The following is a 72,089-nucleotide window of genomic DNA, read 5'->3' as shown; positions in this document are numbered from 1 at the left end:
GAAGTAGTAGGAGTATAATGTAGAACACTACAAGTGGAATAGGTTAGAAGCAGGTTAATAGGTCATATAAGAGTAGAAGTCTATACGGATTTTGTTTGAAGTCCCCATGAATATAGTAAAAGTAGCGAGTCTTGAAGCTGTATCATGACAAGTGTAAGTCATTGTTATGGGCTACTACACCTCCAAGAGGGAACTCAATGCATTCACCTAAAGGAAGAGCAATAGAACACAACTATCGTAGGGAACTTACCAATGCTTCAAACTTGAGTCCCTTGAGGCCTCCAAGCTCACTTGTTGAGCTCTAAACCTCCAAGCTCCACCTCCACGCTGTCACCGTAGAGTCGCTCACACCATCGCATAAGGCAATCACTCTCTCTCACTCTCCCACACAAGCATGAATCATACAAGCATAGAAGAGGCACAAATGCTAGAATGCTCTCTCTCAATCTCTCTATCAAGACACAAAGAAGAGCTCTCAATAGCAAAAAGGGGGATTGTGTCTTTTCATTATGAGAAAATGCTTGATATACATTTGGCCCTTATTCACACTTGGACGCCCAAAACTTACTTAACTAGGCCTTGGGTGGCCAATATCTCATAATGTACAACTTTTATAGTGCCTTTTCATGGCACTTAGCATATTTGTTTATCCAAAATGGGATTAACATCCCCCCTACCTGATGTAGGTTCTGCTTCGAAACCTGTTACCGAGGTCTAAAGACCTGGTCACCGAACTCGTGATGGTAGAAGTTTCGGCGTGACAAGCTTTTTAAGGGTTTGTCTGAATGTTGAGTGTGAACATCAGAACCCTGTGTCCACCATGTCTTCAAACGTGACATACATGTATGTTGGAAGACACCGTAGACGATGGTAATACAACATCATATCCCTGTTAGATGGGCCTTGATTCATGTCGAATTGGAGTTGTTCAACTTCATATCCATCATAGGGCTCTTTGATCAATCAGGACCACGAGCAATTTCAAAAATTGAACACTGGCCACGATTATTGGGTCCGGGATACAGCACCATGCCTGTACCCAAGTGAGCATATGTTTCCTTTGCTCTCGTACATCTGTAAAGGTTGCTGGCATGAAGACTAGGAAATTGTAACAAACATGGGAGTCATGCTGCTTGGCCTCTTGAAACTCCAGTGGAGTCCATATTCTCTTTATTGGCATGTATAATAGGTCAACTCGCTAAGTTGGTGGCACCCACATATAGACTTGGCTGTATTCCGGAATAGTTAAGAATTCTCTTCTCCATTCCGGGTGTATTCCAAAATCTTCTAGTCTGGGATTTGCATCATCTGTGATAATAGTGGCATAGCCACCTCTTGTATGTATTGGGTGAGCTTTTCTCCACCTCCTGCGAAAGCAATAGCTGATCATGAAAGTGACAATTCTGATCTCCAGCAGGTTGGCTAATTGGGTGTGCCGCACCACATTAGCCCACAATGTACCCTCTCCAACCAAGGGGAGTAGTTCTTCTAAATCTGGGCAAGGCGCTCGTAGAGGGTATGGTACATAAGGTTGTTTTGTTGGTGTGACCTCGGAATAGGCTTTTGGCAGAATCCTTAGAGTTGGTTCAAACGGTGTTACTTGCATTAGTAATTTGAACATCAGCTTCGGCTTTAACAGTGGATTGCCAGCTCGAATGAAGCCCTCATATTCTGCACCAGATAATGACTCTAAAACTGTATCATCAATAAAAGCTTCAATATACTCTTGGGGAATAGTATAGCGTACCACCTGAGGTTGCCGTTAGGGAGACGGGTAAGGTGCCAGTATCTCCTCGGGGGCGAGAGGGTTAGTGGAAAAATATATTTGTTGAGGAGTGAAAGTAGAGAATATGTGGAGTCGGCCCAAGATTTGTTAGTAGGTGGGGCATTAGGATAGGGGTTAAGTAGTTTACTATAGTGACATTAGAATATATGGGGTAAGTGGAGATGGAAGATGAAGATGATGCCTCTTCCTAACCATGACTTGTGTTGGGGGGTGGGTGGCTAGGTTTGTGAGATTTCATAAACTCTTGAAGGTCAGGGATATCCTCAAGATCTATGGTAGGATATTCAATATGGGTGGCATCAAAAGTGTATAGTACATTGGTTAACATGGATTCTAAGTGTTTGTAGATATTAGAGTATAGTTTTAGAATTCCAGAAGGGTGATATAATGTAGGCTCACATAAGTTTAGATGTTGGTGAGTATTGTAGACTTTGAGCCACCCATGGCTTATAATCCATTGATAGCTTTGTGCTACCACCTCGTAGTTGGCCGATGTCTCAAGAATGTCATCTAGAACAAACAGGTCTAATTTTTCGACACTGTTGTCTAGAATTTTAGAGTTTTGTACTACTTGACACCGACTACGAAGGTTTAACACAATAGGATGTAATGGATAAAAGTAGATATCCTGTGGAGGAGCTCACAGCCCTTCATGCCCAGAAAGTACAAGAATTCCAGCAAAAATCCATGGCAAAAGAAGAGGAGCTACAAAGCCAGATCCAACAATTATCCTCAAGTCTGAAAGAAGCGGAAGGCAGGGCCACTCACAACAACAAGAAAGAGAACAAGCAAACAAGGCACATGCAAAGAAAGTGAGAGCTCTTAATGATGCCATCAATGCCAGTCAAGTCGAGATGCAAAGGATGGTGTTAGCACACCAAGAGGCAATGGCACAAGTCACCCAATAGTTACAAGACAGTCAGAAGCTGGCTCTGTAGAAAGACTTCAGAGAATCACAGAAGCTCACGAAAGAGAGGCTACAGCCAGACGTCTCCAAGAAGAAGCAACTTGGAAATTCGAGGAGTTGGATGCTGCAAGGATGGTCCGCGAAACCGTAATATCCAACCTCCTTAGCAGCAATGACTCCCATCTACAAGAGTTGGAACGCCAATTGGCAATACAGGACTGAAGTCAACGGCAAGAGCCTACGGATGAAATCCGCCTACACCTTGAGCAAGCCTCGGAAATAGGTCAGTTTTGCTAGTAACCCCTTGGGACCCTCCTAAAACTCTTACTTTGTTTTTGTCTACACTAACCCTCTCCTTACTTCAATATGATATAAATATGTCTGAGGACCTAGGCCTAGGTGAACTAACCCTCATTAAGCAAAATACTGAACGCGATGCTGACCCCATTATTATAATGGGAATTTTGCGGGGAGATATAGTATTAACTTGTGGGTAACCTCCTTTTGGAGTTTCTCCTTAGCTTATTCCAACTTTGCCTTAAGGTCTGTATTCTCTTTGATTCTCTAAACAATAGTTTGGCTTAGAACCAAATTATTGCTTTCCAGTGCCTTGTATCTGGGCTCTTGCCCCTCAATGGCCTTCAAACTCTTCATGATGACATCCTAATGCATGGCCTCTGCTACTACGCTAAGTGTTCCTTTAAAATCTGTACTTGTGTGTTTGACTCGGTATCCTGCTTCCAAAGTGCAACATTACGATCATGCAGCATGTGTGTTGAGGAGGTGGCAACGCCATACTCTTTGCTGTTGCTCCCATAGTGGTGCACTTGTGCTTGTTGCGGCCCCTTTTAGTCCAGCATGGTAGGTTTAACAGTTCATCCAAACCTTCCATAGTCTCCGGCATGAACTATTCATAATCGACATTTTGTAGGAAGGACAACTGGGGTAGTCTTTCTTCATCCTCTAGACGCCTTCTTTTGCTTGGGCTTGATGGCTCTGCACTCCTCGGTCTTTTACCTGTATCCATGTGGTCTACTGGATCTTGCACTGGGGCCGTTACTATCTCAATTTCTTGTGATTCCTCAGTCGGCACTGGAATTGATGCTATTGGTTTTGGTTCTATCTTTGTAGGTGTGTCTGCTAAGGTGGAATCCTTGAGTGTGGATAGGTTCGTAAAGATAAGCTATGCTGGGCTTGGAGGAGGAGTAATTTTCTGCATTTTCTCTTGAGTGGCTTGATTGACTGTGGCTTCTTTTGCAGTGTCAGTACTTCCTGGTATGATCTTATTTCTTGTGCCAGATCAGCCTATATTCTTTGTGCCACATCCAGGATGATGCCCCTCATTTTCCTTTCTGACTTCGTCTTTCTTCCTTTTTTTATCTCCTTCGTTATGGCTAGTGTTTCTACTAGGACAACTTGGCCCTCTTGCATCTCTTCAGTTGTCAGTGCTGGTTGCTCTGGCAGTAACGCTAACTGCATCTTCTCTGTTGGTTCAAGCTCTGGAAGAGGCCTTTTTGCCACATGGTTGAGGACTTGGGTCAGTAGGTAAGGGTTACATATCTTGGACTGATGGGCCTTGAGATAGTTGTCCATTTCCCTATGTATGTAATACACCCATTCCTCTTCCTTCTCTTCATGCACTTTAGCCAATCCTGTTCGGTGCGGGACCCTGTTGTTGTAGCGGTCCACTGGCTTCACCTGCATGATCAGCGAAGCTCTGCATGCTTTCTCCGTGACCTCATCCCGGATATTCTCATACTCTTCCCCATTGAAGTTATACGAACTCTTCTTCAACATAGCATCCAAAGGCATTTTGTCAAAAGCATGGGCGTATACCTTAACTGTTGGTGGGAGCTGCAGAGCTTCACAGATGACGTCCTATGTGATTAAGACCTGCTCTATTTTGCCATCGGCCTTTGTGATTGTGCCTTTTTTGTGGCTTTGTCATAAGTCTTTATGTACTCCGCACAATATTTCCCCCTCCCTCCTTGGGTGTGAGGAGTCTTAAAAAGATGAGGTGTATGCAAGAGGGGAGTGACATGCAAAAACACCCACACACTCGTAAATCATGAAGTGTCAATTTCATTGGGCATCATCTATGCCAATCCTCCACCATTGATAAATGCTTCATCCTCATCATCGACCGACAAAAACTCCACTAATATAAGTGCCGTCAACAACCTCTTCTCACCAGTAGTACTCTACCAAAAAATTTAGCACTAAATTTCCATTGATATTTAACAATGGCAAGCATTGTGCTTAAATCAAATATCTAATCCGTATGCATGCTAGTGGTGATCACATTAATGTGGTCTCAATTTGATGGTTCTCTAGATATTGCTCTTCATGTTGATGTGCTTACTTGTGATCGTGTGCTTACTTGGGATGATTCTCTTCATCACAATGATAATGATGTGATGATCGTGCAATCTTTTCTCTTTCTTGATCATCATGGTCATGATACTTCTATTGATCATGAGCGATGCGATGATTATGCAATTTTTTCTCTCTCTCTTGATCATCACGATCATGATACTTCTATTGATGATGAGCGTAATCATCTACTATGTGCTTCATTGGATGTTATGGTTCTAGTTCTTGGTGCTCATGTGCATGATGTACATGAGGATGATTTTCCAGATTATCTTGATCAAGATCCGCATACTCCATATATGTTTGTTCTTGAGAGTGTTCTAGGTTTGGGTTTTGGAGACTATTGATCTACATGGCAATGAGGCCATTTGGCCCCAAAACTCCACACCTAGATCAAGTTACAAGAGGTCGAAGCCTAGACCCTCTTCCTCATACCTTCTCTTATGTGTTGTTGAAGTAATGGATGAACCCCTCTCCCCTTTATAGAAGGAGATGGATGAGTTCTAACACCCCATGTGCCATAAATTTCCCATGCTTCTTCTCCCTCTTGTTCCCTCACAGAAATGATGTTGCTCATATTTTTGTTCAACTAGGGCCTTTTTAAGTGAAATTCTAGAAGCTATTTCTTGCCAATGGGAGTAGATATCGGTATTTTAGTGTGCTTCCTTTTTTATGATGAAAGATGCATATTTAAGTAAGATTAATTACCATTTATTCTTAGCTTTTGTGTTATAAAAATCCCCCAAAGTTTAGGTGGAAATCAGGTCCAAATCATTAAGAATAATTAGACTAGCTTACTAGTGGTCCCTTTTTTAAAAAAAGTCCATATCTTTTAATTGGTGATAAACATTCATGAGCTATCCTTTGGGGGTTAATTATCATGAGTAAGGCTAGGTTTAGGATCAATTCGTGACAAAAAATTGCAGCCACCTTATCTTTCTAAAAGTTGAGGACCATAATAACCACGTGTTCTTTACACTGAATGAAAAAAGTATGCACAAGCCCTTCCATAAAGGTGTGTTTAGAAGCTCATTAAGATTGATTAGGATTTTAATCAAGGTAAATTTATGGATTTAAAGGATTTGATGTAAGAGAGCACTATTGTCCCAGATGCTAAATGGAAATTGTTACATTCCCGTAACGCCGCTACGGGCATTACCACAAGAGGGGACGGCCTCTGGCTCACCACCCAGCCATAGAGGAAGAATGAGGATTGCCCCTCATCCCCCAGGCTATATAGTGTGTGGCCTGCCGTCCACACTAGCCTGGCCGCCCATGACTCCGCATGGGCGTCCTCTCCCACTGAACCCCGGACATGGCCATCCGGCCGTCGGTCACAGGCATTACAGCCTACGTGACATTACCCCCCCCTTAAGAAGAGTTTTCGTCCTCGAAAACAAACTGGGGAACCTTTTGGAAATTGCACTACGGCGTTCCCAGGTTGCTACTCTCATCCTTATTTGTCCATTTAACAAGTACCTCCTGGTACACTTTATGTCGGGTTTGTCTGTCTCGATACCCAAGAATCCTTTCCGGTTCATGTGGTATCTTTGGTGGCTTTATCAAGTCCACCAAAATCTCTGGAGAAACTGCGTTCTCTAACCCGTGAACTGATTTCTTCAGTTTACTGACATGGAAGACAGGATGGACTTGAGAACTCTCCGGTAACTCAAGTTTGTAGGCTACATCCCCAATCTTCTTAAGGACCTTGAAAGGACCGCAATATCAAGGAGAAAGTTTATCACACTTTCCCGTTTGCATGGTTGCTGACTGCGCAGGAACCTTTAAAAATACAAAGTCACCTTCTGCAAAGGTCACTTGTCTGCATCCTTTATCGGCAAATGTTTTAGCGCGATCCTGTGCGCTACGAATGCTCTCGCGTGCAGCTTTGAGCATATCATTCATTTATCAAGGAACTCCTTGACAGATTGAATATCTCCTTTTCTAGGCCTACAGCCATCGGAGATCTCGGCTGGAATCCATACATTGACATGAATGGTGTAAATCCAGTCGCTGAATGCTTGGAGTTGTTATAAGCAAACTCCAATATGGGCAAATATTTTTCCCAATTTGATTGCTTCTTACTTACATAAGAACGCAACATATCCTCGAGTATTTGGTTAACTTTTCAGTTTGACCATCAAACTCCGGATGATCTACCATACTCATACTCAGAGTAGTATCCAACTTTTTGAAGATTTCCCTCCAAAAATGACTGTTGAACTTTTATCTCTATCCGACACTATATTTGCGGGCAGGCCATATAGCTTGTAGAGATGTTCAATAAAGAGTTTTGCCAACTCTGGCGTTTTTACAGTTTTTCTTCGTGGTAATAAACTTTGCCAGTTTAGTTAATTTGTCCCCTACCACTTACACCAAGTCATTCCCTCGACTCGTCTTGGGTAAACCGGTAATGAAATCCATGGAAATGATTTTCCATTTCCCTTGAGGAATCTCCAGTGGATGGAGTAGTCCTTCCACCTTAAGACGTTCATGTTTATTGACATAGCTGCTAATAAAATTAAGATCCTCGAGTGAAAGATACTCTAGATCAACATTTTAAATTACTGAACCACAATCCATGAGTATCGAGGTACTCATAAATATGTTGACGTTGCTAAAATCGAGGGACCGATTTGTTCGATGGTATGAATAAGCAAGGAGAGTGGAGTAACTTAAAAGTTACACATCACTAGTCCTAGTGAGTTGTCGAGGTCATCCGTAGTTTGATGATCCCCTCTACCTATCAGATAACATTCAATTTTGCAAGCCCTGGCATTTAATCCGTAGTGATTATGAGTTGGGTGTGACATATGGTTATGAAGTTCTTACAAGAGTACTCGTTTATTTGCTAGTCATTGGTTATAGCTTGGTAGAGATTGCCACCTGTGATGGGTAGGTAGCTTTGCCGCTATGATGAGGAGGCAGCAAATAATGTTCTCATAGTTATACTTCATACCAACACCAAACAGGGATAGGATGAAATTCCTAAGTTCATCATCACGAAGTACTGTGATGTTTGCATTTATATTGAATGTATGATGCAATGAAACATTGGGCTTGTGTAATTACCATCAATTATCTAGCAACCTATGGCTTCGTAGCAGCAAGCTCAGTCATTATCTGTGGATTGATAATGTGGTTATTAGTAGTTTGAAATTTTTCTTGATAGATGGTACGACCCACCCAAATGATTCATAAGGGTGTAACCGCTTATGAAGGGTAATAATATGCAACAATGAAGCACTTTGTTAAAAGTGTGAAACCACTGATCTGTTGCAAAGCAGTTTATCGATAGTACCACCATATGTGCGTAGACACTATACCACATCTTCGTTGCAAGATGTTTAAAAGTTTCTTGGAAGGACTCAAGAAAATAACATATGATATTAAACACGGTCTAGATTTGTTCTTGGACCTATGACACTAGCGCGTAGTCCGCTTGAGAGTACAGTTTTTGAGGACAAAAAACCTTTCTTGAGGGAAAGGAGGGATATCCTCAAATATCACATAAACTCGAATAGTTGTGTGAGTCCAGACAATACTTGAAGGGATATGTTTGGTAATAGCAACAAAGAGTTGTAAGTGAATGGATGTAATTCCAGACACCCGTAGTGGTGCAAGAATCTTTATCAAACATCGCATAAGAGATAGGAAGTTTGATTGTTATATTTGAAGGGAAATCTTCAAAACTTACATTTACTCTGAGTTGGAGTGGAGTTTAACCATCCGTAGATTGAGGGTAGTTAGAAACTCAACAAAATTCTAGAGCATATGCTTGTGCCAAGATGTTACTCTAAGAGAGAAAGTATCTCTCAACTTTGGAACTAATCCTTGTGATGCATGATTAGATTGGCCGTAGAGCTTTCCAAGGAGAAGTTTTAACAAGTTGGTGATGCAACATGGTAGCGTAGTCTACAAATATCTAGTAGTATAGTCTAAGAACTTACGCTACTAAAATGCTCTCCAGTACATTAGCTTCTGTGCTAATGACATGATGCAAAATAAGGCATGAATTTTGCCTTAAGTTTTTGGTTGAAATACCAAATCGGCTTGTGTGAGCATGATCCTGTCTTTACAGAGGTCTGGCGTGCTGTACGCGTACGCACTTTGTCACAGCCGCGCCCACCTTCCTCGCCGGCACGTAATGCTAGTCCGGAGAGACTGGCCGTAGGTGCGGCGGGTAGCGAGGCGAGAGTTAGTCCGGAGAGGCTAGCCGAGCCTTCGGGGTATAGTTTTGATAGTCCAAGTGCGGGCCATCCTGGGATTCAGAAGACCTATGCACTAGTAAAAAGACAAGTTTATTGGCCTAGTTTGTTTAAGAACGTCTAGACTTACGTGCTGAAATGCAGTAAGTGCCAGGTCAATAAACATGAACGTCTTAAGGTGGAAGGACTACTCCATCCGCTGGAGATTCCTCAAGGGAAATGGGAAATCATTTCGCTGGGGGCTGCTCTTCGCCTCCCTCCAGGCTCTACACATAGTCTAGCCACAGCAGATTCTCAACGTCATGGGCTCTTCGCGTTTCCAAGGCAAGCCTTTACTCCTTTTCAACTTCTTGACAGACAATGGGCTGCTCTTCGCCCCTTCCACCTCCCCCGCACACAGTTTATGAAACGATTTCAACGCAGATATTCAATTCAGAAAAAAAAAATTCAATCGCTTACAATAATTGCTTACCTGCGATACTCCTTCGTGTGTGTGTGACGGGGAGAGAGAGAGAGAGAGAGAGTTCTTCCCCTCCATTCTTCCATGGCTGCCTCCCTCCACACCCTCCATTCGGGATAAGGATAAGGAGACGAATGGTCGAAAACCATCGAGTGGGCTCCGGTCCCCCGGTCACGCGCGGGCTCTGACAATCCCATCGAACCACGCTCTGATACCAGTGTTACATTCCCGTAACGCCACTACGGGCATTACCACAAGAGGGGACGGCCTCTGGCTCACCACCCAGCCATAGAGGAAGAATGAGGATTGCCCCTCATCCCCCAGGCTATATAGTGTGTGGCCTGCCGTCCACACTAGCCTGGCCACCCATGACTCCGCATGGGCGTCCTCTCCCACTGAACCCCGGACATGGCCATCCGGTCTGCCGTCGGTCACATGCATTACAGCCTACGTGACAGAAATAGCCAAGAAGGTAGTTTCCCTTTGGTCATGTGCCTTATAATTTTCTAAAAGAAAACCTTAACTCTTGATTGACCTTTAGTCACACAAGGTAGTCTAGGCCTAGAAAGGAAGGATGGATTGGAGAATGACTTTAAGGTGAAGAGTAGATTGTGGGGCAATTTCTTGCACAGTTATTTTACTCAAAAGCTAATAGAATAGAAAAGAAAAGTCCCCTATAAAAGTATCCTTTCATAGTCTAAGACCTTAATGTTCACGTCTCCCTTCCTAGTAGAAATGCCCATAAGGAAATTAGAAGAGAAGGTGATAACCTCAAGGGACATTTATATTTAGCGTCTTGACACTTGGTTTAAAAGCTTCTTTTGTATGGCTTATATGTTTACCCTCTTTACCTCGATAGGAGAGATATTGGTATGGATTAGTACGAGGTACATATACCATGAATCCAAGCATCATTGGATGCTGATAAAACCATAACTTAGAGCTCTAGTAAAAAGATCTCTTCATAGTTATATGGGTTCCAATAAGATTAGTAAGGACTAAAAAAGATTCCGAGATAACCTTGGATTGAACCTTATAAGGGCCCTCGATTTAATGGGATTGCTAGTATAATGAGATTCCAAGTGAAACTGGGATTTATATTGAAATTCCTAGTGAAATTGGGATTTATTTCCGTAATAAATGAATAAGAAGCTATTTATGGGAAATAGGTATCTTGGACAATGGCCTTGGAACAAAGTAAAGGAACCATCCTTTCAGAAGAGATACGGTTGTGGAGATGGACCGTATGAATCATTGTAGAGATTCACCTAGGTGTTGGAATTAGGGTTGCAGGAATGCACACACAACTTCAAGAAGATGAGGAAGCTTGAGCACAACACAGTAGTGTATTACGAGTGCCAAAAATGAAAGATTACAAGCCCTAGAAGATAATGGGCGTATATACAATGCACGGGGGAAAAAACCTCCTAGTGAGGGAAAAAGTGCCCCGGCGGTCCTAAGTGTGTTCACACACATCACTACTATAATATGGTAACAAATCCCCCCTGGAGTGATGCGGTGAACAAGAGCTAGCACTCATGTATAGGGAAGTGTCTAGCTATGTGGACGAATCCACAAAAGGGAGTAAGCCCAAAGCTTTGCGAAAAGCTTCGAACTTCTCACGAGGCAGAGCCTTTGTGAAAAGGTCTGCAAGGTTATCCTGTGTTGGCACATAAGCCAAACTAATCTCTCCTGCAGAGAGTCTCTCCCTGACATAATGGTAGTGCACCTCAATGTGCTTCGTACGAGCATGGAACACTGGGTTCCGCGCAACTGCCAATGCGCTCTGACTGTCAGTGAAGATGGTGGTGGCAGATGGCTGCCCAACACCCAAATCAGCCATAAGGCGTCTGAGCCACACACACTCAACCGTAGCTATGAAAGCTGCCCTGTACTCAGCTTCACAACTAGAAGTGGCCACAGTAGGCTGCTTCTTGCTCAACCATGATATGCATGAGCTTCCAAGCATGAAGCAAAAACCACTCGTGGACACGCGTGTGTCATAACAACCAGCCCAGTCAGAATCTGAAAAAACATGTAAATCTGGCGGCACTAGGAGGTTTTTTCCCCCGTGCATTGTATATACGCCCATTATCTTCTAGGGCTTGTAATCTTTCATTTTTGGCACTCGTAATACACTACTGTGTTGTGCTCAAGCTTCCTCATCTTCTTGAAGTTGTGTGTGCATTCCTGCAACCCTAATTCCAACAATTGGTATCAGAGCAGGCTTCCTCCTCCCGGGCAGCATCACCGGCACCTGCCGCTTCATCTCCTCCGATTGCAACGAGGTTTCACGAGCGTCTGCAGGTTAGTATATGCCGGGGGGGACCGGAATGGTTGGTTTGTTTCAGAATTTTGATCTGAAGTCATTTCGCCCTCCGTTTTTGCATTCCAAGTACTGCGCAGGCAAAATCGTCCTGCTCTGCAGATTTTCTGTCAAGATTAAAATCTGCAGGACAGGTGCCCATTCGTCTGTTTTGGGGCTGTGCTACATAGCACAGGTCGATTTTATACAGGTTTACCTCTTACAGACAGCATTTACATCTAGTAGTACAGTCATTGGCCATGGCTGACAACAATGATGTATTCCGCATGTTGGCTGCTGAGGATAAGTTGGATGGCACCAACTATCCATTGTGGGCATATATGATGCGACATGTATTGGTAGCAAAGGGGTTATGGAACATTGTGCAGGGTATTGATGCACGTCCTATTGTGGCTGGGAATGCTGCAAACACATCAGAAACAGGTACTGTTGATGATGGTGCAGGCACAAGTGCTGTAGCAGCTGTTCGAGAACCACCACTTTCAGCAGAGCAGATTCGTTGGGATGGTAGAGATGCGCAGGCTCATGCCTTGATTGCGCTGTCTGTCAAACGTACCATTATCCCACATATTCGCTCCTGCAGGACTTCTAAGGATGCTTGGGATGTACTTGCCACATTGTATCAGGCAAGAAATGAGGCTCGTGTTGCTTATCTCCGAAAACAGTTGGAGAGTGAGCATATGAACGAAGGTGATTCTATGGATAGCTTTTTGACAAAGATCAAGGATTTCAAAGAGCAGCTCATTTCTGCAGATGAAATCCTGTCAGACAGTTCACTTGTGCAGACTGTTTTGAATGGTCTACCAGATTCTTATCAGGGTTTTGCTTCCACTCTTCGCTTGATGATGAAAGGCAATCCCAATGCCTTATCATTTGAGGAGTTAGTTTCTGTTTTGCTGCAAGAAGACCAGTCAAGGCAAAACAGGAATATTATGCGTGTCGCAGATCAAGCTTTCGTTGCTAGTCAGAGAAGCGGGAAAGGTAAAGCTGGCTTTTCTTCTAGTAAGCAGAAATCTGCAAATGCTGCGCAACCAAAGAAGGAAGACAAAGATGAGAAGAAGGGTGACAAACAGAAGACATTTTGCAAGTACTGTAAGGGAAATGATCATGTCATCAAAGCGTGTCCTAAGCTGGCTGCGAAAGAGGCTAAGAAGAAAGAGGCTGGTATGGCTGTTGCAGATGCCTCTCCTTCTAACAATGAATCTGCTAATGTTGTGCTAGATACAGAATGGGCATTCAATGCGCAGTGCAGTTATGACCCATCTTTGCATGACACATGTATGTCTGCAGTAGATTCAGATGTATGGTACTTTGACAGTGGTGCCACTAAGCATATCACCTCGCAGCGCAGTTTATTCACTTTCCTTGAGTCTGCTCCCACAGGGAATACTGTCACTTGTGCCAATAACTCCTCTTATCCCGTTAAAGGAGTTGGACAGATTGTGCTGAATGTTGCAAATGGCAACACCTTTACACTTTTTGATGCATTGTATGTGCCAGGGATCAAAAAGAATCTGCTGTCAGTCTCCGCATTTGCCAAAACAGGTTTGGTTGTAAAATTTGTGGATGACAGATGTACTGTTCATGATCTCTCTTGTGGTGACATCATTGTAGCATCTGGTTCACTATGTCGAGGGCTGTATAAGCTCAATATGGATGGCAAATGTGTAGAGGATTCAGCATGTGCTATTATGGATACGCAGGCTATTTCAAATGCAAAACTGTGGCATGCACGTTTTGGTCATCTGAATTTTGCAAGTTTGCTGCGCCTGCAGAAATCTGAAATGGTGTCCTCTTTGCCTAAGCTTGAGGCACCTGTCAAGCATGTTTGTGAGGGCTGCATATTGGGTAAAATGCAGCGTGCTTCCTTTCCCAAAGATGGATCAGTGAGAGCTGAACGCAGATTGCAGCTTGTTCACAGTGATGTTTGTGGTCCCATGCAAACTCCATCATTTGGAAACTACCTTTACTTCGTGACTTTCATTGATGATTTTACCAGGCATGCATGGGTATATCCTTTGAAGGCAAAGTCCGAAGTGTTTTTGTGCTTCAAGCAGTTTTTGGTTATGGACTGAAAATGTGTCAGAAAGTAAGATGGGCACCCTCCGTTCAGATCGAGGGGGGGAGTATATGTCTTCAGAATTTAATGCATTTCTGGCTGAGCGTGGGATAAAACACCAATGTACAGTGCCGTATACACCACAGCAAAATGGTGTGGCTGAGAGAAAAAACAGGTCTCTCATGGAAATGGCAAGATGTATGGTTAAGAGTCAAAGTCTACCACATGGTTTTTGGCTTGAGGCTGTCATGTGTGCCACTTATGTACTAAACAGGTGTCCCACCAAAGCATTACAGGTTGTCACTCCATATGAGGCTTGGCATGGCCGCAAGCCATCTGTTGGCCATTTACGTGTTTTTGGTTGCCTAGCATATGCATTAGTGCCTGTGCAACATCGCAGAAAATTGGATGACAAAGCTGTCAAATGTATTTTTGTTGGATATAGTGCTGAGAGCAAAGGCTATCGTTTGTATCATCCACAGACAAAGCGCATTTTGGTTAGCCGTGATGTTGTATTTGTGGAAGATGCAGTTCAGCCCTTGGTTTCATGTACTAAGGAGACAGATATCAGCTCACGTGATGTCTATGATACATTGTTGCCTCTTTTCAGTGGTGCACAGTCAAGTGCAATACCTCATGAGGCAGTTTTTCAGCCTATGCAGGTTTTAAATGATGGCACAGATCAGCCTATATCTGATGCAGATGTGCATGATGCACTTGAGGATGAGAGACAAGAGATTGAGGGCTCTAGGAATATGCCTAGATGGCTGGTGCAGACTTTGCGTGACAGCAAGTTGGATGCCCCTTTGTCTAGTCGCACTCGTTCTGGCTCTCATGGTGCCTCTTATGCGTCAGATTGTTATGCATTGGCTGTTTCTAGTATGTGCGATGAAAGTGAGCCTGTTTCATTTGATGAGGCACAAAGTTCAGAAAATTGGATGGCTGCTATGCAAGCAGAATACGATGCTATTATGAAGAATGGTACATGGTCTTTATGTGACTTGCCCCCTGGCAAGAAGGCCATTGGCACTAAGTGGGTATACAAATTGAAGCGTAAGCCTGATGGCACAGTGGATCGCCATAAGGCTAGGCTTGTTGCAAAAGGTTATGCTCAAGAGAAGGGCATTGATTTTGATGAGACTTTTGCTCCCACATGTCGTATGACCACTGTTCGTAGCATCTGTGCATTAGCAGCTCATAATGGTTGGAATGTACATCAGCTGGACATAAAGACTGCGTTCTTAAATGGAGATTTGCATGAGGAGGTGTATGTATCGCAGCCTCGTGGTTTTGTTCAAAGAGGGCAGGAAAACAAAGTGTGCAGGTTAAAAAAGGCTTTATATGGTTTAAAGCAAGCTCCACGAGCTTGGTATGAAAAAATACATGCATATTTGACTGCACATGGGTTTCAGAATAGTCCAACAGAAAGCACTTTGTATGTTAAACGTGTGGATGGTGTACATCTAATCATTGCTCTCTATGTCGATGACATGCTGCTCACAGGACCAAATGAGAGTCATATTGCTGATTTTAAGGCTGATTTGAATGCCTCTTTTGAAATGTCAGATTTGGGGCATTTGCATCATTATTTGGGGATACAATTTAAGCAGTGTGATGGAGGTATTGCTTTGTGTCAGACAAAGTATATTGAAACATTGTTGCGGAGATTTGGCCTTGAAGACTGCAAGCCTATTGCTACTCCAATGGAGACAGGTTTGAAGTTGAGTCTTCATGATGCTGGAGATCACTTTGATGTCACACTCTATCAGACAGCTGTTGGTTGCCTCATTTATGTATGCATTACGAGGCTAGACATTCAGTTTGCAGTCTCACAGGTGAGCAGATTTATGCATAGCCCAGTCATTAAGCATTGGCAGGCAGTGAAGCGTATCTTTCGCTATTTGAGTGGTACTCGGCATCTTGGGTTGTTTTATCCCAAGGGGGGATCATTGCCGCCAGATTTACATGTTTTTTCAGATTCTGACTGGGCTGGTTGTTATGACACACGCGTGTCCACGAGTGGTTTTTGCTTCATGCTTGGAAGCTCATGCATATCATGGTTGAGCAAGAAGCAGCCTACTGTGGCCACTTCTAGTTGTGAAGCTGAGTACAGGGCAGCTTTCACAGCTACGGTTGAGTGTGTGTGGCTCAGACGCCTTATGGCTGATTTGGGTGTTGGGCAGCCATCTGCCACCACCATCTTCACTGACAGTCAGAGCGCATTGGCAGTTGCGCGGAACCCAGTGTTCCATGCTCGTACGAAGCACATTGAGGTGCACTACCATTATGTCAGGGAGAGACTCTCTGCAGGAGAGATCAGTTTGGCTTATGTGCCAACACAGGATAACCTTGCAGACCTTTTCACAAAGGCTCTGCCTCGTGAGAAGTTCGAAGCTTTTCGCAAAGCTTTGGGCTTACTCCCTTTTGTGGATTCGTCCACATAGCTAGACACTTCCCTATACATGAGTGCTAGCTCTTGTTCACCGCATCACTCCAGGGGGGATTTGTTACCATATTATAGTAGTGATGTGTGTGAACACACTTAGGACCGCCGGGGCACTTTTTCCCTCACTAGGAGGTTTTTTCCCCCGTGCATTGTATATACGCCCATTATCTTCTAGGGCTTGTAATCTTTCATTTTTGGCACTCGTAATACACTACTGTGTTGTGCTCAAGCTTCCTCATCTTCTTGAAGTTGTGTGTGCATTCCTGCAACCCTAATTCCAACACTAGGAAGACTAAGTATCTTGTCCTGCTTATCTTGTAGTGGTTTATTTACCATAGTTATTTAATAGCCACTTGATACATTTACTTGAAGCATATTTATATGTTTTATGAAATGATGTTGTGGCACATTGGCATGTGAAGGTACCACATAAGTTGGTTGTTTGCTGTGTGGATATCATATATGGAGTGCGTCACACGAAGGTGGTCATGGGAGACCTTGACCCATCTCGATCGAGCGTGAGTGAGCTCACAACATACTCGGATGAGGAACGCTAAAGCAGCCTTTGTGTGGACTAGCCCAGACTAGGTGAAGTGATTCAGAAGTAGATAGGCTCCTTAGTGGAGGCTACCACCTGACTTGATTCAAAAGTAGATAGGCTCCTTAGTGGAGGCTACGACCTGACTTGCTGTAGCACCACGAATTCGACGGCGAGCTACAAGAGTGGATAATGCTTCTCCGTACGTGACCTGACCTCCTCACAATAACTTATAGCAACAACCCATGTGCATCTCCATCAACTAGAGCAGCCCACGTGCATCTCCATCGACTAGAGCAACCAAAGCTTCACAACTATAACAATATTTTTGGTACCCTTTTTCTCCATTAGCCAGTAATTGGGTTACACTGTCTCCCATCAATTTCCATTGAGCAACTTGGAGAATCAAAGGAAGTCATTCACATGTTCAACAGCATCCTTGTGTGATAGCTTCAACGAGTATTGGTGGTGATATCTCTTATTCCATTTCTTAGACAATGCAACAGCATCCTCACCTAGTGTATGTGAGAAAACTTCTTTATAAAAATAGAAGAGGAGGAAAACACACTCTTTCACCCCCCTTTAGAAGGGTGGCCAAAATCAAACACGCATTCGGGAGGAGAAAGGACATTGGCTTAACCACCTAGCTATTGTCCCCACCAGAGAACACTTTAAGTACATTGATTTTTTCCCCCTCCCTCCTTGGGTGTGAGGAGTCTTAAAAAGATGAGGTGTATATAAGAGGGGAGTGACATGCAAAAACACACACACTCGATTTCATTGGGCATCATCTATGCCAATCCTCCACCATTGATAAATGCTTCATCCTCATCGACCGACAAAAACTCCACTAACATAAGTGCCGTCAACAACCTCTTCACCAATAGTACTTAACCAAAAAAATTAGCACTAAATTTTTATTGATATTTAACAAGCATTGTGCTTAAATCGAATATCTAATCCTTTTGGATAAGTTGATAATCCTATGGAAACATGTGTTTCTTTAGAAGCTCCCTACCCTTAGCATGCATAAAAAATGGATAAAAGTGGTGAAAGTATGAATGTTGTATATGCATTATGAACTAGAAAGCAAAATTTTAAAATAACAAATGTAATATATGTGAGAGAGAGAGAGAGAGAGAGAGAGAGAGAGAGAGAGAGAGAGAGAGAGAGAGAGAGAGAGAGAGAGAGAGCATTAGAAGGTGTCATGGGTGACCTCTATCTTTGGCATAACATTACCTCTAGCCACTATAAACAATTAGAGTGGACTATGGTGGGCAAAGAAAAATAATGGTTTATATGATGCCCATGACCCTAAACTAGATTATCTTGACTACGGGTGTTTGAGATGTAGGATCTAGGAGAGAATGGAATTGAGGAATGTATCCCCAAAGGAGGTGTAAAAATATTAGGTTTGCATTAACATTGTGTATTAGGAGGGTGAGTTTGGGCATCCTCCCAAATTTTTTGATTAAGAGGAGGAAAGAATTCTCCAAATTTATGCTTTTGTTTGATTTATTTGCTCAAAGGTTAAGAGGTTTGGTGAATGTAAGTGGGTGAAAAAAGGTGTAGAGATTTTGTAGATCATGGATGATGCCACGGGATCCTCACATGAAAGGTACTACTTGCAAGAGTTGTGCTAGGCACATGGAATGTGTGTATGTGTATGTCATTAATGATCATTAAGCTATACAAGAATGTACTTGGGCTCTTAATTCTATAAAATAGATTGATGGGATTTATAAAGTCAATTATATTGCTAAGTCTCTTTTTAATCAAGTTTGAATTATCTCGATTCTCTAATTATGAGGTTAATTTTTTACTTTGATCCTCCTTTGTCATCTCTATTTTTAAGTTTGGGTTCATCACCATGAAGTAAGTACATTAGTAGCTTTGGGCTCATGCCAACTTCAACATAAGCTTCATGGTTTCAATGTATCATTCAATGATGAGAAAATTGATTTAGACATGAGCCTTGAAGGGCCTTTCATTACCAATAGTGTTTCAATCACAACAAATTAGGGGGGAACAACATGAGGTTCTAAAAATTTAAATATGTTGTGGCCCCCTCAATCATGCTTTCAATAATTGCATACATTCCCCATTTCATCTTTTATCTTTCTTGTATTGATGTTATGGATACACATTTCTTAAATGATGTTCATCCCTCATCAATGTAGCTATTGCACCGACTCGAGAATTCTTAATTTATATAAAAGTATGAATAGCTTATTATGAAAAGTTGTGCCACTGTTTTCAAAAAACAACACCAACAATGCATCCCCTCTTCTAGCAAAACTTTTATAGTTATTATTTAGGAACCATCAATGAGTTATATTTTGACACGAAGATCTAAAACTTTTGGTTAGATTCTCATTGTCTCCTTTTTGCAAGACCCAACTTTATCGTTGGCTCCTTTTTGTTTATGCAATTGATTGTTGATGTGTTCACACAAAAAAATATTTAGTTTTTTTTGTTATTCACATTGTTGATATTGTAATTTTTTAAATAATATAATAATGTCAATGATATCGTTAGTCTAACAGTTTTTAACACTTTGATCCTTATATAAAAATGATATTATTTTTTTAGTTATTCACATGGTTGATATTGTAAAATTTTAAATTTCTCATTGGCTCCTTTTTGTTTGTGCAATTAATTATTGATGTGTCTATACAAATAAATATTTAGTTTTTTAAAATTCACACGGTTGATATTGTAAAATTTTAAATAATATAAAAGTGTCAATGATACTGTTAGTCTAATAGATTTTTAACCCTTTGATCGTTATATAAAAATGCTTGAACCAAAGCTTTATCATCTCAATGTCTTCATTAGCCTTTGTTAAAAACCATAACATTATATCATTACTTTGATAAAAAAAATGTCATAAAATCCCACTTTCATTTAAATATCTTTTTTAATAAAACTGTTTTAAAATAAAGATTAGTAGTTATATATGATTTTCAAGTAGGATAAGAAAAAAATTATATAAACTTTAGTGTCGTAAGGGGACAATATACCGTGATTATGGGCGAGTCCATAACTCAAACAATTAAGCAAAGTCATTTTCGAATGTCGATTGAATTGAACTTAAAAACCCATTTTTGAAGTAATTAGGATAGAGCATAACATAAAAAATAAGTTTTGGCTAGTATAAATCTTGAAGTGTAGGCAATGAACTTACATGAGGTAATGAAAACATGAACTTCTATGTTAATGAAATGGGTAGCTGACTTTAGATTTTAGTTTATTGTTTGAGAATTTTGTAAGAAGGGAGAAATCCTATTTATGTTTGAACATGTAGACTATGCTTTAAAATGCCTAGGTGTCATAAATTCATTAAGAAGATGCAAATTGAGAATTAAGTTTTAATCTACATAGTGAAGATGCAAAAGGAATATATTGTTTATTTATCCAACCACAAAAGATGGCATGAATTTGTAATTCACAAATTATCTTTTTCTTTCAACTTGGTGATTCTTCCAAAGATCTAGTGTAGATAGAGATATCATTAAAATCGCACACTTGTGTCTTCATAGCAAATTAATAAAGCACAAAAAAGTTAATGAGCTCTAGCCTAAGTGGTAAGAATTGATAGTATAGATGTGCTGGTCCAAAATTACTGTAGCATCAGAACTCTCATAGCAAATTAACAAAGCACAAAAAAGTCAATGAGCTCTAGCCTAAGTGGTAAGAATTGATACTATAGATGTGGTAAGAATTGATACTATAGTCAATGAGCTCTAGCCTAAGTGGTAAGAATTGATACTATAGATGTGTTGGTCTGAAATTCAAATCGTGGCATTGTAGCATAGGAACTCTCACAAAAGTGTGAGAGAGGGTGGTTTGTTTTGAGGAGGGGGTGTCTTTCTGCAAAAGACAACATTTATGACACTAATATATGATCATCTCTCTTTCTAAAAGGACCATAAGTTATTGAGGGTCCAAAAAGTGGTAAGTTTTTTAATATCATCCATATGAAATGATTGGCATTTTGAAAAGACCTTACACTCTTTCCTCAATTGTGAAGTCAATTTACACTTCTCCAAACCTTACGTAATTTCAAGGGTTAAAATCACTCGGTAAGGAGGACTTCCACATCCAAACACCAAAAGTTTGAAGGGCTTGTTAATTTAGGAAAGAAAAATTTATTTATATGTCTTTTAAATTGCTATTTACACTAGTCCTAAATCAAATGACTACATGATTGAACTCTCTTAGAATTTCATTTATGTTTGTGCCAAGCCAACTCTCATGCAAAATCACAATTGTTAAAAGACACTAGGGGAGGGCAGGTGAGTAGTAGTAACACTCTCCTAAAGTCGATGATTGTAGAAAGGACCCCTAGTCATAATCTTGCACTATTATATATTATAGCTCTAGGAGATACATGCTAGAATATAACTTACATCTAGTGATCTCTACAAGAAAGGATTACATGCCTCTTATAGTGTTTTGATGAGTACCTTTCTTCAAGTTAATTGAATAGTTTTTTCTGAAGGGTTAGGGTAAATCAAGGTTCCCAAAACATTAATGTTTATCAGAAAGCCATCCCCTACTCAAGTTGATATATATAAGGAATGTATGGAAAGGGCTATTTGTAGGGCTCTTAAGTCAATTTTACAATTAGATATTGAAAAGCTTGAGAAGAGACAGGTTTTGGTTAGTAGTTGACAACTTCTGACTATTGAAGTTGGGCTCCTTAGGAGGGAGATGAAAGAATTCATGCACAATGCTTTACTTTCTTTCATTAAAACTAATGTACATGTGCTTGCAAGTATGCAACAACCTCCCAAGGAAGTGGCACCTTTCTAAATCTTCAAGAATGCCATTGGGAGAGGAGTGATCGTTAAACTTGCTAGCCACAATATGCTCTTGGCAGTGGATATAGGACTATAGAATGGCCGTGGAGGGCCACATTAGACCATCATAGAGACTAGGAGGTAGACAACTTAGCAAGCAGAATACTTTCTAGGCAATATGAAACTTTGTTTAGACAAGTTAGCAAGGGAGAATCAGCTCGACCGTTTGATGGTCAATTCTACATCGACTCATTCTTGGAAACTACTGACAAGTGTTTGTGACGATATGTTGACCATTCTTATGACAACAAAGACTCTCATGGGGATCAACGGAAGTGAACCATGCACTCAACACACAGTTCTACATCGACTCATTCTTGGAAACTACTGACAAGTGTCTCTGACGATATGTTGACCATTCTTATGACAACAAAGACTCTCGAGTCTCATGGGGATCAAACGAATGAAACCATGCACTCAACACAAGTAATGCTAGGGGAATTGATTCATGATGATTTGTACATAGTACATACCAATGAATTGACCATGATAAGACAAGACAACCGGCTAGGCCCGTGGATGGCAGCACGACTGGCACGTGGCAGCGGGCGCTATCATGCTAGCAACTCCTTCACAAAAATAGTTTGGTTTTTTGGTTTGCTCTTTGTACCATCGCCATAGCCAGTCGAATCTGCAGAGGAGACCGCATTTCTGAAGAAGAAGTTTCTACAGATAGATCATGTCTTCGACCACCGAATTCAATGGCGACACCACGGCTCCCTTCTTCGGCTTCCTGGGAGCTGCATCGGCACTGGTCTTCTCCTGTAAGGGCTTCTTCAGAACTGTCAGGGTTTCTGTATCCGTACCTTTTACTGTTAGAGTTCTGTGTCTGTGCTTTTTACTGTTATGGTTTCTGTGTTCTGCTTCTTTCAAGATTACTTCACTGTTAGTTTCTTTGTTCCCCCTTTTTCAAGATTACGTCACTGTTAGTGTTTCTGTATCCCCCTTCTCATTGGTCTCACAGAAAGGTTTTTTTTTTCTCGATAATTGGAACTTGTTGCGTACGTAGATCTGTTAGATCTTAGCCCCTGTAATCTTGCTGTGTGTATTCTGCTTATCTTCGCGTGCGTTCAAGCAGTCTCTGATTGGTTTCATTGTGCTGCTTTTGCAATTGCCGCATGGCAGAGGATGCTTTTGATGTGTGTCACTTGCATCCCGATCTGATAGTAAGTGAGAGCACAAGCCTGGTATCACAGTTCAGCCCCATTGAGATTTTCTTATTAGGTAAAGCAAACTTTCTTTGCAAGAGGGAAGGCAGGGGACTGGCCATTAGGCCAAAACTCTGTGTTGGGATGAGATCTGGGCTGTCGATCTCATTTGCGGTTCTCCCAACAGTTTGGGATGGGAACGGGTCCACAAGCGTGAAAAAGTTGCAAAATATCATTCTATGCTGGTTTTGATGGTACCATCAAATTTTTTAACCCACCATCCATGACTACCGGGAATAGCAAGCCGTTGTTTGTTCTTGGACGTGGTTAAGCATACTTTGGGTGGCATGCTCTTTTTAGTTTGTTTCATCAAACGGCCAATTTAATTTTAGGAAAATGATCCTCGTTAGATTTTTAAAAAATAGTAAAAATTGGATAAATGTATTAAGTAATTGCTTGTTCAAAACTACCATTTCCTCTTTAACCTATGTTAGCACATTCATCCCCAGTTTCTGCTCATATTTGGTGTCCCCTTTTGGTCCCTTTTCATGGCCTTTGGTTGTGGGTTGGCCACCCTATTTTTGTACATTTTTCTTGGATTTTTCCCATGTCGGGTACCTTTTTCCCAGTCGGCCAGCCCCTCTTACCCATAAATAGGTAGCCTGGCCTCCCGCTTTTCTCATAGTCAAGTCTTTCTTTTTACTCCCTCACTTATGAGACTCTTCATGTCTCTTGCTTGGGACTTTATCACTTCAGTATATTTAGCATAGTTGGTTCATCTCTCTCTCTCTCTCTCTCTCTCTCTCTCTCTCTCTCTCTCTCTCGCACTCTCTGCTCAGCACACTCTAGTGCTTGTTTGATTTCGCTCTGTGCACTCATTCATGGTATCATCGCTCCTGGTTCAGCATTAATTTGCTGCCCTAGTCAGCGTTAACTTTCTGCCCCTAGATCTGCCTCAGTTTTCAGCACCTGAACATCTGCGTTTTCTTCTCAGTCCTGCTACTGGTCGGCTGGCTTCTTCCGGCACCTCTCCACTGCAGATTCAGGTTTTCCTTTAGTGGTTTGAACTTCAAACACACTAGGATGATGTTGTTTTTTATACCCACTTTTGGAGCTCTCTCTATACTCCATTTCAGTTCATTTCATTTTACTTTGTACCCTTGAATCTTGATGATGTATCCTATCAGATGAGGACGGACTATTTTTGGTCTCATCGGTCATTTTGGCCTTTTGCAGACATTTAATACAACTTTCTTTCTTTCACACACACACTCTCTCTCCCTTTCTCATACACACCCTCTCTCTTCCTCCCTCAAGGCTCATACATACACACTCTAGTCTCTCTCTCTCTCTCTCTCTCTCTCTCAACTTTCACTATATAGGTTGTTCCACTTTAGCCAATTCACTCTAGTACCAGCTGAAAGATCCCTGCCCCCTCCGTGCAACGAATTTGGGGTTGCTAGCAGCGGAAGTAGCACTTCTTGTGCAGGGCAAAGCCTCTCACTCAGGGCCTCGCCCACGGATATCCGGACAAGAGACTAATCCCTTAGTTCTTTCAAAACCGAACCCGAAAAAACTTCCCTCGCCCAGAAAGCACGGGCGATTCTTCCAGGATATTTTTATTCTAACGTAGTCAAGGTCATCACTAACCAAACTGATCTGACCGAACCCATAAGTCACATGGTCAAATCAAGGAAAATACTTGCACTTGGATCATAGAGACCATCACTTTTTTCCTCATTGAGAGGCAATATATATATATATATATATATATATATATATATATATATATATATATATATATATATATATATATATATATATATAATAGACGCCTCTAACGTCTCTAAAAAATACGAGTCTTTCGAGGCACGTACCATATCCGCCTCGTACCAAACGCCTTTGACGCCTCTAACAACCTTGGGACTCCGGCCAATACTCGATGAGTGAGTATCGTTGAGAATTGCCTGAACCAAAGGAAGATTTTGTTCCCATTTTGATTGCTGGTCATGGCATTATGATTTGAGAACGTCAAAGGTCAATTGATTGTATATTTCTGTTCGGCCATTTGTCTGAGGATGGAATGCATTGGACAACGACAACTTAGTCCCAAAATTGTCAAATAAAGCTCTCTAAAAATGGGACGTATGTCACCACTTCTCTGGCAGACGTCTGAAATGATGTCATGATTGAATACATGTGGAAGGGCTCCATGGAAGGATTGGTATCCTGGTGTGAGTTCCTGGCATGGAAGGGTGGTAACGCTGGTGAGTTACTCTGGACTCATGGAAGGGTGGTTACCTTGGTGAGTACTTTTTGGTCCTGTGTGGACGGTGCCTGTGAACGGGCCAGTTGGATGTACAAGATGTAAGTTGGGAGGTTTCATCCACTATGTTTGTGCACTAGCATATGTATGTGAGTTGCACATGCATGGATGACTTGTTTTTGATGCCTGGACATTGCTTGGTTGTAATATGCGGAAGCTTCGGAGAAGGATCGGTACTTCAAAACTCAGAAAACAGCACTCTTTTCGCGACGGAATTAACGCACAAACTGAAAGACGATGTGCAGAAAATAGAGAGAGAAGGGGGAGATGGAGAAGGACACAGTATTGGGTCCCAATTACCCTCTGTAGGGCCCCCACCACGGATGGTGTATTTGCTTTATTAGAATGATGTAAATCTCGAAACAAATACAAAGTACTTGACCTTTTCTTGGCTGGAAAACCTGCCCTTGACCTTCAGTCCTTCACCCCTTAGCTTTAGCAAACCCTTGGCTGTCCTGGCCCTTGAATGCTTGATGCTCTTGGTGAATTATGAGATGACTACAATGAATTATGGGCTGGGCTTTTATACTTCTCCCTTCATGCAGTCGGCTGGCTTCAGGACAGCCCACGACTGAGTATTTTAGTAAAATACTCACACACTTTAATAAAGTGGTTTCACACTTGTTTAATTGCTGTCCAGCCTGCGCACATATTCTGGGCAGCACCCTGGCTGCTGGGCATGCTGCGCATGGGTGTGGGACTGCCCCCCACACCTGGCCGCCTGCTGTTTAGGGTTTTAATCTCTGTCGGCTGCCTGTCCAGAAGCTCTGGAGCTGGCCGACAGCCCCTCCAGCCCTTGCCTTGGCTGGTGGGCAATATCTTGGGCCCTCTTGGCCCCTTGGGGGTGGTTCTATACCTCCCCCATGCCCATACTAAGTATGCCAATGCAAATCCTTGCCCTGGGGTAGCCCTATGGGCTGGCCCCATCTCTACATGCAAACTACATGCCTACAGAGGCCTGGCATCCAGTTGCAAACCAGATACTCAGCACATCTGACATCATTCTAGAGGGAGACTCACAGCGCGGACTGGCACTGCTTCTTGTGCAGGACATTGCACACCTGACCTTGGACGCATGTGCAGGACAATGCACACCTGGCCTCGGACGACTGAGATGGATCCCTGGCTGACTCGTCCCGGGCTGGGCTCACATGGGACCAGTTCACCATCCCAGGTCCTGCACCTTCTGTACAGAAATGTCTACGTGGCATCCAAGTGCGGGATGCACGTGACATCCCCTTCTGCTTAACTTGACGGAAGCTGCATAGCCTCCAAATAATCCGTCAATAATGCCGGATAGTCTTCGAAAAATTCTTTGTCGAGCCATACCGCTTCATGAGTTCCTCGGTCCTGAAACTTCGTGAGAAACTGTCGTAGTCTTCGGCCTGAGCCATGCTTGAAACGGTGCAGAAGGATCTGTTCTGGAACCATTACTTCTGCTTCATCAATGATGTCTGGTTCCGCTTCGTCTTTGACCTCTGAAGGGGGTGGACCTGCATATGGCTTTAACCAACTGACATGAAATACATCGTGCATAGTCCAACTCGGAGGTAGCTTTAATTGCATAGACACCTCATTAATCTTTTTCCGGATGGGGAATGGTCCGAAGCTCCTGAAAGACAACTTTGGGCATCGCTTGCCCACCTGCTTCAATCTTTGCTTCATAATCCGAAGATACACCCAATCTCCTTCCGAAAACTTCATGTCCCTTCGGTCTTTATTGGCCTGTCGAGTGTAGGTCTCTTGTGCTTTAGCCAATCTGTCTTTAACGGACTCTAGGATCTCCTGGTAAGACTCCGTCACTCTGTTCGCCTCTGGTACTGAAGACGACGTCCTGGTTAACAACGACTGGAAAGGCCTTCCAAACGCTGCCTCATATGGAGTCCTGCCAATAGCTGAAGAAAAAGAGTCATTCAAAACAGCTTGAACTAAAGGCAAAAACGATTCCCACTTACCTTGCTGATCGTGGACATAGCACTTCAGCACATCAAAGGCCAACTGGTTGTATATCTCTGTCTGGCCATCTGTCTGTGGGTGGAATGCACTGGAAAAATTCAACTTAGTACCAAAATTATCAAACAATGCCCTCCAAAAATGACTGGTAAACTTGGCATCTCGGTCTGACACTATGATCCTAGGAATCCCACCAATCGGGTACCAATGCCGAATGAATAACTGGGCAACATCCTCGGCGGTCACATTGGCCCTGCAAGGAATAAGCATCACAAATTTGCTGAACCTGTCAACAATAGTCAAACACTGTGTATTACGCTTACTCGGACTGGGAGGCAGATTTGTGACAAAGTCCATCGAAATGTCCTGGAAAGGACCCTCAGGAATTGGCAAAGGCTGTAACAACCCTATCTTCTTTCCACGAGGAGCTTTCACCTTTTGACAAATGTCACAGCGTCGTACATATGTAAACACATCACGCCTCATCTTTGGCCAATAGTATTGCCGTTCTAATTTCTCCAGAGTCGAATTCATGCCCCTATGACCACCTGTAATGGCGTCATGGGCATCATGGAGAAGAGCTGCCCGGAATGATTTCATGACACACAGTCGGCCTTTGTAGTAAAGCCAACCATCGCGTATCAGAAAATGGCATGGTCTTGTGGCATCCAATGCCTGTTCCCACTGAGTACCGAATTCCTCGGAATCCGCGTACGTGTGCTTCATGTCTTCTAGTCCTGTACCAACAAGGTCCAGTCTAGTGGTCTGAATCGTAGATACTTGTCCCTTCCTGCTCAAGGCATCGGCCACTGGATTGGCCTTTCCTGGAAGGTACTCAATCATACCACCGAACTGCTGGAATATCTGACTCCAGCGGTGTTGTCGATCACTCCACTGTGCACTTGGCATCGTCTGAATCCAGCGCAATGCCTGATGGTCAGTGCGAACCTCGAAGTCACGGCCATACAGGAAATGTTTCCAATGTTTCAAGGCCTGTATGACTGCTAGGAGTTCACGATCATAGACTGAGTAGTTCTTTTCGGCGGGCAGTAACTTACGAGACATGTAAGCTACTGGATGACCATTCTGTTGCAATACACCTCCAATTGCGATGTTACTCGCATCGGTGATCACTTGAAATGGTTCGTCCCATGAGGCAAGGGCTAAACAAGGCGCTTTTGACAAAGCCACCTTGAGGTTCTGGAATGCCTCCAACGCTCGTGGAGTCATTCGAATCTTTTGCCTCCTTGTTTTCACTCCCTTTAGCAGATCGGTGAGATCTGCTGAGAGATCAGAAAACTTGTCAATGTGGGTGGAATATGCCTGGCATATACCCACAAATGATCTAATGTCATAAGCGGTCTGAGGTACTTCCGAGTTAACAATCTCGGCTACTTTAGCCGGATCAAGTCGAATGCCTTCGGCACTGATTATATATCCCAAGTAATGTACCTGGAACAGATAAAATTCTGACTTCTTTTCATTGATATAGAGCTCGTTGCTTTCCAGCAACTTAAGGACTTTCTCCACATCAATGTCATGCTGCTCAACTGTAGCTGAAAATATGAGTATGTCGTCCAGAAATATGAACACACACACTCCAATCAACTCCCGGAAAATACGCATCATCATGCGGTTAAATGTAGCTGGTGCGTTCGTCAAACCAAATGGCATAACCACAAATTCATAGTGGGCCCGTTCTGTACGGAAGGCTGTCTTGGGGATGTCCCCCTCTACAATCTGTACCTGGTGGTACCCACTCTTTAAATCCAATTTAGAGAACACCTTAGCTCCATTCAGCCTCTCGAGAATATAGTCAATTCGAGGCATCGGGAATTTGCTCTTGATAGTCAGCTTGTTGAGTGCACGATAATCGACACACAACCGAGAAGACCCATCTTTCTTCTTGACAAATAAGATCGGTGCTGCAAATGGCGACACGCTGGGGCGGATGAAGCCAGCTTGCAACAATTCTTGGAGTTGGCGGTCCAACTCCGATTCCATTGCCTTAGAAAGGCGATACGGAAACTTGCTCGAGGGTTCCGAGCATGGGAGGAGGTCAATCTTGTGATCCTCCGGTCGGGACGGGGGAAGCTGGGGAGGGAGACTGTCCCGAAGAAAAATCTTCTAGAACTTTTCATGGAGAACCGAGTACTTCTCGGAAGCACTGGCCACCGTCGGGGCTGTCTGGACGTAAATCATCGCACACTGTGCGCCTTTCCTGACTGCTCGCTTAGCCTGCAAGTGGCTTATGAGCGGAAAGTTTGGAATACCTGGCTCACACTTAATGGTCACCGGGGTGTTTGACACATTCCGATCAATCTGGAACGTGTGCTTGTCCCACTTGACATCAGGAAGAAACTTGTGAAACCACTGGATACCCAAAATTATGTCTGCTCCTACAAGAGGGGCAACCATAAAGTCATGCACAAACTCTATGCCCTGAATCACTAATTTAGCACCTAGAGCTTCATACTTGACGCTCGTAGTCATACCTGTGCTAAAACCCTCAACCTGTTTGTCCACCGGAGTCAGTTCGAAACGGGCACGCCTAGCGGCCTCTTCCGTGATCATATCCTCCGTGCTGCCGCTGTCAAACAAGACGACGACTCTCTGGCCACCTATGTAGCCAAAGGACTTGAGCAATTCGTTGCGCTCATACTCCTGGTCATGGGCGCCCTTCTGCTTATCTTCAAGCTCCCGGCTGATAATTGCTCCAACTGAAGCACCGGGGGTGGAAGAACTAGGGGTAGCCGCTGGGGTCTGTGTGGGAGCTGTGCTCACCACGGAAGCTGTGGAGGCGGCGGTGGCCTTTGGAGGCTTCTTCGGACAATCCCGAGAAGTATGTCCTTTTGTGTGACAAAAGTAACATCTACCCTCCTTCCTGTACTGAGCAAGCTCCTCAGCACTCAACTTGCCACCTGTCTTGCCTGCCTCTGCTTTCTGGTCTGGAGTAAGCTTAGACGCATTGTTCGAGTTCTTGGAGCCAGAGGCTCCCGGGCTCTGTCCTGGGGAAGACCCCGTCTGGTTCTGGCTTTTGCTCCCCGAGGTGTTAGCCTTGGGAGAAGCCGGCTGGGAAGTCTTGGGCTTGCCACCATTGTGTTTCATTTCTGCACTCTGCGCAAGCGAGAGTGCGTCCTCAAAGGTGGCTGGCCTAAACATACGCACCTCCCATTGGATTTGCGTGTCCAAGCCATACAAAAACTGCCCTTTCTTGTCCGCATCAGATAAGCCTAATTGTAGACACAAGGTCGAAATTCTATTGGCAAACTGAAGGACTGGTTGCGCATTCTGACGCGCACCCCTGAACTCGTCTTCGAGTCGCTCAAGGTAGTGGGGCGGTAAAAACCGCTGCTTAAGGTCACGGACGAACTCGTCCCACCCATAAGCTGCCATACCTGATCTGGTGTGGGCATGAGCCCACTGAGTCCACCAAGGAATGGCCTCACCTTCCAAATACCAACTGGCTAAGATCACTTTGTCAATATCTGATTTCCTAACTGCGGCAAAGTAAGCTTCAAATCGATGTAACCATGAATACAGAGTAGTGGGATCGAGTTTACCATTATACTTACTGAAGTTCATTTTCTCGGGAAAATGATTCGAGGGCGCCGCCGGTGTCAATCTGGCGTCCAAAGCTCGGAGGTAACGCTCGTGTTCCACTCGTCGCATGGCTTCGTCTTCGCGTTGTCGAATCTCCAATGCACGCATCTGCATCTCAAGCAAGGAGCTTGGCTGCGGCTGTGACCCCTCGAGAGGGTCCCTATGACGAGGATCTGGTATCTGGGGTACGGAAGGAGAGGGAGGAGGAGATGGAAAACGCGACGCTGGAGAGCGAGAACGCTCCTCCAGAGCCAGAATCCGCGCCTTCTGCTCATCCAACTTGGTTGTCTGGTCTGCGATTGCTCGCATCATGTGCTGGAACATGTCTTGTACACTCAAGCCGGGTGCCCTAGCTGGGCTGCCTGGTGCACTCTGGTCCCATGGTTCTGGTTCTCTCTCGTCGCCGAAGTTCGCCATAGCGGGAAAATGCAGTTCCTTTCCGGAACGCAATTTGACCATCCACTATCTGTGTGGGAGACTTCCGGAGGCTTCCGGAGGCTAAAAACCAACCGTCCTTCGAGGGACAGGAGTCACTCCGAAAGGGGTAGTCCACCGGCGTCTAAAAACCAACCACACGAGCGAAAAAATTTTCTGGTTTTCTTTGTTGAATCTTTGTCCTTGAAGTAGGCTCTGATACCACTGTAATATGCGGAAGCTTCGGAGAAGGATCGATACTTCAAAACTCAGAAAACAGCACTCTTTTCGCGACGGAATTAACGCACAAACTGAAAGACGATGTGCAGAAAATAGAGAGAGAAGGGGGAGATGGAGAAGGACACAGTATTGGGTCCCAATTACCCTCTGTAGGGCCCCCACCACGGATGGTGTATTTGCTTTATTAGAATGATGTAAATCTCGAAACAAATACAAAGTACTTGACCTTTTCTTGGCTGGAAAACCTGCCCTTGACCTTCAGTCCTTCTCCCCTTAGCTTTAGCAAACCCTTGGCTGTCCTGGCCCTTGAATGCTTGATGCTCTTGGTGAATTATGAGATGACTACAATGAATTATGGGCTGGGCTTTTATACTTCTCCCTTCATGCAGTCGGCTGGCTTCAGGACAGCCCACGACTGAGTATTTTAATAAAATACTCACACACACTAATAAAGTGGTTTCACACTTGTTTAATTGCTGTCCAGCCTGCGCACATTTTCTGAGCAGCACCCTGGCTGCTGGGCATGCTGCGCATGGGTGTGGGACTGCCCCCCACACCTGGCCGCCTGCTGTTTAGGGTTTTAATCTCTGTCGGCTGCCTGTCCAGAAGCTCTGGAGCTGGCCGACAGCCCCTCCAGCCCTTGCCTTGGCTGGTGGGCAATATCTTGGGCCCTCCTGGCCCCTTGGGGGTGGTTCTATACCTCCCCCATGCCCATACTAAGTATGCCAATGCAAATCCTTGCCCTGGGGTAGCCCTATGGGCTGGCCCCATCTCTACATGCAAACTACATGCCTACAGAGGCCTGGCATCCAGTTGCAAACCAGATACTCAGCACATCTGACATCATTCCAGAGGGAGACTCACAGCGCGGACTGGCACTGCTTCTTGTGCAGGACATTGCACACCTGACCTTGGACGCATGTGCAGGACAATGCACACCTGACCTCGGACGACTGAGATGGATCCCTGGCTGACTCGTCCCGGACTGGGCTCACATGGGACCAGTTTACCATCCCAGGTCCTGCACCTTCTGTACAGAAATGTCTACGTGGCATCCAAGTGCGGGATGCACGTGACATTGGTATTTTATGTGCGAATGTCCATGGGCACCGGGGATGCCTGGACAACCCATGGATACGCGTGTGCACACTTGTTTGGGACTCATATGGTTTCCTTATGTGTTTTGCAGGTGGTAAGTGTGCACACTTAACCCAGTTTATTCATCATTTCATGTTACTAAGGTTTATTGGGTGCAGGGTTCACATTCACTTAAAGTGTGGGCGGACACACTTATAATTTTATAAGTGAGTTCACATCAGGCGGGACTATTTTTAATGAACCAAGGCCAATTATGAGAGATGGGCACTCGGGCACTCCCAAAAAGCTCCACGAGTTGCTATTTTGGGTGTGGGAGGGCCAAAGTGGGCATGTCACATGCACTCTGCACTCAGTGCATGGTGACAACATGATCATCAGAAGTGTAACAGTTGTACAGTTTTAGAACCCAATAGGATGATAATTGTCGTACGCCGTGACCCCATTGTACATCCTCAGTCCAGGATAAGTCAGGCATGAGCTACGTAGGTCATTCCTCAGCCTTAGCGGGTCAGTCAGTCAGTCAAGTCCCTTAACCCACTTGGAGAGAATCATTCATGCATGTAGAGTCAGTAGAAGCCTTAGGGTTTGCATCAGAAAGCACTCTGCATCCTGCATAATATGCATTCATATGCCTGTGCATCATTTAGAACATCCTAGAAGCCTTAGGGAATTTACTAGGATTTATCTGGTATTTTTTTCATATTTAATAGTATTTATGTAGCATTATTTGCATTTTGGGCTTCTATAAATATAAACTTTATTAAATGACGAACCTCCAGTTAGTATAAATAGGCTTGCATAGGGCTTAGTTATTCATTCAGTCTTCATTGTGCTAAGAGCTCTCCTCCTCAACCCTAGGAGTATCCTTGCCTTCAGCCCTAGACTAATCCAGCCCTTGGAGCTCATAAGCTTGCTTCTCTAGCCCCTTGAGAACCCCTTGCTTCAGTCAGCCCTAGGCGCCTACCATCAGTATCAAATCAGCCTGCATTCAGCATCACTTCAGGCCTTGATTCAGCATACAAACAAGCCCCAGTTCAACGCCAGCAATCAGCACAGCTCCTCTGCGTTTCTGTCCAGCCGTACAGCAGCTCCTCTGCGTTTCTGTCCAGCTGTACAGCAGCAGTCTGCAGCATCAGAACACATGCGTTTCAGTCCAGCAGCATCTTTGTAGGTCTGCGTTTCTGTCCACAGCAGTTTCCAGCCCTGAATCAACAGTTTGCATCAGTTTCCAGCTCTGAATCAACAGTTTGCATCAGTATCCAGCCTTCTGTGCATCATCCATACATGCAACAGTCATCTGGTGAAGGTAACACAGCATTCATAAGTGTTTTCAGCATTCTAACATAGTGTAGAACAGTCCACCTTCTTCTTTTCTCAGCCTCAGGTGTGCAGCTCTTCCTCATGCCCTTGGGAAGAGTGCGTAGGCTCGAGATTAGGTCATCGAGGTGTTTCTACAGCCGTGTACAGTACAGCCAATCTCCGATCCTCCGAGATCTTGCGTTTGGCTTATCTACAGTCCACAGTCATTCTCTCTAAAGAAATAAAGCAAATACTATCTCGTTATCGGGATAGGGGGCCCTTCAAAGGGTAATTCGGGACCCAATCTGGTGTATAGTTATCGTGACAGGATCTTCCAATACAAAGACTTCCGCGGCATATCACATTGGTATCAGATTCAGATTGTCCACACACACCGTACCCTAGCGTGGGGGCATCCTTGGATGGTTAGATTGTGTTCAGGCATGACCACCGACTTCAGCATCATGTCTACAGGAGAGAGTACTCATCAGCCGGAAGACGTCTCCCCTGAAGGAGACCTCGTTCTTCCGCCTACAGCAGACACCATAGCTCTTCTTAGAGCTCAGAACCAGCTGCTCATGGAGCGTCTCCAACTCTTGGAGGCAGCAGCAGCACGTCCTTCTACACCTCTAGCAGCACCCGACTACATCTCCCTCTTCTTTCAGATGGAACAACAAAGGAGAGAGGACGAGGCCCGAAGGAAAAGAGAAAAAGAAGAAAGACGGGACTATGAGGAAGCCCAACACAGGATCGACGAAGACCGGCGTTAGGCTGAACTCGTCGCTCGGGAACACCAACGTGAGCTTGATCGAGAACGTATGTTACTCGAACACCAACGGGAAAAGGAGGCCATACACTTGAGGTATCAGCAGCTCTCCTCAGTCTCCCCAGTTATAGGTGTCACCAGCCAGTAGCCCGCCGCAGCATCAACCACCATCATTCGCAGTCAACCAAACTTCAGTAAGTATGATGGTAAGTGTGATCATTCATCAGTTAATCAATTTATTCATGAGTTTAATGCTCATTTTCCATTAGCTAGGATCACAGACCCACAAGACAAAGTCCACTTAGCGGCTCCCCATCTCCCTGGTGAGGCAGTCACTTGGTGGCAGCATTGGTCTAGTATTCATACAAACCAGGCCACAGGTGTCAGAGCCTTTGATTGGGACATCTTTGTCCATGACCTGAAGACCAAATTTCTCCCGCCCCAGTACATGACCGGTCTGAAGGACGAGTTCTATGGACTTAGACAGAACGGATCCCCAGTGCTTTAGTTTTCCGGTAAGGTTATTACTTTAGCACAGTAGTTAGGGTTATCTGAGCAAGCCAAGATGGAGCAATTCATTCGTGGATTGGACTCTAACATTCGGTTCACAGTGGTAACTTTGAACCAAGTACATACGACTGGGCTCTGACTCTCGCTCAGAATGAAGAAATGAAGAAGGATTGCCATAAATGGCAAGCGGCACAAGCCGCCAAAGCTCCTTCTGCCACAGTTGCCACAGTCTTCCCAACTCCTCCAGCCCCGCCTACTACCTCAAATGCAGTTCAACTTTTACCTTCCATGCATCCTATGCCATCCGTGGTATTTGATGCTAAGCAGGAGGGTGAGAGCGATGCTTATGGCTCTGCCCAGGGCCGACAGTTTGTAGTCCTTTTCGATATGGGTAGTTCTGAAGATGCCATCTCTCCCCAGTTGGCTAATAAATTGAACTGCACATTAGTCCCATATCATCTAGATGTGGACGGGTTTACACCTGGTCTTCGCACCCACATTTCCCAGAAGGCACAGCAATTTGCCTTTGAAGTTCAGATGGCCTCATTTCAACGAGATTTCATCGTCTCACCTTTGTTGGGGTGTGACATGATCTTAGGAATTCAGTGGTTCCGTCAGTATGAGCCTATTCCCAATTGGGGGCAGGACACTTTTACTATTTGTAAAGGTTTTCCTGAGCCTGTCTTGATTCGTGGGGATAGAAGCATTCTTGGCATCCCATTGATTTCACATCTCCAGGCCAGACGAGCTATCCGCAAGGAAGCAGAAGGAGCACTCCTTTATGTTCGGTCTCAAACAGCCCCTCCCTTAGTAGTAGCATCCCTTACATCTTCAGTCCCTCAGTTAGCAGACCTCCTATTCAGACACCAGGACATTATGCTTAGGGACGATCTCCCGCCCAGTCTCCCACCCTCTCGCCTTGAGGATCATCACATTGATTTGGTCCCTAGATCAGATCCTCCTAGCAGGTTTCCCTATCGTCTTTCCAAGACTTTAGAGGGCGAGTTAGAAAAGCAGTTATCTGAGCTTCTCCGAGCCGGATTCATTCGGCCTTCTTCCTTCCCATTTGCTGCACCTATCCTATTTGTCCAAAAGGAGGACAAGTCTGCACGCCTTTGTGTAGACTACAGGGCATTAAACAAACTCACTATCAAGAATAAGTTTCCTATGCCGAGGATAGAGTACATTTTGGAGCGTTTAGACGGTGCTAAGTTTTTCACTAAGATCGACCTCAAGAGTGGTTACCATCAGGTCCGCATTTTTGAAGCTGACATTCCAAAACAGCTTTCCGGACAGAGCGTGGTCACTATGAGTTCGTAGTCATGCCTTTTGGGCTTACAAATGCACCCGCAACGTTCAACAAGATGATGTCTAGGATTTTCGCAGTCCACATTGGGAAGTGTGTTTTCATATTCCTTGATGACATACTAGTCTTCTCAGCCACTACGGAGCAGCATAAGAAAGATGTGGAGAAAGTCTTGCAACTTTTGCGAGATAACCAGCTCTACATAAACGCCAAAAAGTCTATCTTTGGTGTTAAGGAAGTTCAGTATTTGGGCTACATCATCGGTTCCGATGGGATTCGACTGGACCCATCAAAGGTTCAGGAGATCTTAGATTGGGACATTCCTAAGACCGCCCAAGAAATCCGTTCATTCGTAGGTCTTTGTCAGGCCTATAGCACACATGTCCATCAGTTTTCCAACCTTGTAGCACCTCTTACCGACTTGCTCAAGGGGATGAAGACTCGCAAGCAGAAAGCCTCAGTTACAGGTAAGGCACTTGATGCATTCCGTGCACTCCGGAAAGCTGCCTCAGAAGCACGTGTATTAAAGTTAGCATCATGGGACGAACCTTTCGAGGTCATCACCGATGCCAGCAATGTAGCCATAGGTGCAGTCCTCCAGTAGGACAATAGACCCGTGGCATATTATAGCAGAAAGTTGGATGTCGCCGAAAAGAATTATTCGGTATATGACAAAGAGCTTTTGGGCGTGATCACAGCGCTCAAACATTGGAAGCCTTTTCTTTATGGACAGGCTTTCATAGTGAAAACAGACCACCAAGCACTTACGTGGCTTCAGACTATGCCAAGTGCCCAGTGGAGTGATTGACAGGCCAGGTTGTCATGTGCACAGTGGGTATCTACCGTGTGCTATACGCATGCAAGACTAGTTTCGAGGCTTGGGGAAGCTTGGAACTAGGCAGGCTGATTGACGAGCTGAGTTAGGGATATACTAACGGGCGGGCACCCAAGTATGGACGGGCGGGCGGCCAAGTGTGGACGCCCGATGACCGGCCAAGAGCCTATAAAAGGGTGGCCAAGGTTAGTTATTGCAACATAGAGAGTCTCGCGAGTTTGTGAGAGCTCTATGGTCTTGGAGCCTGGATCTAGTGCAGACGTGCACCTGCTTTATGCAGCCAAGGCCGGCAGCAGTCTCGAGGCCCGCGAGGGCAGCTTCGTGGCGGTATGGGACGTCGCGAGGAGGAGATTGGTCGGTACGTCAACCTAGTTAGCTCAGCTCGTGGCTCGGTGGGGACAGCCAAGACTGTGGGCTTGCCCACGGCTGTCATGGTTGGGAGGTGAGTCAGGCCTGCACCCCCTTGCTTGTTTGTTGTTCGTTTGTTTGCAGGATTCGAGTTTCGAACCAAGATCGATCACGAGGGAAGATCCGTGTGGATTTGACAGTGGTATCAGAGCATACCTCGTGAACGAGCAAGTCGGTAGGTAGAGAAGAAGAGGTCGAAGTATGGTATGTGTTAAAAAAGCTTGCTGTTTTTTCTGTGCATACTGCAGTTTTCAGTTTTGTATGTGTTTTTCCTTCATCAAAGAATCCCATGTTGATGGGAGATGGTAGGTTGAATAGGGTTGATTGCTTTTGCAAAGAAGAGCCTGTCGTGTTGTGCAGTCGCATGAGAGAAAACAGGAAAAAGAAGAGAAAAAGCATGTTTGCTTTCCTGTTTCGAACGTGAGAGAGAGCGCAAGAATGTTGCTTTCGTTGAACGCTTGAACGAGTGAGCACGTGTGAGAAGGTGGCTACGCGGGCAGGTGGATCGTTGGCATGTTTGCAGGCAGCGGGCTGGAGGCGCCTCAGGCTAGGCGGCCAAGCAACCAGGCCAGGCCGGTGGCTAGGCCAGGCCACGTGGCCTTGTGGCCAGGCTAAGGCAGCCAGCCTAGGGCCCAGGCCTACGTAGCCTAAGGCAGGCGGCCCAGGCCAGCGCCACGCCAGCCACGCCTTGTAGGGCGGCCAGCGCAGATACCACATCCGGCTGGCGCAGGCGCGTGCAGGCTGGTGCGATAGTTCTGGCGCCGGCAGCTCCCCACGTCAGCAGCATCGGCCAGCTCCCCACGTCAGCAGCAAGCGCCGGCTAATCCAGGCGCCAGGAGGGATGCGAAGAAAAAAAAAAAACACAAAACACACGTAAGAAAGCAAAGTTTTTTTTATGCTTTCGTTTTTGTTTTTTTTTAAAGGGGAGGTTAAAATTTTAAATTTTAAAAGAACCCCCCCTCTCTAAGGTTTCCAAAGGTGTCTATTTTTTTTTAAGAAAACCGAATATATATATACATATATATATATATTAATAAATATATATATATATATATATATATATATATATATATTTATTCAAGAAAAAAAAGAAAAAAAAACACAAAAGCTAAAGTAAAAGCTAAGCATAGCTTTTCAAGATTTTTTTGGCTTTTGGGAAACCTTTATAAACCCCCTCACGTGGGCTTCTTGCCACACATCTCTCGAGTTCTCAAGTTCTCAAGTTTTCAAGCTCTCAAGCTCTGGAGTTCGCTCGCACTTTTATTGTGCAAAGATCAAATTTTCTCTCCACGTACCCTCTTCACGATGTCGACCCAAGAATCAGAGTTGGAGCCCCTCGTGGAACGCGAAGGCTTGCCGGCTACGGAAGGCACTGACGCCGATCTTTTTGACGAGTTTGTGTCAAAATCAGATTTCCAAGAGTTCAAAGTAGCTCTCGAAGCTTCTTCAGCGGAACGTCAGGCACAAATCGCAGCCCAGATGCAGGCTTTGCAGAACTCCATCGCTCTATTAACCACTACCCTCTCTACTTTCTCGGGAATGGATACCTTGGCTTCTGCTTTAGGCCCCAATATTACTCCGGAACCGTTCGGGGGCGAGCAAAAGCAGCGAACCAAGGAGATCGTGGACACTTGGCTACACAAGTGGCAAGTTCACTTTCAGTTTCATCCATATGATGATGGAAAGAAGATACAGTTAGCAGCAGGTTTCCTGTCCGGCAAAGCTTTGCTTTGGTGGAAGGAACTAAATCCAAAGCCAACGACTTGGGCACAATTCGAAGACATTTTCAAGAAAGAATTCCTCAAGAAAGAGGATGATTATGATGTTGTTGCCCGGTTTTCAGCTTTGACCATGACCTCGCAGCACCTCACTTATGAGGTCTACCTCCAGAAGTTTCGTGACTTGCAGATGAAAGCTACAAAGATGGATCCCACTACTCTGTTGGGGTTTTTCGTAGCTGGTTTACCAGACTCGTACCGATTACAGGTTAAAAATAACAAATGTAAAACATTGGACGAGGCCATTCATTCAGCTCGTATCTATGATGATACGATGGTCTCTTCCAAGTCAAAACCCGTTACCGAGCAGGGGAACAAGCATAAAAGAAAGTTCTCCGCACCTATGGCTAACACGACTGAAGGCAAGTCTTCGGACCAACCTTCGAAGAATACAAGTTCGACACCAGCGAAGAAGAAACGACTACTTCGGGCTTTGAAGCTCAAGAAGGAAGGACGTTGTTTTATCTGCGAAGAAAAAGGACACATGCGTAATGAGTGCCCAAAGCAAAAGGGTACCAAGTCAAACGCAGGACCCAAGTCAAAGGCAGCTAACCAGTTGTCTTTGACAGGTACGTCAATTACTGTACTTTCTCGCCCTAGTACTTGTTCTGATTGTCTGTTTAATTCTAAGGTATTTGGCATGCATGATCTTCTCCGAGTTTATGGAGAAGTGAATGGCCATAAAATTCACATTCTTTTAGACCCTGGCAGTTCGCATAATTTTGTTAACTACAAACTTGTGCAGAAATTGAGTCTTGACACGACACTCAGCGACCATACCTATGAGGTACGTCTACCTGCGGGCAGACAAGTTTGGGATCGCAAGGTCGAGATGCTTCCAATCCAGATTCAGGACTACAAAGATACTCTGGAATGCTATGTCATGCATCTGGAAAATGTAGACTTGTTATTAGGGATTGAGTGGTTTAAGACTCTTGATGTTCAGATAGATTGGTCTAGTCATATTTTTTCTTTTCAGCATAGGGACACCAAGTATAGTATTTTAGGTGATTGTATCCATCCCTCTCAGGGACCTCTTGTAAATACAATTGATTTTGGAAATATAATGAATTCTTCTTTGTACACCGCTTTCCATTGTGTATTGATTCCACTTTCTTCTTTTCTCATCCCTTCCATGGATGTGAATGAATTAAGTGTGTTTGAAAGCAAAGAATTACAGAAGATACTTGATTCATTTCAAGATGTATTTCCTAAGGAATTGCCATCGGGTTTACCACCTGAACGGGCAGTAGATCATCGTATTGACTTGATCCCTGGTGCTCATCCTGTGAGTATTCCACCTTATAGGATGAGCCAAGCTGAGGAAGATGAGTTGGCTAAACAACTCGAAGATTATTTAAGGATGGGCCAGATCCGTCCAAGTAAATCACCTTGGGGTGCACCTGTGTTGCTTAGGAGAAAGAAGGACAATACTTGGAGAATGTGTATAGATTACAAAAGATTGAACAAGCTGACAATTAAGAACCGTTATCCTCTCCCTAGATCAGATGACCTTATTGACCGGTTAGCAGGAGCGATATATTTCACGAAGATAGATTTGCGTATTGGCTATCACCAGGTACGTATTCATGAAAGGCATGTCGAAAGAACCGCCTTTCGGACTAGGTATGGCCATTACGAGTTTCTCGTATTACCTTTTGGGTTAACCAATGCTCCAGCCACTTTCCAGCAAATGATGAACGATCTTTTTCGTGAACATTTGGGGAAATTTGTGGTGGTGTTCCTCGATGATATTTTGATTTATAGTCGTACTCTTGAGGATCATGTCAGACACCTCACGATTGTCTTATCTATTTTAAGACAGAATCGACTATATGCTAAATTGAGTAAATGTGAGTTCTTTATGACCGACATCATTTACTTGGGACACAAGATCACTAGAGATGGATTGAGCATTGACTATGACCGAGTTCAGAAGGTTTTGGACTGGCCTATACCGCGAACAGTGAAACAACTTCGTTCTTTTCTCGGTTTTGTTGTTTTTCTTAGGAAATCTGTACGGGAGTACTCTCAGCTCACACTACCGATGACCGACTTATTGAAAGGTCGTGGACGTAAGTCCAATCAGCCTATCACTTGGAATAACGATTTGGATATGGCCTTCAGACTTTTGAAAGATAAAGTCAAGGAAGCACCTATCTTAGCACTACCTGATCCTAGTCGGCCTTATGTTCTTGAAACTGATGCCAGTGACTATGCTATCGGGGCTGCTTTATTTCAAGATGGTAGACCGGTTGCTTTTGAAAGTAAAAAGCTAGACGACACTCAATCTCGTTGGCCAACCCTTGAGAAGGAGCTTTATGCTGTGATTCATGCTCTCAAGGTTTGGAGACATTATTTATATGGCTCCAAGTTTGTGGTATTGACTGATCATCAGTCAATCAAGTATGTGTGTGATGCGGATGATTTGAGAGGCAGGAAAGCTCGTTGGGCAGAGTTAATGCAAGATTTTGATTTTGAGATCCGTTATCGGAAAGGGTCCATGAATAATATTGCAGATGCGCTTAGTCGGATTAGAGAGGTGAATACTTTGTCGTTCACCGAGATTTCTACTGACTTATTTCAGTCATTGAGAGGGCTTTGCAGGACTGATAGTTATTTTGGTCCATTTTGGCAGAAGATCCAGGACGGGAGCTCATTGATTGACCAAGACTCGGTGACTGAGCAGTCTACCATTCAGGCTGCAGGAGGTCAGTGGATGATTCGGAATGGTTTACTATTCCGTAATGACAAAATTTGTGTACCACAAATCCCGGACATTAGGTCCAAGATTCTGAGGGAGTGTCACGACGTCCCTTTTGCTGGACACCCTGGGGTACACAGGACACTATCATTAGTGAAACACACTTTTTATTGACCGAAGATGAAAGGGTATGTAGAAGATTATGTTCTCAAGTGTCAGATTTGTCAGGCAAATAAAGCTGAACGCTTTAGACAGGCTGGGTTGTTGCATCCTTTGCAAATCCCAGGTAATAAGTGGGAAAGTATTTCCATGGATTTTATTACCGGATTGCCAAGAACACATCAAGGCCACGATTCTATTTGGGTTGTGGTAGATCGCTTGACAAAGATGGCTAGATTTTTACCGACCCGGAAGACTATTACAGCTACGCAATTAGCTCGGCAGTTTATCGAGCAATTGTTTAGACTGTACGGGTTACCGCAGGACATAGTCAGTGATAGGGACTCTAAGTTTACGAGTGACTTTTGGAAACTTGTTTTCGAGAAGTTGGAAACAACTTTGAATTTGAGTTCCTCTGATCATCCTCAATCTGATGGCCAGACTGAAAGAGTGAATCAGATTTTGGAGGATATGCTTCGAGCATATGTATCCAAAAGACAAAGTTCATGGGAGGATTATCTTCCTATGTTAGAATTTGCTTATAACAGTACTAAGCATACGAGTACAGGGTTTAGTCCTTTCATGCTTATGTACGGTTTTCAACCAAGATCACCTGTTACAGTAGGATTCTCAGGACTTCAGCATGATGCAGCACGTAATTTTTTGCAAGATATGCAGGAAATGTTACAAGTTGCAAAGGAATCTATTAGAAGTGCTCAAGACCGAGACAGGTTTTATTCTAATAGACATCGTTCACCTAGAGAGTTCTCTGAAGGAACGATGGTGTATTTGCGAGTTCCGAAAGATTCCGAGACTTTACGGACAGGTAGATCTCCGAAATTATCCCCTAGATACTGTGGACCATTTCGTGTTACACGACGGATTGGTTCAGTTGCATATGAATTGGATTTGCCTTCTCATGTGAAAGTTCATCCTGTATTTCATGTCAGTAGACTTAAGGAAGTACTGGGTGGAGCAGATCAGTTAGTTACTCCTCAAGAAATTATAGATGTCCAGGACATGACATTTGTTCCGCACGAACCTGAAAAGATTCTTGGATTTCGTGAACGAAGATTGCGTCATACGCTTATCATGGAATACAAGATCAAGTGGAAGGATCGTGTTGAGGAGGACGCTACATGGGAGACATTGACTTCTCTTCAGAGAGATTACCCTGGCTTTTTAGTGAGCTCAGGAGTGAGCTCTTAGAGGAAGGGGAGTATGTCATGTGCACAGTGGGTATCTACCGTGTGCTATACGCATGCAAGACTAGTTTCGAGGCTTGGGGAAGCTTGGAACTAGGCAGGCTGATTGACGAGCTGAGTTAGGGATATACTAACGGGCGGGCACCCAAGTATGGACGGGCGGGCGGCCAAGTGTGGACGCCCGATGACCGGCCAAGAGCCTATAAAAGGGTGGCCAAGGTTAGTTATTGCAACATAGAGAGTCTCGCGAGTTTGTGAGAGCTCTATGGTCTTGGAGCCTGGATCTAGTGCAGACGTGCACCTGCTTTATGCAGCCAAGGCCGGCAGCAGTCTCGAGGCCCGCGAGGGCAGCTTCGTGGCGGTATGGGACGTCGCGAGGAGGAGATTGGTCGGTACGTCAACCTAGTTAGCTCAGCTCGTGGCTCGGTGGGGACAGCCAAGACTGTGGGCTTGCCCACGGCTGTCATGGTTGGGAGGTGAGTCAGGCCTGCACCCCCTTGCTTGTTTGTTGTTCGTTTGTTTGCAGGATTCGAGTTTCGAACCAAGATCGATCACGAGGAAAGATCCGTGTGGATTTGACACAGGTGGAGTCAAATCTTCCAACAGTTTGGAGGTATGATTGAATACATCCCTGGTAAGCACAACCCAGTAGCAAATGCTCTCAGTCGAAAGCAGAGTCACACGGGGATGCGGGGACGGGCCTTAGGGACGCGGGGACGCGGGGATCGCTTTAGTAAATTCTGCATGCTCATCCCATGCAAGCATACGGCCACAGCCGAGGACGTAGCCCGTCTGTTTCTGAAGCATTGGTATCCAATTTGTGGTTTGCCTAGCACCATACCATCAGACAGAGATCCCAAGTTTACCTCGCATTTCTGGAGGGCATTATTTGAAAACTTTGGAACTAAGTTGCAGTTGTCTAGTGCATTCCATCCCCAGACAGATGGCCAGACAGAAATTTATAACCAGTTGGCCTTTGATGTCCTCGAGTCATACTGTCATGACCAGCAGTCCAAATGGATGCACTATCTTCCATTGGTCCAAGCTATCTTAAACGACACTCATTCATCCAGTGTCGGACGGACTCCATATGAAGCTGCCTTTGGTCGTCGTTTTTCTTCTCTTTTGACGAGAATGGTGTCTGTTAGAAGTCATCTCCTGTCTATATTGATACACCAGGGCCTCTGTTGTGGGTGTGCCCGCCGTGTATAAGGTGTTTTATCATTTTTCCACACTCCCCATATTTTTTCCTATTTTTTTTCATTTTTCCTAGTGGTGGGAGGGTTGCTAGAGGGTGCCAGGAGCACTCTAGTGCTGGCCGACTGCATACACATCAGTCGTGGGCTACTGGATTGCTGGCTGACTGTACTTTTTCAGTCGTGGGCACTTATCTGCTGGCCGATTGCATTTATGCAGTCATGGGACCATTTTCAGCAGTCGTGGGCACCTTTTATGCTGGCCGACCCCTTTCCCAGGGGTGTATATATAGCCCCCTTGCCCCCACCACTCAAGTCATTCAGTTTTCTCGGGATCTTGTGTATAGAGAAGAGTTTACACACCTATCTCTCTGTGTTTCTTGTGCTGTTTATTTTCTGCAGTCTACTTGCTCTTGTCTACCCAAGTTTGGTTGTCATTTCCGCTGCATATTCTGACATGGTATCAGAGCCCTAGGCTCGAGATAGATCTTGGGAGTTTTTCTGAGCAAGAGGGGGAGCGTTAGGCTGCTGATTGGTGGACTGTTTTGGGCTGAACGGGAAGAGAAGGTGCAAGACGAAGGCGGGCTAAGGTGCTGGACAGCCACTTGCAGGTTTTTAGATTTTTTTTTCCCACCCACCCACCCTTTCAGGTTACTCTCCGCGATGGCAGATTTACTAGAGATGGCTGAGAAGCACGTGAAGATTCCGACTCTCCCCACGTTCCCAGTGGATCGTCAACTGGACGGGTCCAATTACGGCATCTGGAAGATCATGATGGAGTTGGTGCTGGAGTCATATGACCTTACTGATTTTATCATCATCGGGGTGCCACGGCCGGAAGCTAAGGAAGGGGAGTTACTATCGACGCGGAAGGACCGAGAGGCGCAGGCACACATGTGGGATCGTGTCAACGCCAGGGTCCGGTCGTTTATTTTCCTCAATTGCACACCACAAGTGATCAATCATGTGAAGCACATGACGCTGGCGAGAGGCATATGGGAGCACTTGGCTTCTTTGTATAACAGGGTATCACCCATGAAACGGATCTCCTTGGAAGTGCAGATGCGGGTTATGAACCCTGCAAAGTTTTCGACGATGTGGGAACACATCAACAAGCTGCAGGCCCTTCAGCAGGAAGTCCTACAAGCTGGGAAAGAGATATCATCTGAAGATATGGCCATCACTTTGCTTTCCCACTTGCCTGGTCAGTATTCTGCTTTCTATTCCTCGTTGATCACAAGTGGCAGGCTCAGCACCATTACTTGGGAGGAGCTTGTGCCAATGGTCTTGGACCAGGAGGAACGTTTCACAAACCCTCCTCACGGCGGAGGTTCGGAGGCCTTAACTGGCCAACGGTCGAAAGGCCGGAATAACAAGGGCAAAGGAAAGGCTTCATTGGAGAAGTCTTCTGAGAAGAAGCCTAATCCAGAACGAGAGAAGCTGAAGGCCGAAAGATCTTGTAATGATTGTGGCGAGAAAGGCCACTACTGGAGGAAGTGCCCTAAGCGGACAGGGAAGAGTGCTGATTCCTCAGCCTCAGCTGCAAAGACTCTGGCATTTGTGCACTTAGAGATGGTGGACTCCGATGCTTCATCATCTTCGAGCGAGGAGGCAGTTGGCTTCACCGCGAAGGATACCCGGGAATGGATTCTCGACAGTGGTGCTTCCAGGCACATGACTCCATCCCGTGACTTCTTTCTGGATCTGAAACGGCAGTCAGGTCGTATCTTTATTGGCGATAACTCCACTATTCCGATACATAGTGAGGGCCGGATGGAGATTATTCCTGACGGCAAGGGGGGCAAGCATGCTTCCCGTGTTCTTTATGTCCCTGCTCTGGGTTTTCATCTTCTGTCAGTGCATGAGGTATGCAAGACTGGCTTTCGGGTGGAATTTGAGGAGCATTCAGTTGCTCTAAGGGACCGTGAGACTGGCAAAGTTGTTTGGGAGGGGGGTGTGGAGAATGGCATCTACAAGCTCTCTGCACTCTCCTCATTGACAGGTTCTCAGGTCGGAGATTTGTGGCACTTTCGTTTTGGCCACTTAAATGTGGATGCTTTGAGGCGCGCCTTCCGGGACCAGATGGTGGTTGGCTTGCCAGATGTTGGTAGTAGGCAAGGACGTTGCAGTTCTTGCATACGTGGTAAGCAGCACAGGGAATCCTTTCCGAAGCAGGCTTCCAGGTGGGCTTCGAAACCATTGGAGTTGATTCACACTGACTTGTGTGGACCTCAGCAGATACCATTTTTGGGAGGATCTCTCTACTTTATGCTGCTGCTTGATGATTGTACCAGATTCACGTGGGTCTACTTTCTTTCCCAGAAGGACCAGGCTTTTGCTCGGTTCAAGGATTGGCACGTGATGGTGGAGAAAGAGTCAGGATTTCAGGTCAAGACTCTCAGGGCTGACAAAGGAGGTGAATTCTCCTCGACTGTATTTTTCAGATTTTGTGCAGATCATGGCATCAAAAGGGAATTGGCCAATATCGAATCGCCTTCGGAGAATGGAGTTGTTGAACGTAAGAACAGGACTGTGGTGGAGATGGCGAGGACCATGCTGGAGCATCGTGATCTTCCTCGTCCACTTTGGGGTGAGGCTGTGGCAACGACTGTCCATACCATTAACCGCTCTCTGACGACTTTTGTACCCCATATGACTCCATTTGAGGCATACTTTGGCAGGAAACCCGATGTCTCGCACTTCCGTGTCTTTGGGAGTGACGCGTATATACATATTCCGAAGAAGCAGAGGGGGAAGCTTGACTCCAAGTCCCGCAAGTTGGTATTTGTGGGGTATAACTCTCTTTCCAAGGGATACATGTTGTATGATCCAGACAGGAACGAGATTGTTGTCAGTCGGGATGTGGTCTTTGACGAGCATGTTCCAGCATCCACTGTCGAGGAGCCGCCACTTCTTGGAGATCCAGAGGAGTCTGATGATGATTCCCAGTCTACCATTCCAGTTGATCCACCTCAGTCATACAGGAGGTTGAGCCCGTAGCTGGAGTTGAGCCCCCACGACCACAGGAGGCTCCACGATCTGTTCGAGTACCTAGGTGGTTGTTAGACACCCTTCGGGAGTCAGGTGTCACGGAGCTTCCCTCCGAGTGGACCACAGAGGACGGCCCTCGAAGATCACATCGAGTCCGAGATAAAAGCAACACGGCGGAGCTTCTTCAGGTGAACTATGCTTTGATGTCTCGTATCATGCGAGATAAAGAGCCCACTTCCGTAAAGGAAGCAAGGATACTTGGAGGAAAGCCATGCAGGTGGAACTTGATGCCATCGAGAAGAACAACACTTGGGAGTTGGTACTGAGGCCGTCGAAGCGGTCAGTCATTGGTGTCAAATGGGTCTTTAAGACCAAATATGCGTCTGATGGGACGGTGGACAAACACAAAGCCAGGCTTGTGGCTAAAGGTTATGCTGAGCGGCCAGGCATCGACTACGAGGATACCTTTGCACCGACAGCGCGGATGTCCACGATTCGGACCGTTCTTGCCCTTGCTTCTTCTCAAAGGTGGCCCGTGTATCAAATGGATGTAAAATCTGCGTTCCTTAATGGTGACCTGCAGGAGGAGGTGTACGTTGAGCAGCCTCGAGGCTTTATTGTTCCAGGATCGGAAGGGATGGTTTACAGGTTACGTAAGGCCTTGTATGGTCTTAAGCAGGCTCCCAGGGCTTGGAATCAGAAGATTGATTCCTTCTTTATTCGGACTGGATTTCAGAGATCGGTTGCAGATCCGAACCTGTATCTCTTTCGGGAACGCGGCATGGTCACACTTATCATTCTTTATGTGGATGATCTCATTCTCACCGGCGGTCATGTGGAGCACATTAGAGTGACGAAGGCTGCCTTGTCAAAGGAGTTTGAGATGACCGACTTAGGCTTACTCCACTTCTTTTTGGGATTGGAGATCTGGCAGACCCCCAGAGAGGGTTTTTCGTCTCTCAGCAGCGGTATGTTCATGGCTTGAGGCCTTTGGGATGGAGAACTGCAAGCCTATTACTTCGCCGATGGACCCGAACACAAAGTTAACCGTTACAGATCCTTGTGAGCCAGTTGATGCCTCGCAGTACCGGAAGTTGGTTGGTTCATTGATCTGGTTGCTGAACACTAGATTGGACTTGAGCTTCTCCGTAGGGCTGTTGAGCTCTTTTATGCAGACGCCATTGAAGTCTCATTGGGACGCAGGATTGCGGATCTTGCGGTATCTGCAGAGTACGAAGGATCTGGGACTCTTTTACACAGGAGGGAATGGAGTCAAGCTCCAAGGTTGGAGTGACTCAGACTAGGGAGGAGATCCAGACACGAGGAGATCTACTTCAGGATACAGTTTTATCCTCGGCTCAGGAGCAGTTGCTTGGAGGAGCAAGAGGCAGCCAACTATTGCCCTTTCTTCGACAGAGGCAGAGTATCGGGCTGCTTGTGGTGCTGCTTGTGAGGTTGTATGGCTGCGGAGGCTGCTAGGCGAGATTGGGTTTCCACAGAGGGAGCCCACAGTCATCCAGTGCGATAACCAGAGTTGTATAGCTATTGCTCGGAACCCGGTTTTCCATGCTCGGACCAAGCATATAGAGATACAGTATCACTTTGTACATGAGAAGATCTTGGCTGGTGACATCTTGCTACTTTATTGTTCGACGGAGGACAATGCGGCGGACCTCTTCACGAAGTCTCTACCTCAGGCTACACTCAGGCGGCACTCCAGCTCTCTTGGGTTGGTTTGACAGCCAGGAGCTGAGAGGGGGTGTTAGAAGTCATCTCCTGTCTATATTGATACACCAGGGCCTCTGTTGTGGGTGTGCCCGCCCTGTATAAGGTGTTTTATCATTTTTCCACACTCCCCGTATTTTTTCCTATTTTTTCCCATTTTTCCTAGTGGTGGGAGGGTTGCGAGAGGGTGCCAGGAGCACTCCAGTGCTGACCGACTGCATACACATCAGTCGTGGGCTACTGGACTGCTGGCCGACTGTACTTTTTTAGTCGTGGGCACTTATCAGCTGGCCGACTGCATTTATGCAGTCGTGGGACCATTTTCAGCAGTCGTGGGCACCTTTTATGCTGGCCGACTGCTTTCTCAGTGGTGTATATATAGGCCCCTTGCCCCCACCACTCAGTCATTCAGTTTTCTCGGGATCTTGTGTATAGAGAAGAGTTTACACACCTATCTCTCTGTGTTTCTTGTGCTGTTTATTTTCTGCAATCTACTTGCTCTTGTCTACCCAAATTTGGTTATCATTTCCGCTGCATATTCTGACAGTGTCTCCATCTTTAGAGGCTAATAAAACCACGGAAGCATTTTCCGAGATCATTGAGTCAGTCAAGGACCGCTTGACCAAAGCTTAGGAAGCATATAGCAGACAGGCAAATAAGTCTAGACGAGATGTCCACTTCAAGGAAGGGGATTGGGTCTATTTGCGTATCATGAAGCAGAGATTGAAACAAGTGGGCAAACGTTGTCCCAAGCTTTCATTCCGTAGTTTTGGGCCTTTTCCAATAGTTAAGAAGTTAAGTGATATCTCCATGAAATTATAGTTGCCTGCCAGTTGGACAATGCATGATGTTTTCCAGGTTTCTTGGCTAAAACCATATGTTGGTCCAGAAGTGTTTGATGTTTCAGATGAACAGTAGCCAGACGTGGTAGACGAGGTAGAAGTTATTGAGCCTGAGCAGATCCTTCTTCATCGATGGAAGCATGGTTCCGGTCGACGGATTCGTCAGTTCTATACGAAATTCCGAGATCGAGGCACCCACGAAGCCGTATGGCTCGACGAGGAGTTCTTCCAGGAGTACCCCCAGTTATTGGTGGACTACTAGGAAGCCATGAACCGGCCGCTAGGCTAAGCAGGAGGGAATGTCACATGCACTCTGCACTCAATGCATGGTGACAAGATGGCTCATCATCAGAAGTGTAACAGTTGTACAGTTTTAGAACCCAATAGGATGATAATTGTCGTACGCCGTGACCCCATTGTACATCCTCAGTCCAGGATAAGTTAGGCACGAGCTACGTAGGTCATTCCTCAGCCTTAGCGGGTCAGTCAGTTAGTCAAGTCCCTTAACCCACTTGGAGAGAATCATTCATGCATGTAGAGTCAGTAGAAGCCTTAGGGTTTGCATCGGAAAGCACTCTGCATCCTGCATAATATGCATTCATATGCCTGTGCATCATTTAGAACATCCCAGAAGCCTTCATTTAGAACATCCCAGAAGCCTTAGGGAATTTACTAGGATTTATATGGTATTTTTTTCATATTTAATAGTATTTATTTAGCATTATTTGCATTATTGGGCATTTATAAATATAAACTTTATTAAATGACCAACCTCCAGTTAGTATAAATAGGCTTGCATAGGGCTTAGTTATTCATTCAGTCTTCATTGTGCTAAGAGCTCTCCTCCTCAGCCCTAGGAGTATCCTTGCCTTCAGCCCTAGACTAATCCAGCCCTTGGAGCTCATAAGCTTGCTTCTCCAGCCCCTTGAGAACCCCTTGCTTCAGTCAGCCCTAGGCGCCTGCCATCAGCATCAAATCAGCCTGCATTCAGCATCACTTCAGGCCTTGATTCAGCATACAAACCAGCCCCAGTTCAATGCCAGCAATCAACACAGCTCCTCTGCGTTTCTGTCCAGCCGTACAGCAGCAGTTTGCAGCATCAGAACACACATGCGTTTCAGTCCAGCAGCATCTCTGTAGGTCTGCGTTTCTGTCCACAGCAGTTTCCAGCCCTGAATCAACAGCATGCATCAGTTTCCAGCCCTGAATCAACAGTTTGCATCAGTATCCAGCCTTCTGTGCATCATCCATACATGCAACATCATCTGGTGAAGGTAACACAGCATTCATAAATGTTTTCAGCATTCTAACATAGTGTAGAACAGTCCACCTTCTTCTTTTCTCAGTCTCAGGTGTGCAGCCCTTCCTCATGCCCTTGGGAAGAGTGCATAGGTACGAGATCAGGTCATCGAGGTGTTTCTACAGCCGTGTACAGTTCAGCCAATCTCTGATCCTCCGAGATCTTGCGTTTGGCTTATCTACAGTCCACAGTCATTCTCTCTAAAGAAATAAAGCAAATACTATCTCGTTATCGGGATAGGGGGCCCTTCATTTCCCAGGAGAAGTATGTGAAGAAGTTGCTTGCAACTTATGGTTTGACAGATTGCTCTCCTCTCTCTTGTCCTATGGATCCCAAAGCGAAATTGTCTAAAGAGGATGATACACCTTTAGTGGATTCCACAGAATACTGGCAGTTAGTTGGCCCCTTGCTTTATCTTGTTAACACCCGATCGGATCTCTCTTATGCTATGAGCGTACTCAGCCAGTTCTCTTCAGTAGCTCGGAGATCTCATTGGCAGGCAACTTTGAGAGTGCTTCGGTATCTTCGTGGCACATCAGATTATGGCATCACTTATTCTGGTAGTTCTTCTTTGGTGGGCTTTACGGATGCTGATTGGGCTGGCTGCATTGATACTCGGAGATCTACTACAGGATATTGTTTCATGCTTGGTACAGGATTGGTCTCTTGGAAATCTCAAAAGCAGAGGATTGTTGCTGCTTCTTCTATCGAGGCTGAGTACAAATCCTATCTTCTCTCCGCAGCTGAGGCGTTATGGATACATCAAATTTTGGAGCATTTATGTTGTGCGGATGATTCCCTTGTTGTCATCTTCTCGGATTCTCAGAGTGCCATTGCTTTAGCTCAGAATCCTGTGATACGTGGCCGCTCCAAACACATTGAGGTTCACTATCATTTTGTTCGGGATTGGATTGAGCTTGGTCTTCTTCGACTTGATTATTGTTCCACTCAGGACAATCTTGCTGACCTCTTCACCAAACCGCTCCCTCGAGCTTCTTTGGAGGTCTTTCTTCAGCGTGTTGGAGTTGGTCCGCCCATCGTTGAAGAGGAGGTGTTGGCATTCTCATCTCCAGATTGGGCATATATGTGCATATTTCATGCTGTATTTGGCCAGATTTATGAGGCCATGCATTCATCTTATTTTAGATATTTTTCTGCTATTTTTGTCTACTTTTTAGACATTATTCTAGTATTTTTTGCATAGTCGGCTAGCCCATTGTTTTTATAATGGCCGACCAGCTCTTGTCCAACCTATAAATAGGTGGCTTGGGTTTGCATCATTAGCATATCATTATTCAGCTATTGCTGTTGGTTGTATGCACCTACGGGCAGCCCTCGTGCTCTACTTGAGCAGATAACAAGTTTTCTACTTCAGTTCTTTTGCACGTGTGTTTCTTTGCAAGATCTATTTGCTGTTTTTTCTGATTTACAGCCATTCTTTCACTGGCATCGGTAATCACCTTGAAAGGATCATCCCATGATGCCAACATCAAAACTAATGACTTTAAGAGACAACTTTCTTCATTTCCTGGAATGCCTCTAGAGCCTTGCTCGTGACGGACACTTTGTGACGACGAGTCTTCACTCCCTTGAGGAAGTCCGTAAGAGGTGCTGCAAGGTCAGAAAACTTGTCCATGTGGGTGCTGTAGGCCTGACAAAGGCCCACAAATGAGCCGATTTACTAGGCTGTAGTGGGAACATCCCAACTGACAATGGCCTCTACCTTTTTAGGGTCGAGGCTAATACCTGAAGAACTGATGATGTATCCTAGGTAATGGATTTCTTGTACTCCAAACTCACTCTTCTTGGCATTGATAAACAACTCGTTGGCTTGCAAGAGTTGCAAAACCTGTGCCACATCTCGCTCATGCTGCGTTGCAGTCCCTGAGAAGATGAGAATGTCAGCTAAGAAGATGAAGACGCATTTGCCAATGAGATCCCGAAAAACCCGAGACATCATTTTGTTGAACGTCGCTGGTGCATTGGTGAGACCAAAGGGCATCACCACAAATTCGTAGTGGCCACGCTCAGTCCTAAAGGTCGTTTTTGGAATGTCGGCCTCGAAGATCCAAACCTAATGATAGCCACTCTTAAGATCAATCTTAGAGAAAATCTTTGCACTGTTGAGTCGTTCAAGGATGTACTCTATTCTGAGCATGGGGAATCTATTCTTCACTGTTAGTGTCACAAATACGGAAGCGTGTGCACAGGAAACCTTATCTCATACATAACATCATGGCATCATACATAGCATCTGACAATATCATCATCATACTTTGAAATCACTGAAACAACAATATGAAAACCTGCACAAGACACATCACTAGGGGCTGAAGTTCTCCCCCCCCCCCCGCGAGGTATCTTTATTACCAACAGAGTGTTCCAGTACAAGAGAACGGGTGCCAAAGAGTAAACACTCGTCAGACTGGCACCAGATACATCTAGGATAAGATGAAAACAAATCAAACAATTGCTAGAGTCCTCAAACTCAAGCTTGCAAGAGTTTCTCGAGCACAGCCACTCTCTGGTACATGATCACACCTTCTAGCAGTGGTGCTGTCCCGAATAACCAGTCATGAAAACCTTGGCTTTGGCTACCTGAAGGTTCCACCCTTAGAACCACAAGCTTCATGTAGGTTTAGAGACTGTTTGCCTTCAAATCTGTCGCGAAGAACCTTGCTGAATTGGACTGGACAGCACTGTTTTCAGCCCACAAACATGCTGTACAGGTCACCCCAGGAGATGAGATGGGTGCCCTGTTGTTTGCCTTGAACTCCGAGCCAGAAAGGGTCGCCTGCTTCAAGGAGGAGAGAGAGAGACGAATTGCTTTTGCCTGTAGAAGCTGTGGAGGCAAGCGACCAGCTATAGATCAGCCTTGTCAGTAGTCGACGAGCTCTCCCAAGCTGTTTTGCATAACGAACTGACATCTGTCTCAAGCCGAGGGTGTTCCACCTCCAAAAACAGTTGGAAAGGGGGGCGCCTAGCTGATTTTGGCCCTCCCCTCCCAGAATAGCAACTCGTGGATCCTTTTTGGCTTGATGGGCTGCCCACCTTGAGTAATGGCCAAGTTATTAAAACTGGTCCTCTTGATCAATGATGTGAACACTTTAAAAATTGTCCACACAAACTTAAGTGTATGTGAAAACTTTATAATTTGTCCGTCCAAATTTAAGTGTATGTGAACATTTGCACTCATAAACCTTAGTATAATAAAACGTGAGCTGTAAATTGAGTTTGGGGTCACTTGCCACCTGCAAAACACATAAGACCACCGCCTCAGTCCCAAACAAGTGTGCACACACGTGTCCGCAGGGTTTCCAGGCGTCCCCGGAGCCCATGGATAGTCACAAGCAGAAATACTAGGCATTGTCCAAGCAGTCAAGACAAGTCATTCATGCATGTCAAACACACACAAATGCTTTATGCATAATATTCTAGATTCCATCTGCCAACTTATTCATCTTGTACCGAATTCTTCTCGGGCACCGTCCATATAGGTATAAAGAACGCTCACCAGGGTGTCCACCCTTCCATAAGACTTCATCAGCATGCCAAGAACTCTCACTAGGGTATCCACCCTTCCATGAGACTTTGTCAGCATGCCAAGAACTCTCACCAGGGTATCCACCCTTCCATGAAGCCCTTCCACATGTACTGAGTCACATGTACTAAACCATGCTTGAAACACACACCAAGGTCTATTCCTATATTCCTACCCTTCCATGGTGTTCCTCCACATGTGTATAGTAAGAAATATGACAGCTAGCTTATTGAGTGCCCTGTAATCCACACATAAGCGTGTGGACTTATCCTTCTTTTGGACAAACAGAATGGGAGCGGCAAAAGGTGAGAAAACTGCTTCAAAGGCAAGTTCACTTTGGATAACCTGCTCATTGTGAGAAAGTTATAACCAAAGCGTGTCTCTGAGTACTTCAAGAGATCCTTTCTGGGCGATCTCTTGCGGAATTCATTCAAAATAAACTGATGGTTTTAAATGAAGCTTATTATCTCCTTGCCTTTTTTAATGTGTGGATCAACCCATGGCAAGCTGCCAATATCTTTTAGTAAGTTGCTCCAATGAGCAAAGCATGGACTAAATGTGATAAGCGGATACGTGTCTTCAAGCTTTAGACCAGCTGCGCTATTTGTTGCCTCACCATCAACTAAGAACTGAATAACATTTTGTGGGCCAACTTTCTCAATACCTTCGGCCCACTCTTCCACAAGCTGATTTGTAATTTTCCAGTCCTAGAAGCATCATGTGAGGAAATGAATTGCATTCTTCCTTGAGAATAAGCAACCATGCCATATGAATGGACCTTTTTCGAGAGTCACTCTAGCCATCTGCAATAAGTGACACACCATTCTTTGCCCAACTTTCATGCGCAGATTTTCTCCTTTTGCAACAAGGTGGTGCGTAGTGTCTCATACGAAGGAGGCTTGTATGTTGGGCCATACGGTGCAATCTCGTGGACCGTTTCAATAAAATATGGAGACCTGGCAACATTGAATGCTACATGATTGTCATGTGCATGAAATGCCATGGACATTCTCTGAAGCTAGTCCAGAAGGGGGCAGCCAGAAAAAGAGTAGTAGGTTGGACTTGGAGCAAGGCTTGGAGGACTTGGAGGGCTCAGTCGGCTGCAAGACACTGGAGTCGGCTGCACAAGAGCAAAGGCGGCTGCAAGCGCTGCATTAATGGAGAAACCAAGCCCACTCAGTCGGCTACAAGACAGTGGAGTCAGCTGTACAAGAGCAAAGGCCCACTCAGTCGGCTACAAGACAGTGGAGTCAGCTGTACAAGCACTGCATTAATGGAGGCGCCGACTATAGCAGTCGGCCAACGTTTCATTTGTCCAATGGCCTATAAAAGGGCAAGTGTGCTATTCATTGTAATCATTCACTCCCATAAGGAGTGGGTCCTTAGGGTCCCTAGACTAGGACTGTTTTGGTGATGTTCACCTTTTCAAAAAGGCAGCCAAGGGGCTGTAGATTGTAGGTACCTTTTTGTACCATCAGAAATATATTGAATTATCAGCATTTCACTCTCTCTCTACTCTCCCTTCTGTCTGTGTTTTTGCATCAGCATGTTCTAGATGGTGTTTAGGGCTGAAAGAAAACTCCCAGAGCTTCCGCGTGTTACATTGGTATCAGAGCATCAGGCTCAGCAAAGCTAAACACTGATTCAGTCCCATATGATGTTGTACAGGTCTAAGGTACAGGAAAGTACACGGATACGAAGCCCAAGGCAAGGAACACAGAATCGGGAAGAGCTCCCAGGAGGTTTGTTGGTGGTGTTCCACAAAGCCAGAGGAGATGGCAGTCCTATGAGCCAGATAGGTTCTCAGGCAACGGTCCCAAGGGAGGATTATCCTCCAAGGGGTGATGTGAGAGTGCCAGACTCATTTCTCAGGAATGAAGACCAAGGCAGTGTTCAGAGTTAGGGCAGGAATGGATTGGGGATTGGGTGGAACAGATGCATAGATCTTATTCAGAGTCAGAGTGGTTTTGGAGACCGGGCCGGGTTTTCAGAGAAAAGGGGTTGCTAGTGATGGATGGATGACAGAGGGACTCCCGGAACAATATGGGATGATGACAGTCATCCAAGGAAAAAGTTGGAATCCCGACATCAAGTTTAGCAGAGGGAGATGTCATGTGCATGAAATGCCATGGACATTCTCTGGAGCTAGTCTAGAAGGGGGCAGCCAGAAAAAGAGCAGCAGATTGGACTTGGAGCAAGGCTTGGAGGACTTGGAGGGCTCAGTCGGCTACAAGACAGTGGAGTCAGCTGTACAAGAGCAAAGGCGGCTGCAAGCACTGCATTAATGGAGGCGCCGACTAGCAGTCGGCCAACGTTTCATTTGTCCAATGGCCTATAAAAGGGCAAGTGTGCTATTCATTGTAATCATTCACTCCCATAAGGAGTGGGACCTTAGGGTCCCTAGACTAGGACTGTTTTGGTGATGTTCACCTTTTCAAAAAGGCAGCCAAGGGGCTGTAGATTGTAGGTACCTTTTTGTACCATCAGAAATATACTGAATTTCCAGCATTTCACTCTCTCTACTCTCCCTTCTGTCTGCGTTTTTGCATCAGCATGTTCTAGATGGTGTTTAGGGCTGAAAGAAGACTCCTAGAGCTTCCGCGTGTTACATTGATTATGATAAGAGAACCTTGTAACATCTGCATCTACCCTCTCTTTCTTGTGGGGATCCCAAGCTGCTCCCAAGGTTTGTTGCTTGCTGGAGCTTGCACCCATAGGTTGCGAATCCTGGGAAAATGCAAATCTCCCAAGTCCTCCATACTGGTGACTATCTCCCAAGTGTACATCTACTGAATTAAGATGCATCAATTGCTGGTTTCTTTCGTGCACATGCTTTCTCCTCTTCACTTGGGTACTTTGCCAAAAGCTCTCTACGCATTTTAGGTGTTGTCCTTGGGCATTTGTGCACTTGTACTTTTTCATTGTTTACACGGCATAGATGTGCTCTCACAAGGTTTGCTTCTCCTAACTTCTCTTTGTTACATTGCTTACATTTCCATCGTGTTGCACCTCCCTTCGATGAATACCGTTCTAGTCTTTCAACCTCATCCCGCCAAGTAGCATTTAAAGCCGATCGCTTTGAGCCCGAGGAAGCTGGGCAAAAGGTATGGGCATCGGGTACCTTTTGCCCTTTAAAAAAAAATATCCATGTCATTTCATTCCGCGTGGGGGAATGTAGCCTGGCGTGCCGTATGGGTGTTCCCCCGGCATTATCCCGGCCGTTCCACCTGCCACGTGTTCCCCTGCTTCGTTCTGTCCGTTTCTTGCATCTTGGCCATAGGGGAACGCATTCCATCGTTCCCCGAGGGGGGGAACGGCATTCCCCTGCTACTATGCCTGTGGGTGCTACTTGAACTGCATTAGATTGAGAGCGGACATATAACAACGCACACTCTGCTCCTTTTTTGATGGCTCTTTGGGCCTGAATGTGGGAAATGAGTGGAATGCCAGGAATGCTCCGATCCCCACGAATCATGAGAGGCTTAGGAAAGCCTTCAACTATGGTGAAAGTGTTCTGCCTCCAATCAGGAATGGGTGCATATTGACGAAACCACTGGATCCCGAGGATCATGTCACACCCTAAAAGAGGGGAGACAATGAAATCCCGTTGGAATGTGGCCTGCTGAACGTAAAACTCAAATTGCTGAGCTTTATGAGTGATGTGTGTACGTAGACCAAGGGTAAACCCGTCCACATCTAAGTGATAAGGAACCAAGGTACAACTCATCTTGGTAGCCAACTGCGGAGGTGGTATTGAATTCAAAGAGGGTAAAAGATGAGCGGCATTGGAGGTTGATGGTGGAGGTGTGGATGATGATGCTATGGTTGCTACTGTGGAACTGGATGCCTTAGCAGACTTTTTAGCTTGAAACTTAGTGCAATCTTTCTTCCCATGTCTCACAATGTGACAGAAGAAACAACGGTTCTCTGTCTTGTACTAAGTTCTTGGGCATAGAATCTTCTTATTGCCCGATTGACCCGAGGAATTTTTCTTTTGGTCCTTTTGGTCTTTGCTGTTCTGAACCCCCTTACCCTGGGCAGATGACTGCTCGGTGGATGATTGTCATTGGGACTTTGGGGTAGATTGTACCTGCTTGGGCTTACCTCCGTTCAATATTAGCTCCTGATTTTGAGCGAGGGTTCTGAGGCTCAAAATTCCTCATTGGGTGCCTAATGGTAGTATCTAAACCTCGAATAAACTGCTTGAGCTTATCTTCTTCCGATATGCCCAACTGCTGGGCCATTGTAATGACCTTGTTTGAATAGGTCAAAACAAGGTAACCACCTTGAGTGAGTTTGTAAAACTCATCCATGTACTGTGGTGGAAGAAAACGGGCTTTGAGGTTAGCCATGAAGGTGTTCCAATGAAAACGGAATTGGCCTGTGATGGGGTCTGTGTGAAGTTGACCAATGTTGCAGCCTGCCACTAAGTAACGGCTTTCCCAGTGAATTGGGGTGTGCCACATGGACTTTGTCTTGTGGATCTGTGATTTTAGCTAAAGGAAAATGTGCTTCAAATTGATGAATAAATTGAGTAACCGCAGCATGATCACACTTACCATCATACTTACTAAAATTTAGAGAGGTTCGTATGACGGTGGTGGTAGGGGCGTTGGAGGACGAGGAATGTGGAGCCTGTTGAGGGAGAGCCGCTAGAATTTGTGCCATCATTTGCTGATTCTAGATTTGCACAGCCCCCCTGTTGAGTCTTTGCTGGAACTCTCCGTCGACTTTCTCTCTACGGCATTGGTCTTCCTCATATTTGTGTGTGGCTTCCCTATTCTTCTGTTCCTCCGAACGTCTTAGTTCTTTTTCTTCATCTGTTTTTTTTTTAACTTCGTCATCTTTTCTTCTTTGTTCTTCAATATGTAGAAGGACCTGTGCTAGATCTGAGATGCCTTCTTTGGGCTTCTCTTTTTCGGCGGCAAGGTGCATCTGTTTGGGCTGCCAAAACTGATCCAATCCACCTATATCCAGCCTCTTACCTTGCCAAGATACTGGCTACAATGGGAAAGCATGTCCACGTGGTGCCTGTTGGAAGGTTGGCGATTTCGAGCTTGTGATCTATGGCTAGAAGGTGCCTTGGATTATCCCATAAGTGGAAGCATGGGAAGTTGAAGAGCCATATATAGGCTAGAGTGGCACCTTGTCATAATCATCTCCTCCGGCTGGTGTTTTGGGAGGCAGCTCACCGGGAGATGGGAGCCCGGTGGAGGGATGCTGCAGTGCCCGTTGGGGGTGTTCGTGGAGCTCGATGGTGATGCGTCTCCTATGTGCGCAAGTCTTCCGTTGCGCATTCTGACATGGTATTAGAGCCTGGGCGTGTGTGGTCCTGGGCGGCTCAGGCATGTGTGGTCTTGGGCGACCCTCTCGCGCCTCGGTGGCTTGTGGAGCTCGAATCGAGGGAGAGTGTTGGAAGGTTGGCGATTTCGAGCTTGTGATCTATGGCTAGAAGGTGCCTTGGATTATCCCATAAGTGGAAGCATGGGAAGTTGAAGAGCCATATATAGGCTAGAGTGGCACCTTGTCATAATCATCTCCTCCAGCCGGTGTTTTGGGAGGCAGCTCACCGGGAGATGGGAGCCCGGTGGAGGGATGCTGCAGAGCCCGTTGGGGGTGTTCGTGGAGCTCGATGGTGATGCGTCTCCTATGTGCGTTAGTCTTCCGCTGTGCATTCTGACAGTGCCATGCCTGGGCATGCATGTGATACGGCACCATAATATGTGGGTTATGTCGTTTGTCTATTTTGCAAGGGATGTTGGGGAGATCAGGATTTGTTTGATGAGTACTCCGCAAAAGTCCTTGGTGATATTGGATGACTTTTTTGGTCATTGTATGGTCTAGCCTCTAGCTGTTGTTTGGGCGGGGCATGGTGTTTTGCTCCGGATGGAGCTATGGTTGGGTGGTGAGTTGCCAGCATCACGAAAGTGTTGGTTTGTGTTGTTTGTCTGTCTTGCAAGAGATACTTGGGAGACCAGGTGCTGTTTCATGAGTGCACACACAGTGGCATCTCCATCCATCGTGTAAAGTGTAGGATGGCTGCCTAGATTACGGCCGTTAGATTTGTGGGTAACCTTTTTCTGTGGCTGCTAAGATTCTTGAGAAAGGTCATAAATTTGTGGCTGAGCTTGTGGATTTACCCCAGGATTCATGGCTTAGGTTCAAACTAAAAAGCAAGCCGCAAGCAAGCCCTAGAATCGACTTGAAAGCAGGCCTAAAAACTGCCATCAACAACTGTCTAGTTGATGTAAACTTGATACACACAAGGTATACTGTAAACAACAAAGAAAAGCATCAAGAAGGTGGGAAGGCTGAGATGAACTTGGATGTACTGATCGAGGTTGAATTTGTGGTTGGAAACTCATGCGGTTAGGCCAAAAACGCTAGCATGCAACGGATTACAGGATAATTATTGCACCTAGTTGCTTTTTCTTGGCTCATGCATCCCCACTCTTGGTTGACCCTGGGCTTCCTAAATCTTGAGCCCAAAAGCATGGCAATCAGTGTCAAAATGCATAATGCACTGAAATTAGCCTCTCTCGCCCGAATTTGTGACCATCCCCATACCAATTTGAGCGCTCACTGGCTGTTATGATCGGCATGGTTTTTTTAAGCCTAAAGAAGCACTGCTTGGTAGCTCCTAGCCAGTGTGGCTTACGTAGGTCACCTCGCGGAAGCCCTCGTCAGACCCAACAAATGGAAAGTATGGCTGCTTTTCAAAGACCTGTTGACCAGCTTTTAACCCTGTTGTTACTCATGACGTCCTCCCCTCTACCTAAAGTTGCCTAACACATTAGATGGCTAAATTTCAGATCCTGTGGAAGCTTCTGGTGGAGATTCTTAGGCACCTCCCGGAACCCCTCGTCAGACCCAACAAAAGGAAGTATGGCTGCTTTTCAAAGACCTGTTGACCAGTTTTTGACCCTGTTGTGATCATGACCTCTCGTAGAGCTGGGTCTGCTTCTCCATAGTTGTGAGATATTTAGTATTCAATGTACATCTATCTGCACATGTGAAGGTTCAATTCCTGGATACTTGTACTCTTAGTTTACATTTGGACATGCTATGGTCTTTTATGTGTACAGGCATACTCAAACATGAGCTTACACATGCTTACAAATGTTTGTTACTTTTTTATATGGAATGGTTTGGTGCTTGATGCAAAGCGTTCTTTTCATGAGGTGCTTATAATTGTTTGGAAATCTTGTGCCTTTGTGATGTTTCCATATTTAAATCATGTTATAAAATCCTGCAGGTATGGGTGCTGCTTATGGAACTGCAAAGAGCGGTGTTGGGGTGGCATCCATGGGTGTGATGAGGCCCGAGCTGGTGATGAAGTCGATTGTGCCAGTCGTCATGGCTGGTGTGCTTGGTATATATGGTTTGATTATTGCTGTGATCATTAGTACAGGAATCAATCCCAGGAGCACTGCATACTACCTGTTTGATGGCTATGCGCATCTCTCGTCTGGTCTGGCTTGTGGGCTAGCTGGCCTTTCTGCTGGGATGGCCATTGGTATTGTTGGTGATGCTGGTGTCAGGTAATGGGCTTTTTGGGCACTTGGATAAGGTCCTGTGTTATAATTGTCTTTGTGGGTTGCATAGCAACATTGTTTAAGTAGCTCTACTAATTGGCTTTGCTTATTGATCCTATTTTGCAGGGCAAATGCACAACAACCCAAGCTATTTGTGGGCATGATCCTTATCCTTATCTTTGCGGAGGCTCTGGCTCTCTATGGATTGATTGTGGGCATCATCCTGTCCTCACGTGCGGGCCAGTCCAGGGAATGAGGAATCTGTGCCGAGTCTTATTTAAGGAATCTTCTGGATGAATTTCAAGAGCTTAAGAAAGCTTTTTTTAAATTGGGACTTGCTTTAGAAATTTGTTAGTCTATTAATAACATTTAAAAAAAAAGTAGAGCAGTTTATTAATAACATTAAAAAAAAAACTAGAGCAGTGACATCCAATGTCATTGTGTGTAATCATGTGGACCCCCTCTTTTGTTAAAAGTAGCTGAAAACCTGTGGTCTTGCGAAAGATAATGTGACGCTTATTTGGAAGGTGCTAAATGTCTATCTATAAGACCAAGATTTTGAGGCAGTGTGTGCAGAGCATGCCCTCCAAGACAAATCCTAGTGGCACTTGTGAATCCCTATGGAGACTCAGAAATTGAAAGATACTTTGGCTGTACTTGCACTTTGCCTCTACCCACTCCCATAGTGGAAAGTGATGGCAGGTTATCCCAGTACCCCCTCCCACTCTTTTAAAAATTAAAATCCTGTATTTAGAAGTACCCGTTGTGTATTAAATTATGTTACTTGTTTTAATTGTAGCAAGTGTGCATATTTTCTGGAACTCCATCTTAATACTTGTCTGACTGATCCAAGGAAGTAACTTTTTGGTATCCTCAACTCTTGATCAAAAGCTGAAAATGACAAAAGGGGAGGCATAATTTGCGTGTTTTCAGCAAGAGGTAGGCAAGTCTCTTTTATATCCATCGGAAGAAGTCCGTAAACGAAGTGCGTTTGATGTTGCATCATTTGAATTGATGCTTTCATATTACGTTCCGTAAACGAAGTGCGTTTGATGTTGCATCATTTGAATTGATGTTTTCATATTACGTGATAACGTTTCATGTAAGTTGCCCACAACAATTCTAGCTACACTTGTTGTCTTGTAAACTGACGAGTGCCTGCCTTGGCAAAGTGGCTAGCGCATGCGAAGGGGCAGTCATACTCCTGGCACAAACCTGTAATGCTACTCTGCACGTCTTTGAATTATTTGGTGCTTACATGATGTTTATTGCTGGCATACCGAGATTAGTATGAAGTTAACCTTTCAAGTTTGTACTTTTAATTGATTGAGGCTGAGGATCACACTTTCGGAGTAATACTACCTAGTCGCCAACGTGTTCTAACGAAGTTTCTTTCCTAGAGTTGAAAGCACCACTAGGTATAGGCACATATGCCTGCATTGTCATGACAGAGTTTGGATAAATCATAAGGCAAACCAATGGGAAGGTAAAATTTACAATGTGGAAGATTTTCCCAGGTCGGTCAGTAAATGTTACGTCCTCCCTCCAGATAAAGACCTGTCCCTTCTTTTTCCATACAATCCTGCAAGCTCTAATAGCTTTCTCCAAACTCTAATCCATGTGATAAACAATCATCTGGTCAATAGCTTGCTCCTAACCTTAGTTTTAACACTATTATCCAAGCTCATTTTGTATTACAGTAGTAAGACACTCACTGCATCATGCTCTAGCATCACCTTAATTCACCCTTGTTTGCAAGCTTAAGCTCGCAAAACAAAGAGAAAAGATGTGCAGACAATAATGTCAGTTCAGAATAAAGCACGATGAGATTTGTTTGTAAAGAGATAAAAGGTTGTAGATTGAACATGTAGAATATAGAATCAAGAACAAATTAGATTCATATACAAAAGTGAGATAATTTGAAACCACTTCGCATATAGCATTCAGCCTAAAGGACACTGCAACTTTAGTTTTCTATGCATTCTCTTGCTCCCTATCTATTGATGTTTTAACTATTCGCCTTGGCAGATGTAAGGCATAATCATGTGCTAGTCTTGCTATTCTAGCTATTTCGCTCATTAATAAGTGTGCTTTCTAAGTTCAGTGCATATGTAAATGATGGGTATTTCTTACTTGAAAAGTTAAAAAATGTGGATGCTCTAGAAACCAAAACTTTAATGATGCCTTGGTTAGGTTTGGTTGTGTACACGGTGCTGCACGTGGATGCAGCATGCACTTGAAAAATAAATAAATTAATGAGTGGATATTCTAGGACACTATGTTTGGATATGAACACTTCGATGGGAATGAAAGCACTTGAAAAATGGATTAACAAGTGGAAAGGTTTGGGTGTAAAAATGGTGATGAGTATGTATGCACTTGAAAAATAAAATGATAAGATAGACCAGAGCTTGAGTACAAGGTTTAGATAAAGCATCACAATTGGTACTAGAAGGTGATCCTTTGTTTGAGTTTCTCCATGTTCATATGTGGTGGTAGGTGACACGAGGGAGAGTGCATTGGGAGAATAATCCTAATGTAGAAAGAGAGACATAATACTAAAGATACGATACAGACTATAGAGGAGATCTAGGATATGTGTGCTTGTGTGCGTATAGAGAGAGAGAGAGAGAGAGAGAGAGAGAGAGAGAGAGAGAGAGATCATGTTTGCAAAGAGAGGGGGAGTATAGAGAAATTTCCTCTATCTTTGTTGAATCTTCTCTGGACAGGATGGTATCACTATATGACCAAACACTGCACCATGTGGCATCACCTTCATCATCAATAATCCCGATTCCCAACACGCAGCACCTATGGTAAGATAGAGCAACAAGAGAGATGCTTCTTCTTGTCTACTAGCCTGTGCAAGGGAAGAGGGACAAGGGAGTGTGACGTGTATCTTGGAGCATCTTCAAGGCGCAGTGTGTCCATAGGATTTGTTACATGTAGGTATGTCCACATGATTTGTTACATTTGGAAGTATCCGATGCCACAAGTGTTCAAACACTAAGAAGTTATCCACCCAAAGGGGCCAACACCTAGCATTGGAAGGGTTATTTAGTTTGTACCTTGTGTCCAAGCATGGTAGGGTCAACTGCATTAACGACCTCCTCGTGTGGGTCTAGCCCATGTGAGGAAAGTTGGTGCAATTGCATCATAGTTTGGGTTAGCTACCCAAGATATCACTTACATTGAGCATAATAAGTTGCTAAGTTCTAGTTGTAGAATTTTTAGTACGATGTACTATATGTTTCATTAACCTTTGATTTCTTTTAGAATATATACATAGATTCTAGAAGATGGGGATTTTGTTACTTTTATTATGGTGTGCAATGCATTTGTGTTTTACAAATGAATGTGTCTATATAGTTAACTTAGGTTAATTACATTTGATGGTTAAAATTAGGATGGATGGGGAGAGAGAGAGAGAGAGAGAGAGAGAGAGAGAGAGAGAGAGAGAGAGAGTTATTTATATCAAAGGTCTACTGCATACCCAAGTGCATACCCAAGTTTTGAGACTTAAGAATGAATACAACTGATTCATGAATAAGTGACATGAAAACATCTACTAAAGAAAAAAGACTTGTGTACTAGTGGATCCGTGCATACAATGAAGAGAATCCTCATCCTTGATGGTAATTAGTGTGCAACAATGCCCACTTCTTGTAGTGACACATTTGAGAGAGAGAGAGAGAGAGAGAGAGAGAGAGAGAGAGAGAGAGATTAAATTAAGGGCTAACCCGTGGAGCCAAAATACAGTGCTAGTTAGTAACATTAGCTACACTAGTAGTGTCCTTAAGATAAAACAATAATACACTTTATCCTTTTGAAAGGTTAGGGATTATCACAGCCTTAAGACATAAAACAATAATCCACCTTATCCTTTTGAAAGGTCGAGGATTATTAGGGCCTCATGTAAGAGACTTAACATTGTGTTTTGTAGGATGCTTAAGATTTCTCCAACTCTTTTGCGTAAGTTGTGCTTGTGCGTGAGCTTCTCAGCTATCGTAAAGATGTACCCCATCGCTACTCACATAAAGATGTACACTTGGGCTTGTTTGACTATTTGAGAATGTCAAGGCAATCTTCTCTGGTTTGAAGTGTAACTATTTTATAATTCTTGCCTTTTGGTTCAATACTTTCTATGGTTCCAACCATCTTCATCCCATCATGGGAGTAGTTTTGAGGAAAGGGTCCCATCCACTTAGATGCTTATATTTCTTTATGTCTTCCTATAAAAACTAGTCCTTGAGGAGCCCCTTGGAGAAATAAAGACTCGATTATATTTTTTTTCTTGAATTTGAATCTCACTTGTGCTTTGATGTTTTCTTGAGCTCTCGAATCTCGATTGTGTGTGTGTGTGTGTGTGTGTGTGTGAGAGAGAGAGAGAGAGAGAGAGAGAGAGAGAGAGAGAGAGAGAGAGAGAGAGAGAGAGAGAGAGAGAAAGAGAGAGAAAGATATATTAATGTCTACGAGAGGCCAAAGTCGGCCTATGAGACAAAAAATAATACAACTGTGTTCTTCTGGTCATCGGAAGAAAAGAAAGAAAAGAAAAAGTGTGCATGTGTTTGGATACAACTGTGAATCATCATGGATCAATGGAGCCCATATACAAACAATATAAAGGGGGGTGGGGATGTGGATGGAGTGCTAAGGCAATATGCATCTCTATATGCTGAAGGGGTAGTACAAGCATGCTATGCAGATCTATGTCTAACTCCATCCAGTGCCATAAGAGGGATATACGATATCATACATCGCCGATGCTGAGGCTGTGAATGGCGTGAACATGTACCCTTAGTCTGAATGAAAGCGAGCTAGCCTCTCCTGTGTCTCCATCTGGTGTCTCATTCGGATAGCTGCTATCTCTCGGTGGTGACAGAGTCGGGGTGCTCTATGTCCAGTCTGTCTAGGTCTCCTCCTGGCTCTCAATTCCTCTGCTCTCTCTGCGGTCACCCCACGTGGTACATCAGCTGGCACTGGCATAGCTCTCTGGAAGAAATCTGTGAGCTGGGACTGTCTCCCACCCCTAGTGGGAGCGGGTGTCTGGAGGAGTCTCTAGTAGTAGCTGCCGCTGGTCTGAGGCCTCCATCAACTGATGTAGTGAAGAGTGCTCCTCAAACAATCTTGCATATCTATCTCTGACCCCCTGGTGGGATCTGGATGTACATACAAAGTGATCCTCAGTCTCCACCTCCTCGTGGCACAATTTGCATATCCGCTCAGCTTTGGGAACCCATGCCGCTCTCCCAGCCTCTATCTCTAGCTGATGTGATGAGACTCATAGCTGTCCAATAGCAACGCGAGAGCTGTGTGGCATGTATACATCCATGTACCGCGGTCGCTGTATAAACCCATCCCCTGAGATGCTCATAAAGTGGTCTTTGTAATACAGCATCTTCGGTGGTAGTGGGCTCTCTGGTGTTGTCCATGTCTCCTGTATGTAGCGCGCTGCCATATGTCCTGTCTCATCACTAGAGGTAACCCTGTGGAGCAGACTGATCATACTGAAAAGGTGGCAACCGCTCAATGTCTATCCCATGATGTGAGAAACACTGTAGCATCTGTGCATAATACCAAGATCCAGTGTGTCCAGCCTCGGCCAGCTGTTTGGATGCCTCAAAAGTTCAGCAGGATAGTCTCTCCGTGGGCATCTCCCTCATCCTGTATATAAAGGAGATCGTTTGGAACAATGCCTCCACTGCCATAGGTGGTGCAGCAAACTTAGCTCGAATAATGTCATGCGGGATGGATGGTTTGCTGCGTATCATCCTCGAGAGCATCAAGATCAGTGGTCTCTCCAGCTGTACCCATGTAAAGGCTGCAAGCCTTGGTGCCCAAACCGCTACTGCATACATCAAGGCTGGTGTCACTAATGTATCAAAGAGCCACCCCTTCGTGCGGGGTTCCTGAAATGGACAGGGTGAGAGCACAAGCATGGGGTTTGTTAACAAGACAGAAGTAGGAGATGCTCTTATAAGAGGCAGCTTGAGTTGTTAGAGCAACTACGCTTCATGGAGGGATTATATATATATATACACACACACACACCCCCCTCCCTTAGAGGCAGTCGATCAAGCAAGCGAGAGAAAAATTAGCGAGCATGCAAAAGCAAGCGGAAAGATTGTCATGGTGTGCTATCCTTTAAAATTAGTGAGCAAGCAGAGAGGCTATCATGGTGTGCCGCCCTCCCCTACTAAAGTTTTAGACAAGTGATAATCCCAATCTTGAAAATCATTTACTTTTATGCTATTCCATGGGGATGTCATGTAAACTTCAAATGCTTATTACAATTTTTGGTTCAAATTGATGAGCCTTGCTCTAGTATAATGTGATTTTCCATTGACCATAGACAAAATATGGCACAATAATATGTAAATAACATAGATCAAGCCATGGCTAAGTTGGCCATGAATACACATTTGACCTCACTTACATACATTCTCGACAATTCTAGTATTCATAAATATTCAATTTATGGTGGGCATTAATATAATAAAAAATATCAATCCTGTTCTTCAAAAACATTCAAACCTAATTTACAAACATTAATAGAATCACACATGTTCTAGTTCTCTCGACTTTCATTGTCAATCGCGTGGTTAACATGTTTCTATGATAACTATGTCCGCACACTTATGTAACGGGTGCCCGTATTGTATTGTAAATCTCTTCATTTGATGAGGGAAATGCCCTAAGATGCTCCCAAGACTTGAGCTTCAAAAGACAGACAAGAGGATCTCGGCTAATTAGCCAACACCAAGTCCAACGCTTTAATGATGGAAACTCCATCATTTGAGTCCCACAGAATAACCCTTAAAAGTTTGCCCAATCCAAAAAAACCGAGGTAGTACCTGTCCAATCCATGTCCAATCCACAAAAATCGAGGTAGTACCTGTCCAATCCATGTAGCTGGTTTGGCGGCCAACGAGGAAGCAAGTCCCCTCTTCATTACCCAAATCCTACTCACAAGCTCAATTTGCTTTGCTCTTTCAATGAAAAGAGCCTTGTCCACGAAACTCCAACGCACCCCTAAACTTCATCACCAAACCAAGGGGTAGTGCCACAAATGCCAGAGCTTATCCAACCCACTCAAAGACAACCTCAAGGGTAAGATCACAAATCTAGCCAAATGGGCTAATCAATACACCACCTTTTTTTGGGGTGCTGACTAATAAACAAACTTCACGTCCTCACCCAAGAGGACCAAAAAAAAACTCAAGCGCCTCTAGGTGATTAGGCATGTCTAGGTGATTAGGACCATGAGCACACCTTTCGCTCTCCCCCATGCACATCACCTGCAATTCTCACTGGGCTCTATCATTAAGTAAAGCCTTCACACCACAACAAGCAGAAAAATGTTAGTGATGGACATGATGCCTTGGACACCATTGAGTAATTGACATCATCTCTAATGTATCAAGGTAAGGCCGACCATGGGTTAAAGCGAAAATCATTCTTGTGTACAGATAGGCAATTAAGGGTTGCAGTTAAAATTGAATGTTACAAGCAACATGTCTCTCAAAGTTTAGGTTACAAAAGTTCAAGGCGTTACGGACACACTATTTTGACATGAGCAGTGAAGACCAAGATGTACTTCTTAGTGGGCTATTTTGACATGAGTAATGAAGGCTAAGATGCACTTCTTAGTGGGCTATTAAAATCTTGTTTGCATGGCGAATTTGCATATAGCCTGGGCTCCAATTTGGTTCGTAGGAGAGCTTTTAAGTTTGCTTTGAGTCGTGAAAATGTATAGCTTGAGAGAGTGAAGTGCAAGACTAAAAAATGAGGTAGACCAAAGCCGTTGGATCCTTCACTATCCGTAGGTCTAACAGAGCAAAATGCTTTAACATGGCTTCATTTATTTTAAGTATCATGCAAAATGTATGCTAATAACAACAGTCATGTTTAACTTATCATACGATTTTACAAGGTCAAACTAAAGAAGAAGAGCAATATACAAGCTACTCTTATTTTACCATTCTATGGAAAACCTTTTTTGCCAACATGAATAGTCCACGAAAAGTTTGAATGGGTGTGTGCACTATGTGTGCAATGCTAAAAACTAGAAGAAAGGTTGCAAAGTGATCCAGATGAGCTAAGGAGAGTCAAGGATGCTTTGAGAATTCATAGGGAAGAGCAAGCAAATGAAAGAAGGAAGGCAATGGACCATAGGAGGAAGTGTTTTGCATCTTCAAAAAAGTACATGGCAGTAAAACCAAGAGTGGTGGATGCGTCTGGAGAACCTCAGCCTCCCTTTGCACTTGATGATGAAATGCAGTATGCAGATCTTGAGCCTTATAAAGATCCACATACTGTGGATATTGATATTCCTCTTACAGAGTTAACACCACTCATTGTAGGACGCGAGCAAACTGATGAAGAAGTTAGTCATGAAGAGGAGGAATTTCCTGTGCTAGAATAGATTTAGACACTTGTAGTTTCAAAAAATTTTTGGTATTTAAATCCTCATTGGGGGTGTTCAAGGATTTCTAGGTTTCGAGAGTGTTTTGAACAACGTTTGTTTGTATTCAAAACTAGCATCACAAATCTTTTTGAGGAGCTTGTGTTTTGAGATTGGTTCAAAAATTGGTCAAATGTTGTCACTATTGAAGCATTTATAGGAATTGTCTCGTAATTAGACTTGTTTTTTTAATCAATGAAGATTAATTTAATCATGACATTGAAGTTGTGCGCGATAAAAGTAGTTATATTTTGCTTTCTCGTAACGATAGCAATAATTTTGTATTTAAAGTGAAGCTCTTTGTTTATGAGTCTCTATTGCAACTTTTGTGTCATGTTTTTTTGTTTGAAATATTATAAGATTTTGTAGTTGATAAGCTTGTACTTAGACATCAAACAGTGGAAAATTTGGTAAATTTTTAATTTAGCGAATGAATCACTTACAAGTATGTTTTAAGTTAAGCAAAAAAGTCTCTTTTTAAAGTTCTACTTTATTGGGCACGTCAAAGATTCTTTTGGTGCTAGATTTGGATTGTTTTTAAAGGATTTTTTTGGTCTCTCAAAACTACAACTCACGACCGGTTGTATTTTCAAATGGCTGGGTGTTTAGGGGTGTCTAAGAAAGTGAAAGTGAATTTTCTACTTGTGGGTCACATTCATTGACCATATTGATCAGATGTTCAGCATATTTTTTGTAAAAAATATCTTGCCACTATGCCTTTACTTTATGGACCATGATGGCAACTAGAGAGAAAACTTACACACTAAAGCCAATG

The 72,089-nt window shown here is 44.5% G+C and overlaps 1 protein-coding gene across 1 annotated transcript; it reads left to right on the top strand.

Moving 5' to 3' along the window:
• The first annotated feature begins 22,546 nt into the window (after window positions 1-22,546).
• Window positions 22,547-63,379, top strand: LOC147622363 (V-type proton ATPase 16 kDa proteolipid subunit-like). The gene is made up of 3 exons (XM_086823476.1): window positions 22,547-22,732; window positions 62,571-62,856; window positions 62,977-63,379. Exons 1-3 carry the CDS (start codon window positions 22,648-22,650, stop codon window positions 63,104-63,106), a joined length of 501 nt encoding a protein of 166 aa, XP_086679602.1. The 5' UTR covers window positions 22,547-22,647; the 3' UTR covers window positions 63,107-63,379.
• The last annotated feature ends 8,710 nt before the right edge of the window (window positions 63,380-72,089 follow it).

Source organism: Cibotium barometz, chromosome 29, assembly GCF_041138505.1.
Source record: "Cibotium barometz isolate CiBa-2024 chromosome 29, ASM4113850v1, whole genome shotgun sequence".
Taxonomy (NCBI): Eukaryota; Viridiplantae; Streptophyta; class Polypodiopsida; order Cyatheales; family Cibotiaceae; genus Cibotium; species Cibotium barometz.
Note: the sequence above shows the minus strand (reverse complement) of the source record. Positions and strands in the feature narration are given on the sequence as shown.

Bases quoted from the DNA above. Each gene is read 5' to 3' on its own strand.
- LOC147622363 (XM_086823476.1), top strand. From the start codon at position 22,648: ATGTCTTCGACCACCGAATTCAATGGCGACACCACGGCTCCCTTCTTC. The intron at 22,733-62,570 runs GTAAGGGCTTCT...AAAATCCTGCAG, and splicing joins ATCGGCACTGGTCTTCTCCT to GTATGGGTGCTGCTTATGGA. The intron at 62,857-62,976 runs GTAATGGGCTTT...CCTATTTTGCAG, and splicing joins GTTGGTGATGCTGGTGTCAG to GGCAAATGCACAACAACCCA.